Source organism: Nicotiana tomentosiformis, chromosome 12 (genome assembly GCF_000390325.3).
Source record: "Nicotiana tomentosiformis chromosome 12, ASM39032v3, whole genome shotgun sequence".
NCBI classification, from domain to species: domain Eukaryota; kingdom Viridiplantae; phylum Streptophyta; class Magnoliopsida; order Solanales; family Solanaceae; genus Nicotiana; species Nicotiana tomentosiformis.
The window spans coordinates 63,796,119-63,868,207 of record NC_090823.1 but is presented as its reverse complement, the minus strand read 5'-3'; positions in this window follow the sequence as shown (position 1 = coordinate 63,868,207).

Sequence of the window (72,089 nt, the reverse complement as noted above, 5' to 3'; positions counted from 1 at the left end):
ATCAGATGAAGGTATAAAGGTGGACACTCAGAAGATTGAGGCGGTGAAATCTTGGCCTAGACCTACCACTCTGACAGAGGTTTGTAGATTTCTAGGCTTAGCAGGATACTATTGGAGGTTTGTAGAGGGTTTTTCTTCCCTTTCGGCACCAATGACAAAGTTGACACAGAAAGAAACTAAGTTTCAATGGACAGAGGCTTACGAGCAGAGTTTCCAAGAGCTTAAGAACAGGTTGGCCTCAGCTCCAGTTCTAACACTTCCAGAGGGTCTAGAGGGTTATGCCGTGTATTGTGATGCATCAGGTGTCAGGTTAGGATGTGTCCTGATGCAATATGGGAAGGTAATTGCATATGCTTCAAGGCAGTTGAGGAAGCACGAGAGGAATTATCCGACCCACGACCTCGAGTTAGCTGCGGTTATCCATGCACTTAAGATATGGCGGCATTATTTATATGGTGTTCATGTTGATGTATTTACTGATCATAAAAGCCTACAATATATCTTCAAGCAGAAAGAGTTGAATTTGCGACAGAGGCGATGGCTTGAGTTATTGAAAGATTACAATATTAACATTCTCTACCATCCAGGGAAAGCTAATGTTGTAGCAGATGCCTTGAGTCGCCAATCTATGGGTAGCTTAGCACATGTAGAGCCCAAGAAAAGACAATTAGCTAGAGAGATTCATCAATTGGCTTCATTGGGGGTTCGGTTAGTAGATTTTGAGGATGGTGGAGTTGTACTCCAAAACACTGCAAAATCATCCCTCATAGCTGAAGTCAAGGAAAGGCAGTACGAGGACCCAGAGTTGGTCGAGTTGAGAAAGCGAGTTCCATAGCAGAAGAAGCCATTGTCAGAGCTCAAGGGAGATGGGGTTCTCAGATACAGGGGTCGTTTGTGTGTTCCAGATGTAGCAGGGCTACGAGACAGGATTATGTCAGAGGCATATTATTCATGGTATTCCATCCATCCTGGATCGACGAAGATGTATCATGACATTAAGGATGTGTACTGGTGGAACGATATGAAGAAGAACATTGCTGAGTTTGTTGCCCAATGTACTAGTTGCCAGCAAGTGAAGGTAGAGCACCAGAAGCCCGAAGGGCTAATGCAGACTATAAAGATCCCGACATGGAAATGGGAGGCGATAAACATGGACTTTATCATGGGTTTACCTCGTTCTAATCGTAAGTTCGATTCCATATGGGTGATAGTCGATAGGCTCACGAAATCAGCTCACTTCCTACCAGTCAGATCTACATATACAGTAGAAGATTATGCAAAGTTATATACTAAGGAGATAGTGCGGCTACACGGAGTACCGGTTTCTATTATATCTGACTGTGGGGCTCAGTTTACAGCACATTTTTGGAGGTCATTTCAGAGAGGTCTAGGGACTCAGGTGAATCTCAGCACAACTTTTCATCCACAGACTGATGGACAAGCCGAGCGCACAATTTAGACGCTCGAGGATATGTTACGAGTATGTGTGTTGGATTTTAAAAGAAGTTGGGATGAACATCTACCTCTTATCGAGTTTGCATATAATAACAGTTACCACTCCAGTATCCAGATGGCTCCGTACGAGGCTTTGTATAGGCGTAAGTGCAGATCTCCTATAGGGTGGTTTGATGTTGGAGAATCTGGGTTACATGGGCTAGACCTGGTTCAGCAAGCCATAGAGAAAGTAAAGCTTATCCGGGAGCGACTGTTGACAGCTCAGAGTCGTCAGAAGTTATATTCTGACGTGCGGCGACGAGACTTAGAGTTTAGGATTAATGACTGGGTATTCTTAAAGGTATCACCTATGAAGGGCGTGATGAGGTTTGGCAAGAAAGGCAAGCTTAGCCCATGGTATATTGGGCCTTATAGGATCATTCAAAGAGTGGGCCAAGTAGCTTATGAGTTAGAGGTTCCCTCAGAATTGGAGTCTGTCCATCCGGTTTTTCACGTATCTATGCTACGGAAGTGCATTGGCGATCCTACCCGAGTGGTGCCCACGGATGATGTACAGATTATAGAGGACTTGTCATACGAGGAAATTCCAGTTTCCATCATAGACCGACAAATCTGCAAGCTACGAAATAAGGAGGTAGCTTCCGTGAAGGTTTTATGGAGGAGCAAGAATGTAGAAGAGATGATGTGGGAATCGGATGGAGAAATAAAGTCTAAATACCCCCACCTATTTCAAACTGAAGATATGGTTCGAGATGGGACGCTACAACATAGCTCTATTTAGGCTAGCAGGTCATCAGGTAAGCTTTTATTTTTCACTTTCAATATTTATGATTTACGGTCGGTGAGGCAAATTGTTGCTATTTATAAAGATTGGCCATGTGTGGCATGCATAGTATGTTTTCTGGCTGCGTGCAGGTTGGTTTTAACCTAGTGTACGAAGGATACTCTGGCAAAAGTTTCAAAAGTCTCTTAGAGTAAACATTCGAGGACGAATGTTCCCAAGGGGGGAATGATGTTACACCCTATATGTTCGTACGTAAAAATGCGTCGTAAGCAAATTAGTGTAGGACCAAAAATGAGATAATATTTAAAAGTATATAAAGTAAGTTAATCATGTTACCTCTGAGGTTACAAATATTGAAGATCATGAACAACAAGGACGGAAAGGGTTGGACAGTTTAGAAGCTAAAGCAATTGAATAAAACAATGTTTCGTCGAAAGTCAATAAGTTGGGAATGTTATAACATGTACCTTTGGGGTGAGACTAGGGTGATTAACATGATAAGAAGATTATGTTATGATTTATATTAGTCGTAAGACATCCGTGTGTTATGTTTTGAAGTCAAGAGAAATGTGGAACAAAAGTCGATGAAAATCATCACGTTACATTCAAAAGTTTTACTGAAACTTTGGGTCAAATGTAACTGAAATCTTCTCCCAATATACTTAGATTTATAGGGTGTTCCCCCCATCAAATTAAAGATCTACGAGTCTATTTTCCAACTCATTAAACCGTTTGTCAATACGACATCATAGTAGAGAGATATGGGCATTTTTGTGATACTGCGCAAGCTGCTAGGTGACAAGTAGGTGTGTCACCTACTTGCTTAAATGAAAGCCCAAAAATGGGCCATTTCGGGTCGTCCAAAGAGGCCTTTTAAAGGCCTATTTTCTTCATATATTAGACTTAAAATGTAGAATATTAACCAGACATAAGCTCTGCAAAAAAAATCCTCCCAAAAATTTCCCACAAACCCTAATTGATTTTCTCTCCCTTTCAAGTTCTAATTGGAGGTAAAAACTAGAGTTTGAAGAACCAAGATAGGAGCTGAGTTATCCAACAAATAAGGTGAGTTTACTGCTCTCTTTCATCCAATTTTTCTTCTGTATATTAATGGTAAGTCGTTCTATACTTGTAAGAACTCACGGGACGGTGATCGGAAGCCGTGAGTTCGAGTTATTCACTTATAGCGGACTGTTTTGTGGACTGTTTTGTGTTGCTGATGGGCTGCATGTTTTACTACTGTTTTGTGGAGTTTTGGAGGAGGAAGGGATTTTATAAACACCATATAAATGTAGGGTGGTTGGCTGGTCGTTCGTCATAACATTTTCGAGTCGTTTGACACTACTACGGTGGTCGTTTTGTGTATGAAGAGATTGGGGTGTGTTGGGCTGTTTTGTAGTATTTGATGGCGTATATAGGGATGGAAAATGATGTATATATGTTGTTATTGTTCTGTTCTTGTATTGTTGGTGTTATCTTGAATTTGGAGGAAGTAAGGATTATAGGGGAGATGCTGCCCGTTTTAATACAAAATAAGTTTGACGTTCGTTGTGCGATAGTTGTACTTTTCGTAACTTAACGATAGTATTATTATCATTCTTGTAGATTAAGGTGCGAAGAGTTGAGTTCAACTTGGTGATTGGAAAGATTGTGATAAGGTATGTTAAGGCTAAGCCCTTCCTTCATTTTGGCATGATCTCGTAGCTACATGTGTTAATAATGAGACATAAAGAGAAGTTCGTATTCATGAAATTATTCACATTATTCTAGTCTCATAAGTTACAATATTATTCCTTATTGGGACTTCATATTTAGTTTAGTTTTGTCTTCTTTCAGTCAAGAGAGCAGCAAGCCTATATATACAGTATTACAGTATTTTCATTACCATCGAGCTATAATCGATGGGCAGGCCCCTATTGGGCAACCTCTGATCAGATGGAAAGTTATATACCGAGCCTACTGTGGCCGAGCGCCTATGAGCGAGCCCAGCATGGTCGAGATACATAGCCTAGTATGGCCGAGCGCCTATGAGCGAGCCTACTATGGCAGAGCAGTTATATATACCGAGCCTTATAAGGCCGTACAATTATTTTACTTACTATATTGAAGGAGTTGAGTCAGTATCAGCAGGTAAGTATATCTCCAGATCATCTTTGACTCCCAGTTACTTCCAGTTATTATATTATCAGTTCAGTTTCGATTTTCAGTTATGTTATTGCCTTACATACTCGGTACATTATTTCGTACTGACGTCCCTTTTTCGGGGACGCTGCATTTCATGCATGCAGGTTCAGATAGACAGACTAGTAGACCTCCTCAGTAGGTGTTTCCATAGTTTAGCCTGATCGGTAAGCTCCACATCCGTTGGAGTTATCGGGTCTAGGTTTTTGTGTGCATCATATGTATGTATTTATATATATAATATGGGTAGGTCGGGGCCCTGTTTTGATCACAATATATCTATCAGTAGAGGCTTGTAGACATATCCAGTTGGTTAGTGCAGTATGTTGGGTTTGTAGGCCTGATATGTATAATTTAGTGGTTTGTCAGCTGTAGTAGCTATGACGGCCTTTTCGGCCTAGCTTTATATTGATGTTTAGTTAGCGCTAGTTTCCATTCAGCTTTATATTTTGCTTCGCAAATTGTCTTGCAAGGTAGCCCCATGGCCAAAGTATGACATTATATATTCAGAGTCCCTTAGTCGCAATTTGATACGCCAGGTTAGGTGAGGCACCGGGTGCTTGTCTCTCTCATAGGTTCGGGGCGTGACACTTCTCCTCCCTCAATCTCTGTATCACAATCCTCAGAAGCTAGGCATGCTCCTCCTAGCTACAAGAGTACACCAGGATATCATCAATGAATACAATAACGAACGAGTCCAAATAAGGCTGAAACACACTGTTCATCAAATGCATGAATGTTGCTGGGGCGTTAGTCAGGCCAAAAGACATCACAAGGAACTCATAATGGCCATATCGGGTCCTGAAAGCTGTCTTAAGGATATCTGAATATCGAATCTTTAGCTGGTGATATCCTAACCTCAAATCACTCTAGGAGAACACCCTCGCCCCCTGAAGCCGATCAAATAGATCATCAATACGAGGCAAAGGATACTTGTTCTTGACTTTGATCTTGTTCAACTGCCTGTAGTCAATGAACATCCTCATAGAACCATCCTTCTTCTTTACAAATAGAACCAGTGCACCCCAAGGTGACACGCTAGGCCGAATAAACCCATTATCAAGGAGTTCCTAAAGCTATTCCTTCAAATCCTTCAACTCCGTCGGTGCCATACGATATGGTGGAATAGAAATAGGCTGAGTGCCCGCCACCAAATCAATACCGAAGTCAATATCCCTGTTAGGTGGCATACCCGGCAGGTCTGCAGGAAACACATCTGAAAAATCACGCACCACCGGAACAGAATCACTGGCAGGAGTCTTTGCACTAACATCCCTCACAAAAGCCAAATAGGATAGAAAAACCTTCTCAACCATTCGTTAAGCCTTCAACTATGAAATCACTATACTGGGAACATAGTCTATAGAACCGCTCCACTCTACCCTCGGCAACCTCGACATCGCCAATGTCAGTCTTAGCATGACAATCTAGAACAGCATGACATGGAGACAACCAATCCATACCAAATATCATATCAACATCGACCATACTGAGCAGCAAAAGATCCACTCTGGTCTCCAGACTCCCAATAGTCACCACAGATGACCGATATACACGGTCCATAATAATAGTATCACCCACAGGAGTAGATACATGAACATATGAAACTAAAGACTCACGTGGCATATCCAGAAAATAAAATACAAGTAAACATATGAATAAGTGGAACCAGGGTCAAATAATACAGAGGCATCTTTGTGGCAAACTAAGACAATACCTGGAATCACAGCATTTTAAGCAATGGCATCTGGTCTGGCAGGGAGGGCATAGAAATGGGCCTGGACACCCCCTGATCTGCCTCCCACTCTCAGGAGTCCCCTAGCTGACTGGGCTCCACCCCGGGCTGGCTGAGCAGGTGGTGGATGGGCTGATACTAATAACACACTCTGCGGAGCAGGACCTCCCACTATATGGGGACACTCTCTCCTCATGTGACCAAACTCCCCACACTCATAGCAACCCCTCGGTGCTGGTGCAGGGGACTGAAGGGAGCCCCGAGCACCGGGATAACTTGTAGAAAGATGTGGCATAAGCGAACCATGACTTGATGGAGCACGGGACGAACTCTGCGCTGGGAGGGCACTGAGAGATGAACGGCCTTGCTGATAACTGTGAGAACCATGGCCAGATCATGCACCACGGTGAACTGGATGAGCCGTCTGAAAAGACGGACTCTACCTTGCTGAAACTGACCCCCAAAATGAGCACTGCTAAATCCACTCTACCCATGAGGCCTCTTGGCCTCCCTATCAACCTTCTCCTGACTGCGAACCATCTCAATCTAATGAGCAATGTCGACAACCTCATCAAAAGTGGCACCAGACACTCTCTCTCTAGTCATAAGCAATCGCAGCTGAAAAGTGAGGCCATCTATAAACCTCCTGATCCTCTCCCTATCTGTGGGAACCAACCAGATAGCATGACGAGACAACTCTAAGAATCGCACCTGATACGGCATCACAGACATATCACCTTGACGAAGCTGCTCAAACTGTCTGCGCAGCTCCTCTCTGTGGGACTGAGACACGAACATCTCCAGTAAGATAACAGAGAACTACTGCCAGGTAAGGGGCGCTGCGCCGACTAGCCTATGCCTCTCGTAAGCCTCCCACCAACTGAATGCAGCCCTAGAGAAATGAAAGGTAGTGAACGAGACTCCACTGGTCTCTAGAATACCTGTTGTACGGAGTATCCTCTGACACCTGTCCAAGAAACCCTGTGCATCCTCTCCCTCTACACCACTGAAAGATAGAGGTTGGAGTCTCCCAAACCTCTTTAATCTACGCTGCTCATCCTCAGGCATAGCACGAACCACAAAGTCTCTAGCAGCTGCAACCGGCTGGGCTGGTGGTGCCCCTGGTGTTTGGAGTCCCTGTACTACCTACTCAGGTGTGCGGGTAGCAGGAGTCTGAGTGCCTCCCCCGACCTGAGAAGTGGCTACTTCCATCGAAACAGAGACCGCCTGAGCAAGGCCGGTGCACACAGTCGAAATTTAAGCTAAGGCCTCCTCATGGCTAGGAATCACGATTGGCACATATGGTGCCTAAGCTGGTGCATCAATAACTGGAATCTGGTCCTGATCTGGGGCAACTGGTGGATCTGCAGGTACTGCCCTTGCTGCTATGCAGGCTGCACTTCTGCCCCTACCGTGGCCTCTACCACAACATCGGCCTTTCGCGGCCTTGGCTAGTGGTACTGGTGGCTGTCCATCATGCCCAGTAGTACGAGTCCTCACCATCTGTGAGAGAATAAAATAACAGATGTTTAGTTACTAGAATCAACAGAATTGCACGACAAGAATTAAAGAATGTGAAGTTTCCTAAGGGTTCTGCAGCCTCTCAAAGATAAGTACAGACATCTCCATACCGATCCGCAAGACTCTACTAAACCAGCTCATGACTCGTGAGGCCTATGTAACCTAGGCTCTGATACCAACTTGTCATGACCCAAATACCTAACCAATCGTGATGGAGCCTATCGTGGAACTAGGCAAGCCGACATTCTCAATATTTTTTCAAATATAATAGAAGTGAGATAAAGCAATTAAACTAACTGAAGGTTTACATAATAACAGGGTGAAAACCCAAAACACAAGTGCGGAGTTATAGCCTGACATCAGGGTGTCACTAAGTCATGAGCATCTAACAACCAAATAGAAACAGAGTCTACTATAGTCTGTGCCAAATGCCAATACAAGAGAGAAAAGATAATACGAAAGGAGAAATAAGGACTGCGGATGCCGGCAGCTACCTCGTAAGTCTTCGATAATCAGCTCGCACACGAACTCAGCAACCGCCAGAACCGTACACACCTGGATCTGCACATGAAGTGCAGGGTGTAGCATGAGTACAACCAACTCAGCAAGTAACAGAATTAAATAAGGAACTGAGAAGTAGTAACGAGCTATAAAAATACATATCATTTCAAAGGTTTTCTGTAAAGAGTGAACATGCTTTCAAATCCGTTGGTATAAGTCAAATCAGTTCGAGCTCAGGTAAAACAGATATGAATCTTCCAGAATTTTCACAACAACAACAGACAACAACTAAGTGCAACAATAAATAAAAGCAAGTACGGCCTCTCAAGGCAGCAATCACTGAACTCATTTCAATAGCTCATACACTCGGCTCTCAGCCCTCAATACACACTATCAATAGGTGACACTTGGGGTGTACAGACTCCAGAGGGGCTCCTTCAGCCCAAGCGCTATATTGCTACAGTGTGCAGCCCGATCCAGTATTGTTGCGGCGTGCAACCCGATCCAATATTGTTGCGGCATGCAACCCGATCCAATAATATATATATATATATATATATATATATATATATATATATATATATATATATATATATATATATATATAACCCGAAGGCTTGTTGCGACGTGTAACCCGATCCATATACCTCACAGCTTGCAGCTCGGCACTCAGTCACTAACCTCTCCAACCTCACTGGCTCACATAATATCATAATAATTAGCCCAAATAGAGAATACAATAAGTATCAACAAGAAATGAGAGGGAGCGGAGATATAACACACAAGTAAGACTGTGACTGAGTAAAAGACAGCAATTAGCAGTCAATTCAACAAGTATACGACCGCTGCAGGTCCCAATAGTGATATCATATGGCCTAAGCATGGTTTCTAATATGAAAGGCAGTCAATTGCTCAAAGACAAGGAAAATAAGTAATAACAATAGCTATTCTTTAAGGCCCCGTAAAATTTAGTTTTCCTAAAAACCCAGATTTTCGTGATGCCAAAGTAGGCGTAAAGATTCATGGGTTAATTAACGAGGAACAAATAGGGTAATTAGAGAGGCAATTATTGGGTGTGGGGTTGATGTATTGCATGCATATATCCTTGAAGTATGTGGGAAGGTTGTGAGATAAAAATGGAAGAGAGTGGGTTGGGAAAAGATGGAATCTTCCACAAAAGAGCCTTAGAACCTTAATGCACACCTAGTGTTTGATAAAATGCTCAAATGAGCTAAAACCATGATCATCTTCCTAATTTTTGGTTCAACTTGTTATATTTCTAAAATAGATTGAAGTTGCTAAGAATCGAATCCCATGGTGTTCATGTAGTTGGAGTAAGTCATTGATTATTATTGAATTGGCTATTCCTAATGTGGTTGCGTTGAAGGATGTTTGTTCACTATTTATGCTAAATGTTTCATCATGTCATCTTTCCATTTGATAATATGTTCAAAATGTGAAATATATGTTAGGAATGTTAAATTGTATGAAAAGCCTCTATGTGCCTAAGATTCCCAAATTTGCTCATATGTGAATTTAATGTCTTGAATAGGAAGCCTTATTGTTGTGGATAATGATAATAATGTTTGAAGGTGCAAAAAGGGGACTGGAGCTATGAAATATGCCCAAGCGGCAAGAATGACTTTGTAATCGTAATCACTAGTGCCAATGAATTGAAAGCATATGAAAGAAGTTCGATATGAGATGATTGACTGAAAGAGGTAACGTCTCAAATGAGATGGCCTAGCCGACCGGGCCGAGATCGGACTCTGTGTAAGAACACGGTGGTATTGTGGATGAAATTGTGGTAATGTCTCAAATGAGATGGCCAAGCCGATCGGGCCTTGATCGGACGCCATGCCGCACACATGGTGGTAATGTTCTGGAAATTATAATGATTTGTGGTAATGTCTCAAATGAGACGACCTAGCTGATCGGATCGAGATCGGAGTCCGTGTTAGAATACAGAGGTATTGTGAATTGTGGAATATCATTGCTAAAGATCACCCAACCTAATAATATGGAAATCGACTTGAAAACGTATATGATTCTTAACTTGTTGTTTTAATATTATTTGAAGCCTTATTGAATTCTTGATTGTTCCTCTTGTATTATTATTCATTCTATTGAGTTGGTGTTTAGCTTTACATACTAATGCTATTCGACTATACTAACGTCCCTTTTGCCGGGGGCACTGCATCTTTAAATGGATGCAGGTGGTTACATAGCAGACAACGTTGATTACAGATAGTGCTGCATCCTCTTCTCAGCAGACTCGGTGAGCCCCATTTCATTCCGGGGTCATGTGTTGTACCTTTTGTTTATATTGTGGTCACTTTTTGAGATATAGCCGGGGCCTTATTGTCGACACCATCTTTACTCTCTTTTGTATCTTTAGAGGCTCCGTAGATACTTTATGGGTTATATATGGGTGTTGGGAATGTTAAACAAGTATATATTGTGTTTGATTACCTGTTCCACTCAGACTATCAGAATCTGTGTATTTTGAGAATAAAAGGCTAAATAGCTAATGAAACGGTTTAATGTTGTATGTATGAAATTCCTTCTGTCTAATTAATAAAATTATGTCTTTTCTTAATCATGGGTGAGTTGGGTAGAGAGTATCTAACATGCTTGCTCGATCGGGTTCACTAGGTTGAGTGTCGGTCACGTCTCCCGAGGATGGGGCATGACAAACTTGGTATCATAGCCTAAGGTTTTAAAGTGTCCTATGATGTCTTGGAGTCATGTCTAGTAGAGTCCTTCTTGGCACTTGTCCGTATGTTGTCGACCACATCTATAAGTTGGAGGCTACTCGGACATTTAGGAACAATACACTTCTTTGATATTCTGGATCGTGCGATGAAACTAAATGTACAACTGTTCCTCCTCTAACTCGTGCATTCCTTTAACTTTCAGTATATGGAAAGTAAGAATAGAGCAAGAACTGGTCAAGGAGCCAATGCCGCCTTAGGAGTGGCAGTTGACCCTTTACTTAGTGAGGCGTAGGGGTGAGGATAATCCCCCGACTGCTACACTACCTGATTCCACTACACCTGTTCAGGCCACACCAGTTCCTGCACCTACTGAGGGTGCAGCGATTCCTCCAACTGATATTCCGGTTCTACCTCCAGCCCCAACTTCCGGTTCTGGTATTTCTGATGGGGATCTTAGGTGAGCTATTCAGATGCTTACTTAGATAGTGGCTTCTCAGGTACCGAAGGTTTAATGTTGCACCCACATCTTCTAGCCAACAAGGGGATTCTAGTGGTTCGAGGGTGAACAGGTTTCTCCAGTTGGATCCTCCGGTGTTCAGGGGTGCTAATCCCGAGAAGGATCCACAGGACTTCATTAATGAGATGTATAAGACTCTCTAGGTTATGCGTGCTACTGAGACGGAAGGAGTGAAGTTGGCCGCCTACTGCCTACCGCCTGAAAGAGGTGGCATATTCTTAGTTTGAGCTGTGAGAGGACTCTCGGGAGGAGGGGAGCCCTCCAGTGAGGTGGAGTGAGTTTGTTGACGCCTTTATAGACCATTTCTTGCCTGCTGATACTAGGGCAGCCCAAGCTGCAGAGTTTGAGAATCTCAAGCAAAGGAGTAGGAGTGTGTAGGAGTATCACATTGAGTTCTCGCGCCTGTCAAAATATGCTATTCACATGTTGCCTACTATAGAGGCTAGAGTGCGTCGGTTTGTGCAGGGCCTTAGCCCTTTGGTTATCAATGAGGCCGCTACAGCTCCCTTGAATTTAGATATGAACTATGGGAAAATGGTAGCATTTGCTCAAGCTACAGAGAACCACAAGTTGAAGAACAGAAGGGACAGCAAGGCCTGGTCCACGGGAAACATTGGGGAGTCATTTGGAGGGGGAAGATCAGCTTTCAGGGGAGATTATGCTCAGATTTTATCAAGTGCACCGCCATCGGGGCACAGTCAGCAGCATGGGAGTCACTTCAGACCCAATCAGGGCACCATCAGGGCCGATCAGGAGGGAGATTCCTGCAGCAGTGAAGCCCCCCATGCCCCAGGTGTGGGAGGATGCACTCGAGGATCTGCTACATGGACTTACCTATATGTTACAAGTGCAGATTTAGGGTTCATATTCAGATGGAGTGTCGTTCATCCCACCAGGGTACGGGCAAGGTCACAACACAATCATCCAGTTCTGCAGCTGCTACATCTCTTGCACCCCCTCCCACTCGAGGCCCTCCGGCACCAGCAGGGCATGGTGCAGCTAGGGGTGGAGCACAGAGTTCAGGAGGACGCAGCTGTTTCTATGCTATGAGTGGACGCGAGAATGCAGAGGCTTTTCCAGAAATTGTCATAGGTATATTTACTGTCCAAACTCATGATGTATATGCTCTTATTGATCCCGGTTCCACTTTGTCTTATGTAACCCCTTATGTTGCTATGGAATTTGGGATAGAACCAGAACAGCTTCTTGAATCATTCTCTGTATCTACTCCAGTTGGTGAGTTTATTGTTGCCGCACGGGTTTATAGGTGTTGTGTTGTCACGGTGCGTGGTCTGGACACTGTGGCCGATCTCATTGAATTGGGGATGGTTTATTTGGATGTAATTATGGGAATGGATTGGCTTTATTCATGTTTTTATAAGCTCGACTGCCGAACTAGAACTGTGAGTTATGAATTTCCAAATGAGCTAGTTATTGAGTGGAAGGGGGATAATGTGGTGCCGAAGGGTACGTTTATTTCTTACCTTAAGGCCATGAAGATGATTAACAGGGGTTGTATCTATAATTTGGTGCAGGTTATGCACACCAACGCTGAGGCGCCTACACTCAAGTCTGTGTTAGTGGTGAATGAATTTCCAGAGGTCTTTCTTGATGAGCTCCCTGGGATTTTGCCAGACAGGGAGATCGATTTTGGGATTGATGTGATGTTAGGCACGCAACCTATATCTATTATGCCCTACAGGATGGAACCAGAAGAATTGAAGGAACTAAAGGAACAATTGAAGTATTTGTTAGAAAAGTGTTTTATCCGACCGAGTGTGTCACCATGGGGCACACCGGTTCTCTTTGTGTGGAAGAAAGATGGGCCATTGAGGATGTGTATTGACTACCGGCAGCTCAACAAAGTTACAATAAAAAACAAATACCCACTACCAAGAATAGATGATTTGTTTGATCAGTTACATGGTGCTAGATACCTCTCCAAAATTGATTTACGATCCGGATACCACAAATTGAAGATAAAGGAGCAGGATATTCCAAAAACAGCATTTAGAACATGGTATGGGCACTTTGAATTTCAGGTAATGTCCTTTGGGCTAACAAATGCCCCAGCAGCTTTCATGGACCTTACGAATTGGATTTTCAAGCCTTTTCTCGACTCCTTTGTGATAGTGTTCATTGACGATATTCTTGTGTATTTATGAGGTCGGGAGGACTATGCCGATCATCTCAGGGCAGTTTTGCAGAATCTTCATCAGCACCAATTGTATGCGATATTTTCAAAGTGTGAATTTTGGCTCGAATCTATCATGTTATTGGGTCATGTTGTCTCTAGAGAAGGAATTAAGGTTGATCCTCAAAAGATTTCGGCAGTAAAGAACTGGCCTAGACCTACAACGCCCACCGAGATTCGCAGTTTCTTGGGATTAGCAGGGTATTACAGGAAGTTTGTGGAGGGGTTCTCTACTCTTGCCTCTCCATTGACTAAATTGACTCAGAAAGCGGTTAAGTTGCAATGGTCTAATGCTTGTGAAAGGAGCTTCCAGGAGTTGAAATCAAGATTGACTACAACGCCGGTGTTGACCCTGCCATAGGGTACAGATGAATTTGTGGTATATTGTGATGCTTCAAGAATTGGGTTTGGGTGTGTGTTAATGCAACACAGCAAGGTTATAGCCTATGCTTCTATGCAGCTCAAAAACCATGAAAAGAATTAATCCAACTCATGACTTAGAACTTGCGGCGGTGGTTTTTGCATTAAAAATTTGGCGTCACTATTTGTATGGGGTCCATGTGGAGTTATTCACGGACCACAAGAGTCTTCAATATATTTACAAAAAAAGGAGCTGAATCTGAGGCAAAAAAGATGGCTTGAGTTACTCAAGGATTACGACATCGATATTCTATATCACCCGGGGAAAGCCAATGTTGTGGCGGATGCTCTTAGCCAGAAATTTATGGGTAGTTTAGCACACTTGGAGGTATATCAAAGGCCATTTGCCAAGGAAGTCCATTGATTGGCTAGTTTGGGAGTTCGTCTTACAGACTCTAAAGAAGGAGGGGTAATTGTGCAAAATAGGGTCGAATCATTGCTTGTTGTGGAGGACAAAGGGAAGCAATACAACGATCCATTGTTGGTACAGCTGAAGGAGGGATTCATAAACATAAGACTATGGCTTTTACTCTTGGCATGGGTGATGTTACACTAAGGTACCAAGGGAGACTACGTGTTTCGAATGTAAATAGTGTCCGGAAAAGAATCATGACTGAGGCTCACGCTTCTAGGTATTCCAAGCATCAATGTTCTATAAAGATGTATCACGACCTCAAGGAAATCTATTGGTGGAATGACATGAAAAGGAGTGTGACGGACTTTGTGGCAAGGTGTTCGATATGTCAGCAAGTGAAGGCCGAACATCAATGGCCTGGTGGGTTGGCACATAACATAGAAATTCCAATATGGAAGTGGGAGATGAATAATATGGATTTTGTTGTAGGATTTCCACGCACTCCACACAAGTTCGACTCAATTTTGGTGATTATGGACCGACTCACGAAATCAACTCATTTCTTGCCAGTTATATCTACCGACACAGCAGAACAATATGCTCAGTTGTATATCAATGAAATAGTAAGGCTACGTGGCACTCCAGTTTCTATCATTTCCGATCAAGGGGATCAGTTCACGACCAATTTTTCGAAGAAATTTCAGCAAGATTTGGGTACTCAGGTATATCTTAGTACAGCCTTCCATCCACAGACAGACGGGCAAGCATAGTGGACTATTCAGATGCTTGAGGACATGTTGCGTGCTTGTGTTCTTGATTTCAAGGGTAGCTGGATGATCATTTGCCACTCATAGAGTTTTCTTGTTACAACAAATTTCATGCTAGTATTCATATGGCACCATTTGAGGCATTATATGGTAGGAGATGTAAATCTCCCATTGGATGGTTCGAAATTGGGAAAGCAGAGTTGATAGGGCCAGATCTTGTACATCAGGCTATGGAAAAAGTTAAGATCATAAAGGAGTGGTTGAAAACTGCTCAGAGTCATCAAAAATCCTATTCGGATGTTTGTCGCAGAGACTTAGAGTTCAAAGAATATTATTGGGTATTCTTGAAGGTTTCCCGCATGAAGGGTATTATGCGGTTTGGGAAGAAAGGGAAATTGAGTCCGAGGTATGTCAGGCTGTACAGAATCATTCAGAGGATCACTGATGTGGTGCACAAGCTTGAGCTACCACCCAAGATGTCATTAGTGCACCCGGTATTCCATGTGTCCATGTTAAAGAAGGTAGTTGGAGATCCGTCAGCTATTGTGCCGGTTGAGACCATTGAGGTAAATGAAGAAATTCTGGTGGCCATTCTTGATAGACAAGTCCGAAAGTTGAGGAATAAAGAAATTGCCTCCGTAAAAATGTTATGGCAAAACAAGTAGGTTGAAGAGGCCACGTGGGAGGCCGAGGAAGAAATGAAGAAGAAGTATCCTTACTTGTCTGAATAGCTGTGTAATCCTTTCCTTTTATGAACTCATCGCCTATGAATTTTGTATCACTTGTTCAGTTGATGTAAAGGTGTTCCTTTTGATTATGTGTTGCTTATGAGGCCACAATTGGTACTGTTATGAGTTTGTTACGTCGTTGAGTGGTGCATATGTTTGTAAGATGTGTTTTTTGGGCTCTCTAACAGGTGGATAGGCCTAGTTATAACGAAAACTCTGGCGAAATTGTTGGAAATTTGGGGAGTTAGTTAAAATTGGGGTTGTTGGTGTAGGGTATGAAAAACTGAGTTGCATAAGGTGCTAATAGCAGACCCTGATCCTTATTCGAGGATGAATGATCTTAAATGGAGGAGGATTTAAAGCCCCGTAAATTTTTTTTTTCCTAAAAACCCAGATTTCTATGATGCCAAAGTAGGCGTAGAGGTTAATACTCCGTGATGCCAATGTAGGCGGATTTTCGAATTTCAGACTTTTTGGATTGAACAGTGCACTGGAGAGTTGAAGGAAAACGTTGGGCAGAAGTACACATTTCTGCGGCCCAATCCGCGGCCGCAGAACCACTCTGCGGACCGCAGACTGGTTGTAGAGTAGGGCAGGTTTCTAGGGCATTTTTGATGTCAATTTTGCGGCCATTATGCGATCACATGACCGTTTGCGGGCCGCATTCTTGTCACATATCCCGCCTTGGTATTTCTCAGAGGGAGGTTCTGCGGTGCATTATGCGACCGCAAAACCATTTTACGGTGTATTATCCGACTGCAGAACAGGTCTGTGGGCCGGATAGTGACCACAAACCAGGTCAGTTCTTTTCCCAGTTTTGGCACCTCAACTTCGCGGTCATTTCACGGACCGCATAACCATTATGCGGTCACATATGCGATCGCATAACCCGTTTCAGAGCTTCATTTTTGGAATTTTATAAACCCGACCCAATTCCGTTAAAACACACCCCATATACCATTTTACGCACATTTCTGATATTTTAGAGTGAGATGGAGAGTTCTTAGAGTGGGGGAGAAATATTTAACCATTATCCATCAATTCTTGCTCAATCATGGAGGATTAACAATGGAAGTCTTCACCCTAAAGGTAAGAATCTATATCCTAGCTCTCAATTTCAAAATTTTGCAAAAATGGGGTAATTAGAGAGGCAATTATTGGGTGTGGGGGTTGTTGTCTTGCATGCATGTATCCTTGATGTATGTGGGAAGCTTGTGAGCTAAACATGGTAGATAGTGGGTTGGAAAATGATGGAATATTCCATAAAAGAGCCATAGAACCTTAATGCACACCTAGTGTTTGATAAAATGCTCAAATGACCTAAAACCATGATCATCTTCCTAATTTTTAGTTCAACTTGTTATATTTCTAAAATAGATTGAAGTTGCTAAGAATTCCGGATCATATTAGAGTCTAAGAAGCCTAATTGAGGTATGTTGGCTAAACCCCCCCCTTCTTCTTAGAATTGAATCCCATGGTGTTCATGTTGTTGGAGTAAGTCCTTGATTATTATTGAATTAGCTATTCCTAATGTGGTTGTGTTGAAGGATGTTTGTTCACTGTTTATGCTAAATGCTTCATCATGTCATCTTGCCATTTGAGAATATGTTCAAAATGTGAAATATATGTTAGGAATGTTAAGACTTTATGTCATGATCAAAATAAAGGTTGTAATACCAAATTGTATGAAAAGCCTCCATGTGCCTAAGATTCCCAAATTTGCTCATATGTGAATTTAGTGTCTTGAATAGGAAGCCTTATTATTGTGGATAATGATAATGATGTTTGAAGGTGGAAAAAGGGAACTGGAACTATGAAATACGGCCAAGTGCCAAGAATGACTTTGTAATCGTAATCAATAGTGCCAATGAATTGAAAGCATATGAAAGAAGTTCGATGTGAGATGATTGACTGAAGGAGGTAATGTCTCAAATGAGAGGGCCTAGCCGATCGGGCCGAGATCGGACACCGTGTAAGAACACAGTGGTATTGTGGATGAAATTGTGGTAATGTCTCAAATGAGATGGCCTAGCCGATCGGGCCGTGATCGGACGCCATGCCGCACACATGGTGGTACTGTGCTGGAAATTATAATGAAATTGTAGTAATGTCTCAAATGAGACGACCTAGCGGATCGAGTAGAGATCGGACTCCGTGTAAGAATACAGAGGTTTTGTGAATTGTGAAATATCGGTGCTAAGATCACCCAATCTAATAATATGGAAATAGACTTGAAAACGTATATGATCCTTAACTTGTTATTTTAATATTATTCGGAGCCTTATTGAATTCTTGATTGTTCCTCTTATATTATTATTCATTCTATTTTGTGTTTAGCTTTACATACTAGTGCTATTCGACGGTACTAACGTCCTTTTTGCCGGGGGCGCTGCATCCTTAAATGGATGCAGGTGGTTACATAACAGACAGTGTTGATCACAGATAGTGTTGCATCCTCTTCTCAGTGTACTCGGTGAGCCCCATTTCATTCTTGGGTCATGTATTGTACCTTTTGTTTATATTGTGGTAACTTTTTGAGGTATAGCCCATGCCTTGTTGACGGCACTATCTTTACTCTCTTTTGTATCTTTAGAGGTGTTGGGAATATTAAACAAGTATATGTTGTGTTTGATCACCTGTTCCACTCAGACTATAAGAATCTGTGTATTTTGAGACTAAAAAGGCAAATAGCTAATGAAACGATTTAATGTTGTATGTATGAACTTCTTTACGTCTAATTAATGAAATCATGTCTTTTCTTGATCATGTGTGAGTTGGGTAGAGAGTATCTAACAGGCTTGCTCGACCGTGTTCACTCGGTTGAGCGCTGGTTGCATCTCCCGAGGATGGGGCGTGACATATTCGACTTTACAGTCTCACGGGACGGACCAAGTCACAATCCCTCACGGTGCACGCTCACACGCCCATTACCTAGCATGTGCGTCACCTCCAAATATTCACATCATACGAATTCTCGGGGTTTCATACCCTCAAAACCAGATTTAAGACTGTTACTTACCTCAACCACGCAGAAATTCTACTCCGAAATGCCTTTGCTTCTCGAATCAGCCTCCAAATGCCCCGAATCTAGCCACAAACAGTACGAGATAATCAATATTGGCTAAAAGGATCAATTTCACAAGAAAACTACTAAAATATAGTCAAAAATCTGAAATCGGCTAAACCCGACCATCCGGGCCCACGTCTCGAAACCCGACGAAAGTCACAAAACCTGAAAGCCCATTCATTCTCGAGTCTAACCATACCAAATTTGTCAAAATCCAACCTCAATTGCCCTCCAAAACCCCAAATTTCACTCTCCAATTCCCATGTCCTAATCTCCCAAATCTCACCTCAAACACTCACCAACTAGGTGTAAAAATCAGTGGGGAAACACCATTATTGAAGATAAATAGGCACAAGGAACTAACCTCAGTGATTACTCCAAAATCCCTCTCAAAATCCCGAAAATCCGAGCTCAAAAATGATTAAAATGGTGAAAAATCTCGAAGTCTTCTATTTATAGGTTCTGCCCAGACTTCTCGCACCTGCGGCTCCATTTCCACATCTACAGAGCCACATCTGCGGGCAAAGCCCCACTTCTGTGGAAAAATCACTAAAACACTGCCTCCGCTCCTGCGATCAAGTGACCACATCTGCGCTCTTCGCGGGTGCGGGAAATACTACATCGCACCTGCGGTCCAAACTCGCACTTGCGCCCCTAAATCCGCTTCTGCGACCATCGTAGGTGTGGGAATGCCATTGCACCTGCATCCTCTTCCCATATCCTCCTTAGCCGCATCTGCGGCTCCTCCTTCGCTTCTGCGGGCTTGCACCTGCAGTTCCCACTCCGCAGGTGCGTTTACACCAGTAGCAGCAGCTTCAGCTAAAATTTCTCAACTCCCATCAAGCCGTTAACCACCCGAAATCACCCCGAGGCCTCCGGGACGTCAACCAGTCATACCAATAGTCCTATAACCCGTTACGAACTTAGTCGAACCTTTGAATCCCTCAAAACAACATGAAAATACCAAATTACACCCGGATTCAAGCCTAAAGAACTTCTAAACTTTCGAATTCCACAACGATGACAAAAACTACCAAACCACGTCTGATTGACATCAAATTTTACACACAAGTCAAAAATGACACCGAGAACTTATTCTAACTTCTGAAAATCCAATCCGACCCCGATATCAAATTTACCACTGCCGGCCAAAATCGCCAATATTCCAACTTTCACCAATTCAAGCCTAATTCTACTACAGACCTCCAAATCACATTCCAGATGCGCTCCTAAGTCTAAAATCACCTAACGGAGCTAACGGAACCATAAAAATTCAAATCCGATGTCCTTTTCCCACAAGGCGACATCCGGTCGACTTTTCCAACTTAAGCTTCCAATTATGAGACTAAGTATCTCAATTCACTCCAAAACCACTCCGGACCCGAACCAACCAACCCGGTAAGACATAATACAATTGTAAAGCACAAAAGAATCAGAAATGGGAGAAACGGGGCTATAACTCTCGAAACGACCGGCCGGGTCATTACATCCTCCCACTCTTAAACAAACGATCGTCCTCGAATGGGTCTAGAAACATACATGGAGTCTCAAATAGGTGTGGATATCTGCTCCGCATCTCCCGCTCGGTCTCCCAAGTGGCCTCCTCCACAGGCTGACCTCTCCACTGCACCTTCACTGAAGCTATATCCTTTTACCTCAACTGTAGAACCTGTCGCTCCAAAATGGCCACTGACTCCACATCATAAGTCATATCACCATCCAACTGAACCGTGCTGAAATCCAAAACATGGGACGGATAGCCGATATACATCCGGAGCAAAGAAACGTGAAATACTGGATGCACACTGGACAAACTAGGTGGCAAGGCAAGCTTGTAAGCCACCTCCCCGATCCTCTGATGTACCTCTAAAGGCCCAATGAACTGAGGGCTCAACTTTCCCATGTTCCCAAACCCCATAACACCCTTCATGGGTGATACCTTCAGCAGAACCTTCTCCCCGACTATGAAAGACATATCATAGACCTTCTTGTCAGCATAGCTCTTCTGCCTAGACTACGCCGTGCAAAGCTGATCCTAAATCAATTTCACCTTGTCTAATGCATCCTGGACCAAATGTGTACCCAAGAGCCTATCCTCACTCGGCTCAAACCATCCCACCGGAGATCTACACCGCCTCCCATATAAAGCCTTGCACGGAGCCATCTGAATGCTCGACTGGTAACTGTTATTATATGCAAACTCCGCGAGCGACAGAAACTGGTCCCATGAACCCCCAAAATCAATGACACAAGCGCGTAACATATCCTCCAATATCTGGATAGTGCGCTCGGACTGTCCGTCTGTCTAAGGGTGAAAGGTTGTGCTTAAATCAACCTATGTACCCAACTCTCGCTGCACGACCCTCCAAAACTGCGATGTAAACTGTGTCCCTCTATCTGAAATGATGGAAACTGGGACACCATGAAGGAGAACAATCTCTCGGATGTAAATCTCAGCCAATCGCTCTGAAAAATAAGTAGTGCCAACTGGAATAAAGTGCGCAGACTTGGTCAGCCGATCCACAATCACCCAAATAGCATCAAACTTCCTCGAAGTCTGTGGGAGCCCAACTACGAAATCTATGGTGATCCGCTCCCATTTACACTCCGGGATCTCTAGCCTCTGAAGCAAGCCACCCGGTCTCTAATGCTCATACTTAACCTGCTGATAGTTGAGACACTGAGCCACAAACCCAACTATATCCTTCTCCATCCTCCTCCACCAATAGTGTTGTCTCAAATCCTGGTACATCTTTGCGGCACTCGAATGAATGGAATACAGCGAGTTGTGGGCTTCCTCAAGAATCAACTCCCGAAGCCCATCCACATTAGGCAAACATATCCGACCATGCATCCTCAACACGCCATCATTACCAATAGTCACGTCACTAGCATCACCTCACTGAACCCTGTCCTGGAAGACGAGCACGTGGCAGTCATCATACTAACGCTCCCTGATACGATCATAAAAAGAACACCTAGAGACCACACAAGCCAATACCCGATTCCGCTCCGAAATATCTAATCTGACAAGCTGTCTAGCTAAGGCCTGAACATCCAATGCCAAGGGTCTCTCTACTGCTGGAAGAGATGCTAAACTCCCCAAACTCTTCGCCCGGTGACTGAAGGCATCGGCCACCACATTGGCCTTCCCGGGGTGGTACAAAATGGTGATATCATAGTCCTTGAGAAGCTCCAACCACCTCCGCTAATGCAAGTTACACCCGGATTCAAGCCTAAAGAACTTCTAACTTCCGAATTCCACAACGATGCCGAAGCCTACCAAACCACATACGATTGACCTCAAATTTAACACACAAGTCAAAATGACACCACAAAGTTGTTCCAACTTCCGGAAATCCAATCAGACCCTGATATCAAAATTTCCATTGCCAGCCAAAATCGCCAAAATTCCAACTTTCGCCAATTCAAACCTAATTCTAACACGGACCAAAGCATATTCCGAACGTGCTCCTAAGTACAACATCACCTAAGGGAGCAAACGGAACCATAAAAATTCAAATCCGAGTTCGTTTTTGCCATAAGTTGACATCCGGTCGACTTTTCCAACTTAAGCTTCCAATTAAGAGACTAAGTATCTCAATTCACTCCAAAACCACTCCGGACCCAAACCAACCAACCCGGTAAGACATAATACAGGTGTAAAGCACAAAAGAAGCAAAAATGGGGGAAACGGGGCTATAACTCTCTAAACGACCGTCCGGGTCGTTACAGTTAAAATTCATGTATAAAAAATGCGTATTAGTTATTTTTTACTGTGCTCTATGTTATTTCGTGATTGTTTTGCGATTTAATTTATTTTTTGTTTTTTATCAAGATTATATTATTAGTGTGCTAAAAAAATTAGTAAAATAGAGAAATTATTATTAGTTGTTAGAAAAAATGTTAATTAGTTAATTTTTAATGTGGTATATGAATTTTCGTTATTGTTTTTTGAATAAAAATAACATGTTATTTTTATCCGGTTTAGATTATTTATTTGCTAAAAGACTAGTAAAATAGATAAATTATTATTTTAGGAATAATTAATATGTGACTTTATTTATCAAATCTTGTGCCCTAATATAGTGTATTTGTAGTGTAGTGCCCTTTTAGCGTAGTAAAATATAGTGCCCTTTAGCGTAGTATCTTTGTAATTATTGAAATTAATTATTTAATTATCTGTTAAACCCAAAAATATCTGAAAAAAGCTGATAGTTAAAACACAAACTCTCTTGAATTCTAGTCAACAAATGTAAGAAAATAACATTAGAAAATAACAATATTTTTCAAACTAAGTATTGTTATATGAATATTTAATAATTAAATCCTGTATAGTTATGAAAATTAATTATTTAATTTTATTATAATCAAAAATATTTGATTAACATACAAACATATCATTTGGACTCACACTAAGTATTGTTATATGAATATTTAATAATTAAATTATGTATAGTTATGAAAATTAATTATTTAATTTTATTATAGTCAAAAATAGTTGATTAACAAACAAACATATAAAATGATAAATTAACATATAAAATAACAGACCTGTTGAGTGATAAATTGAAAAAAATTTCTTATCATGAACACAAGAACATTGGATACCTTGGTGCAACTGGGCCTCAAATATCGAGCCCGGAACCAAAATGTGGCTCATTTGGACTCACACTAAGTATTGTTATATGAATATTTAATAATTAAATCCTGTATAGTTATGAAAATTAATTATTTTATTTTATTATAGTCAAAAATAGGTGAGTAACAAACATACATATAAAAAAATAAACTAGCATATAAAATAATAAACTAACATAAAAAATAATAAACTAACATATAAAATAATAAACTAACATAAAAATAATAAACTAACAAATAAAATAAGAAACAAACATATTAAATAGTGAACTAACATATAAAATATTAAAGATGTTAAGAAATGAAAAAGAAAAATACTTTAATTAATATTGTTCAATTTACAGTAGTCGTCATGGAGGTTCCGTCTGTCCATCCCCGTATAGTCAAATGCCTTCAGGATACGGATTTCTATAGGATTATTGAGATCGGCCGGTTGTAGCTGGATTGGTCGTTGATCACGGCTTTGATAGAGTGGTAGCGACCGGAGACGCACACATTTCATTTACCCATTGGCGAGGCTACTATCACGCTTCAGGATGTGGAGGTTCTGTATGGGCTGCCGGTTAATGGACATCCTGTAGCTTTACTGCATGCACTCAGAGATTATATGGGATTGCGGTACCTGGAGATATTGCAGTGGCTCACCGGTTTCCAACCAGTGGAGGAGGCTGCATTGGTTAGGGCTAGTCGTCTGAAGTTGATGCCCGTCCGGCTGCATCTGGAGGCGATACATGCGGACATTACGTCCGGCTGCTTTACTGAACTTATAAGGAACTAGTAACATTTCAAACATTTTACAAATGTCAAATCATGGATTGGTTCCTTCAATGCCCAAGGAGAAGGAATTCAGAGGCGGAGCCACGATATGAAGCTTATGAGTTCGGAATTCTAATATTTTTAAGCTACTGGATTCTACATTAATAATTTGTATATTTCAATGGATTTTTAAAACAAATATAGGATTTGAACTAAGGTTACTGGGTTCGGCCGAACTCCCAACCGAAAGGCTAGCTTCGCCCTTTAGAAGGATAGTTATGTGGCCACTACTCATAAAGCAGGCGATGGCATATCTTTAGTTCGTAATTTGAAATACATGCTTAAGCTTACTACTTACTCGCAACTCAAGACTTTGAAACCTTGAAAATTAAGAAGAGTTCTCCAAATATTAAAAATCAAACGTTTAGAAAACTGAAGACACTTTCACTCAGGGACAACAAAGTAATATAAATATATACCGGCGGAATGCATCAAATTTTTTATCAACAACATATCCAGTGTAATGCCACAAGTGAGATCTGGGGAGGATAATGTGTACGTAGACCATAAAAAGTTTTCATCTATTTTTAAACATTGGCGACAAGATATAAGTACCGACACAGAATTTACTAACTGATTACCAACATACTTAATGACGGAATCTGTCGAACAATCAAGGGCATAAATGGGTAGAAAACCCTTATTCCTGAGTTTTCTCTCCTTTACATATTCTCTTTTGCCTCCTCCTCCTCCTCCTTTGTATAGGTAAGTTTTCCTATTTAACTATTTTTTCAATTTTTAAAACATTTTTAGTTTATATTTTTTTTAATTTTAAGATTAGAAAATTTGGATGTTTTAATTTTGTTGAGGTATTTTTACATTACTGATTGTGTATATATTTTATTATCAAGAAATCTATATTTTTTGTGACAACCCGTTAAGTTGTTTTGAGTATTAGCTCATTTTTTAATGTTTTGAGATCTCTCGTAGCTTTATTTGATGATTTATGACTTGCATGCATGGTCCGTGTCTTTTTTCGGAAAGCTATTATGTGATATTTTAAAGAAAATATGATTTTTGACTTAAAATTAGGCTTGAGTTGACCACGATCAACATTCTTGGTAAACGACTTCGGATCGGTATTTTGACGATTCTCGTATGATGTTTTTGGACTTGTGCGCATGTTAGGTTGGGATGCTGGGTGACCTGAGGGTGTATCGGCACATTATGTAAACATTGGAAAAATTTGAATTTTTAAGTTGAAAATCTTGAGTTTTGATGATCGATTCTTGAATTTGATGTTGTTTTGATGATTTGAGTAAGCAAGTGAGTTTGCATGATTTTATTACAATTGTGTGAATATTCGGGTTGGAGCTCGAGGGTTCGGGTGAGTTTTGAATGTGTTTTGGCGAAAATGAACTGTTGATGGAATTCTGCCTATGTGAAGCTGCAAGTCTCGCATTTGCGAGGACCTAATTGCAATTGCGAGCCTCGCATTTGCGATATCAGGCTCGCAAATGTGAAGTCGGGAACTGGGGGCTGGTCTTCGATTTTGCGAAGAATTCATCACATTTGTGAAATGGAAGGGGGTCACATTGCGATACTAGCAGGCTCGGTGATAGCTTCGCTTTTCTGAAGGATTTCCACATTTGCGAGCTGGAGGGCCTTCGTAAATATGAATGGAATGTTGCATTTGCGATGACTGCATGGTTGGGACACTGATCGCAATTTGCGATCAGTGGTTCGCTTTTTCAATGGTCACAATTGTGAACAAGAGTTCGCAATGGCGACATCTGCAATGGGGTAAAAATTGGAAAAATCAGACTTAACTCATTTTACACCATGTTGCAACCCTAGACTCCATTGAGGCCATTTCTTGAGAGCATTTTCTTCCCTAATTCATTCGTTAGCAACTTTAATTTGTTTTTCATAAATTCCCATTACTTTTTATTAATTTATTCATCAAATCTATGACTCTCTAATTGATGTCGGATATCGAAACAAATCATGTATCCGAGCTCGGGGTTAATGACTAATCAGAATTTGGTCCAAATCTCGAATTTCAACCTCGTGGGCCCAGGTCAATTTTTTGTTGACTTTTTTAATTTAGTTAAAAATTGAACCTTTTTCATTCAGGGTAGTTTCTAAAGCTTGTTTTGGATCGTTTGAATGATATGTTGGATTTGATTGGTTTGGAAGCTTGGTCAAAAGAAAAAGTCGTGGTGGATTATTGATTTGATTGCGGAAAGAGGTAAGTGTCGTGGTTAACCTTGACTTGAGGGATTTAGGACTTTATTATTCTATTTGCTACTTAATTTATGGGTGGGGACGACGTATATGCAAGGTAATGGGTTGAGCATGGGGGGTGGGCTACTTAATTATTTGTCTTCAATTACATCATGATCTTATTTATTCTATATTACTACTTGTTACATGCTTTAATTGCTACATGATTTTATTTGTTCAATAAATGCCTTCACTTGTTACATGCCTCTATTTGTTTTATGCTTCCACATTTTTATGCCTTTATTTATTGCTCACCTTTACTTGTTCTATGCTTTTACATGTTATTAGATAGATGTTTGTACTTGTGTTATGTTTTCACTTGTTTGTTAGTCTTACTTTACTTTTTATTAATTTCTTCATCAAATCTATGAATTTCAAGATAGAAATTAGGAGTTTTGGGTAGAATTTAGTAACTTTGTAAAAGTGAAATTTATACCTCGAATTGATGTCGGATATAGAAAAAAATTACGTATCCGGGTTTGGGGATGAATGGCTAATCGGGATTTGGTCCAAATCTCGAATTTCAACCACGTGGTCCGAGGTTTACTTTTTGTTAACTTTTTCACTTTAGTTAAACATTGAACCTTTTTCATTCGGGGGTAGTTTCTAAATCTTGTTTTGGATCGTTTGAATGATATTTGGCTAGATTCGGTTGGTTTGGAAGCTTGTTCTAAAGGAAAAGTCGTGGTTGATTGTTGATTTGATTGCGAAAAGAGTTAAGTGTCGTGGTTAACCTTGACTTGAGGGATTTAGGACTTTATTATTATATTTGCTACTTAATTTATCGGTGGGGACAACGTATATGCAAGGTAATGGGTTGAGCATGGGGGTGGGCTACTTAATTATTTGTCTTCAATTACATCATGAGCTTATTTATTCTATATTACTACTTGTTACATGATTTAATTGCTACATGATTTTATTTGTTCAATACATGCCTTCACTTGTTACATGCCTCTATTTGTTTTATGCTTCCACATTTTCATGTCTTTATTTATTGCTCGCCTTTACTTGTTCTATGATTTTATATGTTATTAGATAGATGTTTGTACTTGTCTCATGTTTTTACTTATTTGTTAGTCTTACTTGCTCCTATTTCACTTTACTATGTATTATAGATTGGCTTAGAGGCTTTATTCGCTTACTTCTTTTTTGCATTATGTTGTGAGATACACCGTTGCTGGTCGTGGTATTATAAAATATATATTTGGGATCGGGTTGCATGCCGCAACGGTATTGATATCATATTTGGGATCGGGTTGCATGCCGCAATGATGTTGATATTGTATATGGGATCGAGTTGCATGCCGCAACGGTATTTTAATATAGATGTTGATCGGGTTTATAGATGTGGATCGGGTTGCGCGCCGCAACAGAGAAGTTATATTATATGGTTATTCTTGGATGTTGGTTTCGTTATTGCATTGTGTTGTGAAGTTGAGTAATGATAATATTCTGGGGCCCTCTGTTGTGTATTTTTTATTCTGGTTTCCATGTTAATTGTTGTTTCTCTAATTCGTTATCGTTTTCTACTTATACTCGTACAAGTTTATAGTGAGTACTCTGTCATAACCTCGTCACTAGTTCGTTGAGGTTAGGCTTAGTACATACGGAGTACATGAGATCGGTTGTGGAGATTGCTCGAATTGTCACTTCCAGGAGACTTGAAGTAGAGTTGCACCACGTTCGCAGACGCTGAAGTCCCCTTCCTATCTGCTTTACTGTTTATTTCGTTACGGACAGTTGTATTTTTATTTTAGACCCTATCTGTAGTATTTTTAGCAGCTCATGCACTCGTGACAGCAGTTTTTGGGATTAGACTAGATAGTGTGTACGCATTTTATTATGTATTTCAAAGTTTTACAGCTTTCTTCTTAATAATCTGCTTTCAAAATTATTAAAATGATTAATTGTTTAGTTAATGTTGGCCTGCCCATGTCACGACCCAAAACCTAACCCGTCGTGATGGCGCCTATCGTAATACTAGGCAAGCCGACCTTTCCGAAACACTTTCAAAATTTAACAGAAATGAATTAAGACATTTAAAATAACCGGAGTTTTGCATAAAACGGGGGTAAAACCCCCAAAAAATAGAAAACATAAGTGCGGAAAAATAGCCCGACATCGGGGTGTCACTAAATCATTAGCATCTAGATATCCAGCCTAATACAAATAGTATCTAAGTATCAATGCTGAAAAGAAAGAAAACATAGAAGGAAAGACAAGGTCTGCGGACGTCGGCAGCTACCTCGTAGTCGCCGGTACTCGATCGTGCACGAACTCAACGACCTCCGCGAACAAACACACCTGGATATGCACATGAAGTGCAGGGTATAGCATGAGTACAACCAACTCATCAAGTAACACAAATAAATAAAGAACTGGGAAGGTAGTGACGAGCTATACAAATACAGTTCATTTTTAATAATTCAGCAAAGAATAGACAGGATTTCAAATCCGGCAGTTCAAATCAAATCAGTCCTTATACAATTAAAGTGCAGGTAAATCCGGATATAGGATCTTTCAGAAATTTTATGACAATGACAGATAGAAACTAAGTGCATCAACAAATGAAAAAATAGGTACAACCTCTCAGGGAAACAGTCACTCAACTGATCACAACAGCTCAATCACTCGGCTCTCAGCCCTCAATACTCTCACTCAATAGGTACTTGCGCTCACTAGGAGTGTGCAGACTCCGGAGGGGCTCCTATAGCCCAAGCGCTATAATCTATACGGTCAACTCACGTGTTGCACGGACAACTCACATGCTATCGTATCATATCAAGATCCGCACGGACAACTCACGTGCTACAGTATCATATCAGAATCCGCACCGATACCTCACGTGCTAAGTATAAACATCATGATTCGCACGGACAACTCACGTGCTACGGTATCTATACATCACAACCAGGCCCTCGGCCTCCCTCAGTTATGTACCTCTCTAGTCTCACGGCCCTCAGAAATCATAAAATCAGCCCTAACAAAATGACACAGTGTATCAACAGGAATCAAGAAGAGACTGAGATATGATGCGCAAGTAAAACTATGACTGAGTGCAAGACAGCAATTAGCAAATATTTCATAGGTACGCGACCTCTGCGGGTCCCAACCATACTATCACATAGCCTAAACATGATTTCTAACATGATTTGCAGTCAAATCTCTATAACACAAAGAAAACAGGTAATTAACAATAGTCTATTCGACTGTACAGTCTCACGGGATAGACCAAGTCACAACTCCCACGGTGCACGCTCACACACCCGTCACCTAGCATGTGTGTCACCTCCAAAATAGTGACATCCAAAATCCGGGGTTTCATACCCTCAGGACCATATTTAAAATTGTTACATACCTCAAACCGTGCAAAATCCTACTTTGCAATGCCTTTGCCCCTCGAATCAATCTCCAAACGCCCCAAATCTAGTCACAAGAAGTAATATATAATTAATGTAGGCTAAAAGAAACAATTCCACAAGAAAAACAAGAAATTATAAGTCAAAACTCCAAAATAGGCTCAACCCCCCCTCCCCCCCTCCCCCGAGCCCACATCTTGAAACCCGACAAAAGTCACAAAACCCGAAAGCACATTCACTCACGAGTCCAACCATACCATATTTATCAAAATCCAACATCATTTGCCCCTCCAAAACCACAAAATTCACTCTCAAATTCTCAAGCCCTAATTTCCCAAATCTCACCTCAAAAACTCACCAACTAGGTGTAAAATCAGTGGGTAAACAACATTATTGAAAATAAATAGGCACAAGGAACTTACCTCAGCAAACACTTCAAAATCGTTCTCAAAATCCTCCAAAATCTGACTTCCGAAATGTGGAAATGGTGAAAAATCTCGAAGTCTTCTATTTATTGGTTCTGCCCAGCAAAACCACACATGCGGACCTCCAGTCGCATTTGCGATGCCGCACCTGCCGAAATTTTATCACAGGTGCAGATCCCACTTAAGCTCCCAGATTATGCATCTGCAGTCACATATTCGCACCTGCGGGCCCTGCCCGCTTCTGCGATCCTTCCCACTCACGCCTCTTTTTGCATCAATGCCTCCCCTTCCGCATATGCGGTTTCAAAGATGTGCTCCTAACCTCGCCCATGTGCTTCTAGTCCAACCCATCCTTGCCCACATCTACGTCCTCCTCTTCGCTTCTCCAGGGCCGCACCTGCGGGCTCCCACCGTTTGTGCGAAACACCAGAACACCAGAAGAAACCAGCATTGCCAAAGTCTACATTTCCTTCTGATGGATATTCGAAATACCCCCGAGGCCCCTGGGACCTCAACCAAACATACCAACAAGTCATCTAACCCCATGCGAACTTAGTCGAACCTTCGAATCACTCTAGACAACATCAAAACAGCAATTACACTCGGATTCAAGCCTAAAGAACTTCTAAACTTTCAAATTCCACAAACGACGCCGAAACCTACCAAACCACGTCTGATTGACCTCAAATTTTGCACACAAGTCATATTCAACATTACGGACCTACTCCAACTTCCGGAATCAGATTCCGACCCTGATATCAAAACGTTAACCCCCGGTCAAACCTTCAAAAAATTCAACTTCCGCCATTTCAAGCCTAAATTAGCTACAGACCTCAAATTTACAGTCTGGACACGCTCCTAAATCCAAAATCACCCAATGGAGCTAACGGAAATGACGGAACTTTATTTCTGAGTCATCTTCACACAATTCTGACTACGGTCAAAATCCTAAGACTTAAGCTTCCGTTTTAGGGACTAAGTGTCCCAAAACACTGTGAAACCAAAAATAAGACCTTCCGGATTAACATAAACAGATACGGGGAAGCAGCAAATAAGGGATCATGGCTAATACACTCAAAACGACCAGCCAGGTCGTTACATCCTTCACACCTTAAAACAATCGTTTGTCCTCGAACGAGCATAGAGACATACCCGAAGTGGTGAAAAGATGAGGATAACGACTGTGCATATCATGCTCGATCTCCCAATTCGCCTCCTCAACCGGCTGACCCTCCACCGAACCTTCACAGAAGCAATATTCTTCGACCTGAGCTTTCAAACCTGCCTATCTAAGATCCCCACCGGCTCCTCAACATAAGCTAAATCCTTGTCCAACTGGACTGAGCTGAAATCCAATACGTGAGAAGGATCGCCATGACACTTCCGAATCATAGAAACATGGAATACTGGATAAACTCTTGCTAGACTGGGAGGCAAGACAAGCTCATAAGCAACCTCCCCAACACGTCACAATACCTCAAATGGACCAATCAACCTCGGGCTCAGCTTGCCCTTCTTTCCGAACCTCATAACACCCTTCATGGGTGACACTTGGAGCAAGACCCGCTCTACAACCATGAATGCAACATCGCGAACCTTCCGATCCGCATAACTCTTCTGTCTGGACTTAGCTTTGCGTAGTCTATCCTGAATCACCCTAACCTTCTCGAACCAACCCACTAGAGACCTACACCGCCTACCATACAGAGCCTCATATGGTGCCATCTGGATGCTCGACTGATAACTGTTGTTGTAGGAAAACTCTGCTAGTGGCAAGAACTGATCCCATGAACCCTTAAACTCCATCACACACGCACGGCATATATCCTCTAATATCTGAATAGTGCGCTCGGACTGTCCATCCATCTGAGGGTGAAATGGTGTGCTCAACTCCACTCGTGTACCCAACTCATGTTTTACGGCCCTCCAGAACCGTGATGTAAACTGAGTACCTCGGTCAAAAATGATAGATACCGGTATGCCATGAAGCCTGATGATCTTGCGAATATACACTCGAGCCAGCTACTCGAAAGAATAGGTAGTCATCACAGGAATGAAATGAGCTGACTTGGTCAGCCGGTCCACAATAACCTAAACTGTATCAAACTTTCGCTGAGTCCGTGGATGTCCAACAACGAAATCCATAGTGATCCACTCCCATTTCCTCTCCAGAATCTCTAACTTCTTAAATAACCCACCTGGTCGTTGATGTTCATACTTCGACTGCTGGCAATTTAGGCACCAAGCTACATACTTCACTATGTCCTTCTTCATTCTCCTCCACCAGTAATGTTGTCTCAAGTCTTGATACATCTTCGCGGCGTCCTTATGAATATAATACCGCAAACTATGAGCCTCCTGGGGCGTTGGTCAGCCTAAAAGACATCACAAGGAACTCATAATGGCCATATCGGGTCCTGAAAGCTGTCTTAAGAATATCTGAGTCCCGAATCTTCAGCTGGTGATACCCTGACCTCAAATCAATCTTGGAGAACACCATCGCCCCTTGAAGCTGGTCAAACAAATTATCAATACGTGGAAAAGGGTACTTGTTCTTGATTGTGACCTTGTTTAACTGTCTGTAATCAATGCACATTCTCATAGTACCATCTTTGTTCTTCACAAATAGAACTGGTGCACCCCAAGGTGACACGCTAGGCTAAATAAACCCCTTATAAAGGAGTTCCTAAAGCTGCTCCTTGAACTCCTTCAACTCAGTCGGCGCCATACGGTACGGTGGAATAGAAACGGGTTGAGTGCAAGGCACCAAATCAATACCGAAATCAATGTCCATGTCAGGCGGCATGCCCGGTAGGTCTGCAGGAAACACATCCGAGAAATCACACACCACAGGAACAAAATAAATAGTAGGGACCTCTGTACTAACATCCCTCATAAAAGCCAAATAGGATAGACAACGCTTCTCAACCATCCATTGAGCCTTCAAGTATGAAATCACTCTGCTGCGAACATAGTCTATAGAACCGCTCCACTCAACCCTCGGCAACCTTGGCATCGCCAACATCATGGTCTTAGCGTGACAGTCTAGAACAGTATGACATGGAGAAAACCAATCCATACCCAAATTCACATCAAAATCGACCATACTAAGCAATAAGAGATCCACTCTAGTCTCCAGGCCCCCAATAGTCACCACACATGACCAATATACACGGTCCACAATAATAGTATCACCCACCGGAGTAGATACATGAACAGATGAAACTAGAGACTCACGGGGCATATCCAAAAAATGAGCAAAATACGATGATACATATGAAATAGTGGATAGAGGGTTAAATAATATAGAGGCATCTCAATGGCAAATTGAGACAATACCTGTAACCACAACATCTGAAATAATGGCATCTGGTCTTGCTGGGATAGCATAGAAACGGGCCTGGCCACCCCTTGATCGGCCTCCCATTCTTGGGCAACCCCTAGCTGACTGAGCCCCACCTCGAGCTGGCTGGACGGGTGGTGGAGCTGTTGGTGCTGGTGACATTAGCCGAGTACTCTGCTATGGAGCTCCACTCAACAACCTAGGTAAATCTCTCTTGATGTGACCAAAGTCTCCGCACTCGAAAAAACCCCTCCTCTAACGGAACTGCTGCTCCTTATGCGTAGAGGAAATACCCATGGAAACCTGAGCTGACTAGGCATGGTGAGAACTTTGCACTGGTAGTGCACTGAACGATGACTGGCCTTGCTGATGACTGTGTGACCCGTGGCCAGATGATGTGCCACGGTAGACTAGGCGAGCCTTCTGAGCATGTCTGAAAGGACGACCCCAACAGTGGTGGACCTGGCCCGCCGAAGGAACACTGCTAAATCCACCCTATCCACGAGGCCTATTGGCCTCCCTCTCAACCTACTCCTGGGTGCGAACCATCTCAATCTGACGAGCAATGTCAACCACCTCATCAAAAGAAGCACCAAACACACTCTCTCTAGTCATAAGCAATCGCAGCTGAAAAGTGAGGCCATCTATAAACCACCTCATCCTCTCCATGTCTGTGGGAACCAAGCAGATAGCATGACGAGCCAACTTTGAGAATCTCATCTCATACTGCATCACAGACATATCACCCTGACGAAGCTGCTCGAACTGCCCGCGCAACTCCTCTCTGCGAGATTGTGGCACAAACTTCTCCAGGAATAGACCGGAGAATTGCTGCCATGTAAGGGGTGCTGTGCCGACTGGCCTACGCCTCTCGTAAGCCTCCCACCAACTGAAGGCAGCCCCAGAGAATTGAAAATTAGTGAACGAGACCCCACTGGTCTCTAGAATACCTGCTGTACGGAGTATCCTCTAACACCTGTCCAAGAAGCCCTGTGCATCCTCTCCCTCGGTACCACTAAAAGATGGAGGTTGGAGTCTCCCAAACCTCTCCAATCGACGCTTCTCATAATCAGGCATAACAAATACCACATAGTCCTGAGTAGCTACAATCGGCTGGGCTGGTGGTGCCCTCGGCGTCTGGAAGCCCTGTACTACCTACTCCAGTGTGCGGGCGGGGGGAGTCTGAGCACCTCCCCCAGCCTAAGAAGTGGCTGCTGCAGCCGAAATAGAGACCGCCTAAGCAAGACTGGTACATGCGGTCAGAATCTGAACTAAGGCCTCCTGAAGGCTTGGAATCACCATGGGCACAGGTGGTGCCTGAGCTAGTCCCACTGACTCATCCACAACTAGAGCCTACTCCTGAACTGGGGCAACTGCTGGATCTGCAGGTGCTTCCCTAGCTGCGGTGCGAGCTGCGCTTCTGCCCCTACCGTGACCTCGGCCTCTCGCGGCCCTGACTGGATGTACTGGTGGTTGTCCGTCCTGCCCCGTAGTACGAGTCCTCACCATCTATGAGAGAATGAAACAACAAATGTTTAGTCACCAGAATCAACAGATTCACACGACAAGAATTCAAGAATGTGTAGTTTCCTAATGGTTCGACAGCCTCTCGAAGATAAATATAGACGTCTCCATACCGATACGCAAGACTCTACTAAACCTGCTCATGACTCGTGAGACCTATGTAACCTAGGCTTTGATACCAACTTGTCACGACCCAAAACCTAACACGTCGTGATGGCGCCTATCGTAATACTAGGCAAGCCAACCTTTCCGTAACACTTTCAAAATTTAACAGAAATTAATTAAGACTTTAAAATAACTGGAGTTTTGCATAAAACGGGGGTAAAACTTCCACACAAAAAAATAAGTGCGGAAAAATAGCCCAATATCGGGGTGTCACTGAATCATTAGCATCTAGATATCTAGTCTAATACAAACAGTGTCTAAGTATCAATACTAAAAAGAAAGAAAACATGGAAGGAGAGACAAGGTCTGCGGACATCGGCAGCTACCTCATACTCTCCGGTACTCGATCGCGCATGAACTTAATACCTCCTTGATCAAGTACACCTGGATCTGCACATGAAGTGCAGAGTATAGCCTGAGTACAACCAACTCAACAACTAACAAAAATAAATAAAGAACTGAGAAGGTAGTGACGAGCTATAAAAATACAGTTCATTTTCAATAATTCCAGCAAAGAATAGACATGCTTTCAAATCCGGTAGTTCAAATCAAATCAGTTCTTATACAGTTAAAGTGTAGGTAAATCCGGATATAGAATCTTTCAAAAATTTTACGATAATGGCAGATAGCAACTAAGTGCATCAACAAATGAAAAAGAAAGTACAGCCTCTCAGGGAAACAGTCACTCAACTCGTCACAACAACTCAATCACTCGGTTCTCAGCCCTCAGTACTCACACTCAATAGGTACCTGCACTCACTGGGGGTGTGCAGACTCTGGAGGGGCTCCTACAACCCAAGCGCTATAATTCATACGGACAACTCACGTGCTGCACGGACAACTCACGTGCTAGCGTATCATATCAAGATCCGCACGGACAACTCACGTGCTACAGTATCATATCAGAATCCGCACGGACAACTCATGTGCTAAGTATAAACACCATGATTTGCACGGACAACTCACGTGCTACCGTATCAATATCTCACAACCAGGCCATCGGCCTCACTCAGTCATGTACCTCTCTAGTCTCACGGCCCTCAGAAATCATAAAGATCAGCCCAAACAAAATGACACAGTGTATCAACATGAATCAAGAAGAGACTGAAATATGATACGTAAGTAAAACTATGACTGAGTACAAGACAACAAGTAGCAAATAATTCACAGGTACGCGACCTCTGCGGGTCCCAACCATACTATCACATAGCCTAAGCATGATTTCTAAACATGATTTGCAGTCAAATCTCTATAACACAGAGAGAATAGGTAATTAACAATAGTCTATTTGACTTTACAGTCTCATAGGACGGGCCAAGTCACAACTCCCCATGGTGCAGGCTCACACGCCCGTCACCTAGCATGTGTGTCACCTCCAAAATAGTCACATCATACCAAAATCCAGGGTTTCATACCCTCAGGACGCGATTTAAAACTGTTACATAGCTCAAACCACAAAAAATCCTACTCCGCAATGCCTTTGCACCTCAAATTAATCTCCAAACGCCCCGAATCTAGTCACAAGAAGTACAATATAATTAATGTAGGCTAAAAGAATCAATTCCACAAGAAAAATACAAAATTATAAGTCAAAAATTCGAAATAGGCTCAACCCGGCCCCCGGGCCCACTCTCGAAACCCGACAAAAGTCACAAAATTCGAAAGCTCATTCACTCACGAGTCCAACCATACCATATTTATCAAAATCCGACATCATTTGCTCCTGCAAAACCCCAAAATTCACTCTCAAATTTTCAATCCCAAATCTCCCCAATCACACCTCAAAAACTAACCAACATGGTGTAAAATTAGTGGGTAAAAACCATTATTGAAGATAAATAGGCACAAGGAACTTACCTCAGCAAACACTTCAAAATCCTCCTCAAAATCCTCCAAAATCCGAGTTCCGAAATGTGGAAATGGGAAACAATCTCGAAGTCTTCTATCTATAGGTTCTGCTTAGCAAATCCGCACTTGCGGATCCCACCTAGGTCACATATTCACACCTGCGGGTGCGCACCTTAGGGCCCTGCCCGCTTCTGCGATCCTTCCCACTCACGCCTCTTTCCGTATCTGCGCCTCCCCTTCCGCATCTGCGGTTTCGCAGATGCGCTCCTAACCTTACACCCGCACTTCCAGTCCAACCCCCAGCCTTGCCCACATCTGCGTACTCCTCTTCGCTTCTGCGAGGCCACACCTGCGGGCTCCCACCGTAGGTGCGAAGCACCAGAATACCAGAAGAAACCAGCAATGCCTAAGTCTATATTTCCTTCCGATGGGCATCTAAAACACCCTCGAGGCCCCCGGGACCTCAACCAAATATACTAACAAGTTATATAACCCCATGCGAACTTAGTCGAACCTTTGAATCACTCAAGACAACATCAAAACACTAATTACACCCGGATTCAAGCCTAGAAAACTTCTAAACTTTTAAATTCTACAAACGACGCCGAAACCTACCAAACCGCGTCCGATTGACCTCAAAATTTGCACACAAGTCATATTCTATATTACGGACCTACTACAACTTTCAAAATCAGAATCTGACCCTAATATTAAAATGTCAACCTCCCGGTCGAACTTTTCAAAAAATCGACTTCCGCCATTTCAAGTCTAAATTAGCTACAAACCTCAAATTAAAAGTCCGGACACGCTCATAAGTCCAAAATCACCCAACGGAGCTAACGGAACCAGCGGAACTCCATTCCGGAGTCGGCTTCATACTTTTCTGACTACGGTCAAAATTCTAAACCAAAAACAAGACCTTCCGAAAAGTCACATAACTAGAAACAGATACAGGGATAGCAGCAAATAGGGGATCGGGGCTAATACATTCAAAACGACCGGCCGGGTCATTACAGCCAAGCAAGCGGATGTTTAGCGCCATCATGGCCCCGTGGTTGGAATTTTAGATCGTGGCATTTTTTTGTTCGATTTGAAGTTATTGTATTATATGTTTTCAGTGTTTTTAGGGTTTAATTTAGTAGTTTATTTTAAGTTTTTAGTTGATACTACATTAATTATTTTAGAAAGTGGATATTACCGTGTCTGTTTCCATTGTTTGTAATTCTGGGCAACTAAATTTTTTAGTAGTTTTATTAAAATTTCTATTAAAAAAATTAAATTTTTAATGATTATTTTTTTGAATTTCTGACGTACTCAATTACAAGTTTAAAAATAAATATATCACAAATAAAAGACACGTGGCTAGCCTTGATTGGATAAGCTACATTTACCCTATATTCCAGTTTTTTAGTATAATTGCCCTTACATTTTACCTGGCTTGGTCCCATCATAAAAAGACACCTGGATATCCCTAATTGGCCCCGTTTTAATTAAAAGTCACTCGACCCATTATAATAACTCACCCATTCCAAAAAGGAAAATTAAACTTAATCTTTTTTCTTAATCTTTCCTCTCTTTTTTCTTTACTCATTAATTTATGTTATTTCCTTTTTTCCATCATGGTCTTCTTCCCTACATTATTTGTGTCAGATAGTGATGTATTATTTAGATATTTGTATTTTTTGATACTATTAGAGCTCATGACGTCACGACACATGTTTCCGGGCTCGGGTAGTTTGGTTATTTCTACACTTGCATTGACAACTTTAGACTTGTGCTGTGTTATTATCTATATTTAGACTTAGTTATGATGTTATGAAATTTGAATATGTGAATTGTTTGTTGGTTCACCTAATGGGTCGTCTAGTTGCCATCACGACCTAAGAGAGACTTTGGGTCATGATATTACCGTACAATTTAATATTATACTGAGAAGTGGTGTGAGTTGCCCGATGAGAAAGAAAGAATATCTAATTCCAACTTATATAAAAATAAAAGAGACACTCAAAGTTTGAACTAACGTGGCATTAAACTTATGAGTAATACAATAAAACTCTAGGAAAAAGTAATAAATCATAGATTTATCACAAAGAACAAATTTGGATTTATATAGGTGGTTCTACAATAGAGACTATATATTTTCTAAGGAGAATGATGCAAGTTATGAATGAGCAAAAGAAAAAAAGATTTGCACATGGTGTTCATTGATATAGAAAATCATATAATAGAGAACCTTGAAAGGACCTTTGGTGTGTACCAAAAAAGAAATAAACATATATTAAATACAAGGGAAAAAAAGATGTATAAAATGAAATCGTCACTAGCATGAAAACAATAGTAGGAGGTACAAAGATAGCTTGGGAAACTGAGTTTATACCAAAGATTGACATTGGGCTCATACTTATTTTACCCAAGTTATGGATGAGTTAACCAAACATATCAATAATGTCCCACATTATATTCTATTTGCCAATAATATTGTGCTAATTTATGAGAAAGTAGGAAGGGTGTACACCAAAAACTAGAAGTAAGGAAAAGCACATTAGAACGTAAGAACTTTAAAATAAGTAGAAGTAATATTGAATATATGCATTGCAAATTTACTCACCACAAGATTATGGAGACATTATATAGGATTATGGTTCCTCTATCCAGGTTCACTACACCAAAAGAATGAAATGATATATGAATATATTACTTATTAATAAAAACTGAATGGTTGTAACAGAGTATTATCGTAGTATTATGTGAAAAAATATTCACCCAAAGTGAAATGTTAGTTTTATATACAACTGTTATAAGACCAGTAATATTTTATACTTGACATATTGGAGTGTTGCTCAGTTGCAGATGCTAAAATAGATGTGAGGCCATACAATATTGTACAAAAATTAATAAACACATTCACGAGAAGGTTCAAGTAATGCACATCAAAAATAAAATGAAAAATATCGTTGAACATGGTTTGATCATGTCATGCATTGATCGCCAAATGTATCGATTCGTAGACATAAAATCACGATCATTGAAGGTGTTAAAAAAGGATGAGGTAAGGCAAAAAGTTAACTTTAAATAAATTATTTTGAAGATTTGCGATGACTTGGAAAGAAAATAGGACATAGTGAATAACGAATTTACATAAGCGAAACCTCTTAGTTGAGATGCATATCATGTTATTTTCACATTATGAGCTATGCATTTCTAGCAGTTGTAAGTCTTTTAAAGATTTATACATATGTAGAAAATACAAAAAAGTTCTAGTACCTTTTATTTATTTTGCCTAATGTTAGCCTAACATGAGATTATATGAGGTTAACATAATCAGCGGGGGCGCATATAGCCGACCCAAGTTTTTTTTAATTCAAGGTTTGGTAGTTGTATTCGATATTTTGTCTTTGCATTAACATTTCTAACAAAGAGCTATCCCAAGCCACAGTGCATCCACCCCTGATCATCTTAGCCTCTAAGGCATGCATGCGCTCATTGTGACCCCCATTCATGGTGAGCATCTCCTTTATACTTAACCTTCGAGGCTATCAATCCCACCAATGCGTGTGACTCAAGCATGAATACGACACGTTCTACTCTCTTTAGTCTTTCTTGTGTCACGATCCAAAATATGACTAGTCGTGATGGCACATAACCCACCCTCTAGGTAAGCCACTTAACCACTAACCAATTCTAATAATAATTAATAAAGCAATTTAAGTAAAAAATTATCTTAATCTTATACATTCTCCAATAACTGGTAGTACAAATCATGAGCTTCTAAGAATAGAGTTTACAAAGCGAAAATGAAATAAATACATAGTATGTTTGAAAAGTACATAAACAGAGTTTTATAGATCTAAGGCTACCACGAACAAGAGGCAGCTACAACCGGGACGCAGGTATATCTTCAATCCAGCTCCCATCGAACACAGCAACATCAGCAACCAACATCTGCATGCAAGGTGCATAAGTGTAGTATGAGTACAACCGACACTATATACTCAATAAGAAACAAACCTAACCTTAGGTTGAAAGTAGTGATGAGCTAACACAAGGTCGGGTCCAATACCAATATTCCACGACAGTTCATAACAGCATAATACAATAACAAAGATGTATCTGAGAAGTAAAATACTCAGCTCCTTCACAGTTCCAGAAAAATAGCCATGTTATTCAAGTATCTTAGCGAAAATCCAAATCTTTTACCGCAAATGCCAAAAATACGAGTAACTTTGAAAATTGTAATTTTTTCAAACATCCTTTCCACAATAAATAAGATGTTTCATTTTCTTTCTAGATAGCAAGTGTGAAATACCTCTCTATGCCCATATATTAATGTGTGTAAAAAGTCGTGAATGACGTGATACCGTACAACATGAGAAAAAATGCACCTCTATGCTTGTATGTCATGTGTGCATGACAATGCCATGTATCTCAGAGATGAATCATGTACTCACACTCTCAGAGTACTCAATCACAATGTCTCATACTTTTCACTCATCATGCTCAACTACTCGGTATTGTATATGGCCCATACGGCCTAAGGAAGATCCATCCCGGAATATATACATCACTGATAATCAGTCACTCAGTACCGATGAAGGCCAATCCGGCCCCATATAGAAGATCCATCTCCAAGTATATAATATTTCGGACAAGATCCATATTCAGGGAAGATCCATACCTCAATGTAATCAACCGCGCTCACTGGGGGTGTGCAGACTCCGGAGTGGATCCTACAGCCCAAGCGCTATTATAGGCCACATCCAGGCATAAATCAATATAGCATGCTACGGCGTGCAACCCGATCCCATAACTGTCACTCATAATCAAGCTCTCGACCTCACTCAGTCATCAATCTCTCCAGTCTCACTCACGGGCTCACAATGTTATGAAACTAGCTCGACAACAATGATATGATGTATCAATAAATAACAACTAAGACTGAGATATAATATGAATGCATAAATATGACTGAGTACGAAATATCAATGAAATCAGTGAGATGACAGCAAGAAACGACCACTATGGGTCCCACCAGTATCGCCATAAAGCCTAAACATTATATCTAGCATGATTGACAACTCAATTACTTTATTACATGGTGAAAACATGGATATCAACAAAGTAGGACCACTATACAGTGCCATGGAAGCAACAGAGTCCAAATTCACATGGTGCACGCCCACACGCCCGTCACCTAGCATGTGCATCACCTCAATACCAATCACATAACACGTATTTCGGGGTTTCATACCCTCAACACTAAGATTAGAAGAGTTACTTACCTCAAACAAGCCAATACCAATGTTGAGCAAGCCAAGCGATGCTCCAAAGATGCCATCTTGCGCGTTCTGACCTCTGAACGGCTCAAAACTAACCAAAAACAACTCAAATCCGTCTCCAAACATCCCGAATCTAGCCACAAGAAGTTCAATAAAACCAATATAGGCTAAAGGAATTAATTCCACGAGAAAAATATGAAATTATAGCCAAAATTCGAAATCGGCCCAAACCCGACCCCTGGACTCACGTCTCGAAATCCGACAAAAGTCACAAAATCCGAAAGTTCATTCACTCACGAGCCCAACCATACCAAATTCATCAAAATCCGACACCAATTGGTCATTCAAATCCTCAAAACCAACTCTCTAAATTCCTAGCCTCAAATCCCTAATTTACACCTCAAAAACACACCATCTAGGTGGGAAATCAGTGGGGAAACATAATTATTGAAGAAAAATGAAGACAAGGAACATACCTCAAGAGTCCCACTTGTAAAGCCCTCTCAAAATCTCTAAAATCCGAGCTCAAAATGATGAAATGAAGCCAAAAATCTCGGACCCCGTTGATATAGGTTCTGCCCAGGCACTTTTGCACCTGTAGAGCATGGGCTTGCACCTACGTGCCCACTGGTGCGAACAATTTGGGTGCACCTGTGAAAATTACTAACTCCGGTTGCCTCCGCTACTGCGACCCATGGTCTGCATCTGCACTATCGCAGGTGCGGAGAAACCATCGCACCTGCGACCCCTTCTGGTCTCCACCCTTTCCGCACCTGCGCTCAACCTGCTGCACCTGCGGTATTGCATTTGCGGTCCACTCTCCGCAGGTGCGGTTACACCAGCAACTCTCAGACTTAAGCAAGTTCTCAAATCACATTCCAAGTCCGTTAACCACCCGAAATCAACCTAAGGCCCCCCGGAACCTCAACCAAACATACCAACAAGTCTTATAACATCATACAAACTTAATTAAATCTTTAAATCATCTCCAACAACATAAAAAACACGAATTACACACGGATTCAAGCTTAAGAAACTTCAAAATTTCCAAATTCTAAAAACAATGCCAAAACCTATCAAATCACGTCCGATTGACCTCAAATTTGCACACAAGTTGCATTCAATGTTACGGACCTACTTCAACTTCCGGAATCAGAATCTGACCCCGAAAACAAAAATTCCACTCCCGATCAAACTTTCCAAATTTTAATTTTTGCCATTTCGAGCCAAATTCAACCACGGACCTCAAATCACAATCTGAACACGCTCCTAAGTCCATAATCACCTAACGGAGCTAACGGGACCATCAAAATTCCAATCCGAGGTCAATTACTAAAAAGACAAACTTGGTCAACTCTCCTAATTTAAAGCTTCAACAATTAAATACTTTCTTCCAATTTGATTCCGAATAACCTGAAAGTCAAAATCGGTGATTCACAGAAGTCAAAATACATCATACTGAGCTACTCATGCCCTCAAACAATCGAGCGAATTGTAAATGCTCAAAACGACCAGTCGGGTCGTTACATCTTGGCAGCTAAGTCACCTACCTCCAACAAGGCAATTTGTTTGGAGTATCATGTGTGGTGGCTCTGCCGCCTCATCTATAAATTGTTGACAATCTCTCTGTCATCATGGAAACAACCTCTCTCTTTCTTGCTCGACTCGAGCCGCTCATTCTTTATTTTCTCGATGAACACGTTCTCGTGCCATGCACCACACTAACACGCTCTTTCTGACTTGCCAAAATTTCTCACCATGAGTGCATGATACTCCATCAGTACCTATGCATACTCCCACAACAATGCGGATCTACTCTAGTTGAACCCTTGGCTTCACATTTTATATCCCAATAAGTATGCTCCGATATCACTTTGTCGCCGACCTAATCATTTACTTGCTTCTCAAAACTTAACCCTACTATACTATTCATAGATGCAAAGTTCAACCTTCCATTGTGGTGCCTTGACATTTGTAAAAGCATCAACAAGAATCCAAGTATGCCTTAGGAGCGATAGAAAGCACCATTAGAACAGTTATGGTGTTTAACTAGCCAACAACACTTATGATTGAAAAGAAAAACCAGCAACAAGATTAGGGAATGAAGGGGATGCCCACCCGATTAATCACACAAAGCTATAAGCACTCACAAGGTTGTAAAAGTGACTTGCCATTTATAGGCTCACTCAGAGAGTTTAAAAGAACTTAAAAGTTGAGAAAGAAACTACTTAAAGTCTATCATCACCGAACTCAAAACACTACTTTATATTCCTCCTAGGCTTTTCTAAAATCTTCTGCAACTTGCTGGATTGTTCAACTTTGTTAGTAGACCTTTGGCCAATATAACCTAAAGTCTTTTAGACACATTATGCTCCATCAACCTCTAGATCCTTCTTAAATGCTCTACAATGTTCCATAGTAAAATATATTATATTTATTATATCTGGCATTATTCACATGCTCATTATGCTCCTAACTCTCTTATAAATAACCAAGACTCTAGTACTCATAGGCTACAATGTTCTTCCATGCCCCGTAAAGCTCAGATTCTTGTCTACCATTCACTTGCGTTATACCATCCTTACGAGTTAGGCACCAGGTAAGCCCCCAACCCTTTTTCTTGGCGTCTTGCTTACTGCATATGTATTGACCTCGTGTTTACCCATGACCATGCCTTGACATGCTTTGTGGCTTGTTATGTAAATTATGACTTATGTGCAAAATTTGAGGTCAATCGGACTTGATTCGATAGGTTTCGGCATCGAATGTAGTAGTTGGAAATTTCATAATAGACTAAAGTCAAGTGAGTTCGCACAAGACCTAACTTCAAATGAGAATAACTCTCAGGACACGAAGTGTTATATGGTGTATTACCTATCCAATGAACGATATTTGAGTCTAGTTTCTAACGCTTCAAACCGTTCGTCATTTGGAAATTCCTACAAGAAGTTATGACCAAATTATCAAAGGCTAGAAAAATGCAATTCTGCGAACAATTATGCGATCACAAAACAGTTATGCGATCGCAAAACTGCTTCTGCGACTGCACACTAGTCGCAGAATTGACCGGCAGAGCCCAATTCTAGGCACCAATTTTGCGATTAATTTTGTAGCCCGCATACCCATTCTGCGGTCCATTATGCGACCGCAGACCTATTTTCGGAGGGTTAATTTTTCTATTTTCATAACCCGACCCCATTTTGATAAATAGGATTTGGGGCTTATTTTGGGGCGATTATATGATGATTTTAGAGAGAAGTCAGAGTGTTCTAGAGAGAGGAAGTAGATGAAGTGTCTTGTTCATCAAATTCTTGTCCAAGCCTTGAAATCCAACGAGAAATTCTTCAAGTTCTTCATCAAAGAGGTAAGGTTCTAACCCCTAATCTTCAATTTGGAGTTTGGTTAATGATGGGTGATTAAGAGTATGATTCTTGGGTATAAGAGTATTATTTATACCTATCAATAAGGTTTATGGAAAGAGTCTTGAGTTCAAATTGGTAAAGATAGGGTTGAAAATGGTAGAAATCTTCAAAGACTTCAATTGAGGATTTGAGGGTCGAGTTGATGTCGGAATTTGGTGAAATTTGTATGGTTGGACTCGTGGTTGGATGGGCGTTGATATTTTGTAAGTTTTGTCGAGTTCCGAGACGTGGGCCTCACATGCGATTTTTGGGGCGTAATTTCGAATTTTGTGGAAATATTAGTATTTTGATATGGAGTTAATTCCTATAAATTTTGTGGGTTGTATAAAATTAATTGTGACTAGATTCGAGCAGTTTGGAAGTTGATGCTTGCATAATGAGATTTCTGGAGCATTGTTTATCTTGCTCGACATTTGATTCGGTTTGTTCGAGGTAAGTAACTCTTCTAGTCTTGGAGCTGAGGGTATGAACCCTGAATATATGTATTTCGTGAATTGTTTGGCGGTGACGCACATGTTAGGTGACGGGCGTGTGGGCGTGCACTATAGAAATTGTGACATAATTGTTTTTGTTGAATTTTGTAGTTAAATGATCTTGGCATTTTCCATGCGGTTTTATGAGTTAAAGAAATTGAGCTGAAAAGCATATTAAAAATCATGTTGAGGCTATGTGCCAGAATTATCGGGACCCACAAAGGTCATATTGCTGTGAATTATTTGTTTAAATTAAAAATTAATACTCAGTCATATTCATTTCATTACATATCATATCTCAGTCTCGGTTGTTATTTATTGATACATCATATCATCATTTTGGGCTATTCTCGTGACAATGTGAGCCCATGAGAGAGAGACTGGAGAGATTGATGACTGAGGGAGGCCGAGGGCCAGATTGTGAGGATATTTTTGGGATCGGGCTTCACGCCGCAGCAGGCCATTTTGGCTTTATATATATTATACTATTGCATGTGAGTTGGTCATGCAGGATGCGAGTTGGCCGTGCAGGACGTGAGTTGGCCGTGCAGATCTATATATTATACTATTGCACGTGAGTTGGCCGTGCAGCATATGAGTTGGCCGAGCGAATCCAGATATTATTATAGCACGTGAGTTATCCATGCAGATTCAGATATGATATCCCTAGGACAGAACTGCTCTGATACCAAGTTTGTCACGCCCCGAACCTAGGAGCGATACAAGCACCTGGTGCCTCACCTAACCTGGCGTACCAAATTGCGACTAAGGGACTCTGAACACATAATGTCATACTTTGGCCATGGGGCCACCTTGCAAGACAATTTGCGAAGCAAAATATAAAACTGAATGGAAACTAGCGCTAACTAAACATCAATATAAAGCTAGGCTGAAAAGGCCGTCATAGCTACTACAGCTGACAAACCACCAAATTATACATACCAGGCCTACAAACCCAACATACTGCACTAACCAACAGGATATGTCTACAAGCCTCTACTGATAGATATATTGTGATCGGAACAGGGCCCCGACCTACCCATATTATATATATAAATATATACATAAGATGCACACAAAAACCTAGACCCGATAACTCCGAAGGATGTGGAGCTTACCGATCAAGCTAAACTCTGGAAACACCTACTGAGGAGGTCTACTCGTCTGTCTATCTGAACCTGCATGCATGAAATGCAGCGTCCCCGGAAAAGGGACGTCAGTACGAAATAATGTACCGAGTATGTAAGGCAATAACATAACTGAAAATCGAAACTGAACTGATAATATAATAACTGGAAGTAACTGGGAGTCAAAGATGATCTGGAGATATACTTACCTGCTGATAGTGACTAAACTCCTTCAATATAGTAAGTAAAATAAATGTCCGGCCCTATAAGGCTCGGTACGTGTAAATGCTCGGCCGTAGTAGGCTCGCTCATAGGCGCTCGGCCATACTGGGCTCTGTATCTCGGCCATCTTAGGCTCGCTCATAGGCGCTCGGCCACAGTAGGCTCGGTATATATAACTTACCATCTGATCAGAGGTTGCCCAATAGGGGCCTGCCCACCGATTATAGCTCGATGGTGGTGAAAATAGTGTAATACTGTATATATATATAGACCCTCTGCTCTCTTGATTAAATAAAGACAAAACTAAACTGAATATGAAGTCCCGATAAGGAATAATATTGTAACTTATGAGACTAGAATAATGTGAATTAATTCATGAATACGAACTTCTCTTTATGTCTCATTATTAACACATGTAGCTACGAGATCATGCCAAAATGAAGGAAGGGCTTAGCCTTAACATACCTTATCACAATCTTTCCAATCACCAAGTTGAACTCACCTCTTTGCACCTTAATCTACAAGAATGATAATAATACTATCGTTAAGTTACGAAAGGTACAACTATCGCACAACGAACGACAAACTTATTTTGTATTAAAACGGGCAGCATCTCCCCTATAATCCTTACTTCCTCCAAATTCAAGATAACACCAACAATACAAGAACAGAACAATAACAACATATATACATCATTTTCCAGCCCTATATACACCATCAAATACTACAAAACAGCCCAACACACCCCAATCTCTTCGTACACAAAACGACCACCGTAGTAGTGTCAAACGACCCGAAAATGTTATGACGAACGACCAGCCAACCACCCTACATTTATATGGTGTTTATAAACCCCCTTCCTCCTCCAAAACTCCACAAAATAGTAGTAAAACACGCAGCCCAACAGCAACACAAAACAGTCCACAAAACAGTCCGCTACAAGTGAATAACTCGAACTCACGGCTTCCGATCACCGTCCCGTGAGTTCTTACAAGTATAGAACGACTTACCATGAATTTACAGAAGAAAAATTGGATGAAAGAGAGCAGTAAACTCACCTTATTTGTTGGATAACTCAGCTCTTATCTTGGTTCTTCAAACTCTAGGTTTTACCTCCAATTAGAACTTGAAAGGGAGAGAAAATCAATTAGGGTTTGTGGGAAATTTTTGGGAGGATTCTTTGCAGAGCTTATGTCTGGTTATTATGCTCTATTTTAAGTCTAATATATGAAGAAAATAGGCCCTTAAAAGGCCTCTTTGGACGACCCGAAATGGCCCATTTTTGGGCTTTCATTTAAGCAAGTAGGTGACACACCTACTTGTCACCTAGCAGCTTGCGCAGTATCGCAAAAATGCACATATCTCTCTACTCCGATGTCGTATTGACAAATGGTTTAATGCGTTGGAAAATAGACTCATAGATCTTTAATTTGATGGGTGGAACACCCCATAACTCTAAGTATATTGGGAGAAAATTGCAGTTACATTTGACCCAAAGTTTCAGTAAAACTTATGAATGTAACTTGTGATGACTTTCATCGACTTTTGTTCCACAACTCGCTTGACTTCAAAACATAACACACGGATGTCATACGACTAATATAAATCATAACATAATCTCCTTATCATGTTAATCACCCTAGTCTCACCCCAAAGGTACATGTTATAACATTTCCAACTTGTCGACTTTCGATGAAACATTGTTTTATTTAATTGCTTTAGCTTCTGAACTGTCCAACCCTCTTTGTACTTGTTGTTCATGATCTTCAATATTTGTAACCTCAGAGGTAACATGATTAACTTACTTTATATACTTTTAAATATTATCTCATTTTTGGTCCTACATTAGTTTGCTTACGACGCATTTTTACGTACGAAAATATAGGGTGTAACATCACTCCCCCCTTGGGAACATTCGTCCTCGAATGTTTACTCTTAGAGACTTTGGAAAATTTTGCCAAAGTATCCTTCGTACACTAGGTTAAAACCAACCTGCACGTAGCCAGAAACATACTATGCATGCCACATATGGCCAATCTTTATAAATAGCAGCAATTCCCCAACATCAAACCACCCTATAGGAGATCTGCACTTTCGCCCATACAAAGCCTCGTACGGAGCCATCTGAATACTGGAGTGGTAACTGTTATTATATGCAAACTCGACAAGAGGTAGATGTTCATCCCAACTTCTTTAAAATCCAACACACATGCTCGTAACATATCCTCGAGCGTTTGAATTGTGCGCTCGGCTTGTCCATCAGTCTGTGGATGAAAAGCTGTGCTGAGATTCACCTGAGTCCCTAGACCTCTCTGAAATGACCTCCAAAAATGTGCTGTAAATTGAGCCCTACGGTCAGATATAATAGATATTGGTACTCCGTGTAGCCGCACTATCTCCTTAATATATCACTTTGCATAATCTTCTACTGTATATGTAGATCTGACAGGTAGAAAATGAGCTGATTTAGTGAGCCTATCGACTATCACCCATATAGAATCGAACTTACGATGAGAACGAGGTAAACCCGTAACAAAGTCCATGTTTATCGCCTCCCATTTCCATGTCGGGATCTCTATAGTCTGCATTAGCCCTCCGGGCTTCTGATGCTCTACCTTCACTTGCTGGCAGCTAGTACATTGGGCGACAAACTCAGCAATGTTCTTCTTCATATCGTTCCACCAGTACACATCCTTAATGTCATGATACATCTTCGTCGATCCAGGATGGATGGAATACCATGAATAATGTGCCTTTGACATAATCTTGTCTTGTAGCCCTGCTACATCTGGAACACACAAACGACCCCTGTATCTGAGAACCCCATCTCCCTTGAGCTCTAATAATGGCTTCTTCTGTTGCAAAACTCGCTCTCTCAACTCGACCAACTCTGGGTCCTCGTACTTCCTTTCCTTGACTTCAGCTATGAGGGATGATTTTGTAGTGTTTTGGAGTACAACTCCACCATCCTCAGAATCTACTAACCGAACCCCCAACGAAGACAATTGATGAATCTCTCTAGCTAATTGTCTTTTCTTGGGCTCTACATGTGCTAAGCTACCCATAGATCGGCGACTTAAGGCATCTGCTACAACATTAGCTTTCCCTGGATGGTAGAGAATGTTAACATCGTAATCTTTCAATAACTCAAGCCATCGCCTCTGTCGCAAATTCAACTCTTTCTGCTTGAAGATATATTGTAGGCTTTTATGATCAGTAAATACATCAACATGAACACCATATAAATAATGCCGCCATATCTTAAGTGCATGGACAACCGCAGCTAACTCGAGGTCGTGGGTCGGATAATTCCTCTCGTGCTTCCTCAACTGCCTTGAAGCATACGCAATTACCTTCCCATGTTGCATCAGGACACATCCTAACCCGACACCTGATGCATCACAATACACGGCATAACCCTCTAGACCCTCTGGAAGTGTTAGAACTGGAGCTGAGGTCAACCTGTTCTTAAGCTCTTGGAAACTCTGCTCGCAAGCCTCTGTCCATTGAAACTTAGTTTCTTTCTGTGTCAACTTCGTCAATGGTGCCGAAAGGGAAGAAAAACCCTCTACGAACCTCCGATAGTATCCTGCTAAGCCTAGAAAGCTACGAACCTCTATCAGAGTGGTAGGTCTAGGCCAAGATTTCACGGCCTCAATCTTCTGAGTGTCCACCTTTATACCTTCATCTGATACAATATGCCCCAAGAATGCTACAGACTTCAACCAGAACTCACATTTAGAAAACTTAGCATACAACTTACGATCACGGAGGGTTTGGAGTACCGCTCGCAGGTGGTCCGCATGCTCATCCTCTGAACGGGAATAAACCAGAATATCATCAATAAATACTATCACGAACAGATCTAAAAATAGCCGGAATAGGCTATTCATCAAGTCCATAAATACAGCGGGTGCATTAGTCAACCCGAAGGACATGACAAGGAACTCGAAGTGGCCATATCGGGTCCTGAAGGCTGTCTTCGGAATATCTTTTTCCCGAACTCTGACCTGGTGGTACCCCGACCTCAAATCTATCTTTGAAAAGCATCTAGCCCCCTGCAACTGATCAAACAAGTCATCGATCCTTGGAAGTGGATACTTATTCTTAATAGTTACCTTGTTCAGCTGCCTATAATCGATACACATCCTCAGCGAGCCGTCTTTCTTTCGCACAAATAGTACTGGTGCACCCCAAGGTGAGGTACTGGGCCTGATGTAACCTTTCTCCAGCAAATCTTTTAACTGCTCCTTCAACTCCTTCAATTTGCCAGGTGCCATTCTATACGGAGGGACGGATATTGGTTGAGTTCCTGGAAGCAAATCGATGCTAAAATCAATCTCTCGCTCTGGAGGAATACCTGGGAGCTCATTTGGAAACACATCTGCATACTCTTTGACTACGGGAATAGACTGAAGTGTAGGTATCTCAGCATCTGCATCTCTAACTTGCACAATATGATAAATGCACCCTTTTGCGATCATTTTCCTCGCCTTCAGATAGGAAATAAACCTACCTCTAGGTGTTGGTGTATTACCTACCCATTCAAGGACTGGCTCACCCGAAAAATGAAATCTGGCTGCCTTTGCTCGGCAATCAACTATGGCATAGCAAGCTGCCAACCAGTCCATGCCCATGATAGCATCAAAATCCATTATCTCTAGCTCAACTAGGTCAGCTGAGGTCTGACGACTACAAATTGTCACCGTACAACCTCGATAAACCCGTCTAGCAATAATCGATTCTCCGACCGGTGTAGATACCGCAAAAGGATCACTTAGTATTTCAGGCACTATACCAAACTTCCTCGCGACAAATGGGGTAATATACGATAAAGTAGATCCTGGGTCTATCAAAGCATAAGCATCATGAGAGCAAATGGTTAATATACCTGTCACAACGTCTGGTGAAGACTCCTGGTCCTGTCGACCCGCTAAAGCATAGATACGGTTCTGATTACCACTTGAACCAGAACCTCTACCTCTGCCCCGACCTCTACCAGCCGAAGACTGAGACTCGCGCCCTGAAGGATGCACGGACATAGATGATCCTGTTGTTGAACTCGCTGGTTGTGCCATTCCCCCCGAATCTCTATTTGGGCAATCTCGCATCATATGCCCTGGACGGCCACATGTATAACAAGCATCAGAACCTGCTCGGCATTGGCCCAAGTGTCCTCTACCACAGATGTCACACCGTGGAGGAAATGACCATGTCTGCGTAGATCCTCGCTGTCGCTGCAAACCCGACGCTCGTGAGCTCTCACCTGGTCCTGACTGAGTATAGCGGTCATACCTGTTACCCTGTAACTGAGGTGGCGGAGGCCTAGGTGGCCGTCTGAAGTACTGGGTCCTATAAATACCCTGATATTGCTCCTGAGACCTGGGAAATCTCATCCTCTTACGTTGCCCTTGCTCAGCCCTCTCTGTACCCTACTGCCGACGCCTACCCCTTTCTATATTCTGGGCGAATGCCTAAATCCGGGAGATATCCATACTATCCTGCAATGCAGCGGTGGCACATGCCTCGGTTAACTCTGGGGCTAACCCTGCTATAAACCTGTGAATCCTGTCCCATATAGTAGCAACTATGGATGGTGCATATCTGGCCAATGAGTCAAAACGGAGACTATACTCTCGAACACTCATATTACCCTGCTTGAGGGCTAGAAACTGATCGACTCGAGCCTGTCGGATCTCCCGTGGTAAGTACTGGTCAAGGAAGGCATCTGAAAAATTCTCCCAAATAGCTGGAGGTGCATCACGTCCCCTGGACCTCTCCCATCCCTCGTACCAAAGGATGGCTATATCTCGGAGTCGAAAAGCTGCTAGCTCAACTGCCTCTTTCTCCGTGGCATGCATAACACGAAAGATCCTGTGAAGCTGATCTATGAAATCCTGCGGGTCCTCCCTCTGATCTGTCCCCGTGAACTCTGGGGGACTCAAAGCAATAAACTCTCGGACCCTTGAACTCCCAGACCCCTCAGAAGTTCCTGCACTAGCTGATGCCCTAGCCTGTTGCTGGGTAGCTACCAACTGTGTCAACAAATGCACCGCACTCCTCAAGTCCTGATCTGATGGAAGTGGAGGGGGAACTGGATGTGCGGTTTCCCTAGGAATCTCCGTAGTTGGTGGAGGAGCCGGTAATGGCTGAGTAGGGGTCTCACCTTGAGCCTCAGACTGGGCCCCATCTACTGGGGGTACCCTGCTGGTCCCCTCACCTACTGCTGTATCTCTCCTCTGGCTAGCCGTAGTCTTCCTAGTCACCGTCATCTGTGCATGCAAACACCAACACATAAGTTTAATTCAAATTTCCTATAACTCAGTTCTGTAGCACGATTTAGATTTCAAAGAAGGGTAACCAACTCCTAAATGCCCTGTAGTGCCCTGCTTATATAATGTGGTGCACAACACATCTATAAACAAGACCCTACTAGACACGGCTTGTAGACTCCCTAGGACAGAACTGCTCTGATACCAAGTTTGTCACGCCCCGAACCTAGGAGCGAGACAAGCACCCGGTGCCTCACCTAACCTGGCGTACCAAATTGCGACTAAGGGACTCTGAAAAACATAATGTCATACTTTGGCCATGGGGCCACCTTGCAAGACAATTTTCGAAGCAAAATATAAAACTGAATGGAAACTAGCGCTAACTAAACATCAATATAAAGCTAGGCTGAAAAGGTCATCATAGCTACTACAGCTGACAAACCACCAAATTATACATACTAGGCCTACAAACCCAACATACTGCACTAACCAACAGGATATGTCTACAAGCCTCTACTGATAGATATATTGTGATCGGAATAGGGCCCCGACCTACCCATATTATATATATAAATACATACATAAGATGCACACAAAAACCTAGACCCGATAACTCCGAAGGATGTGGAGCTTACCGATCAGGCTAAACTCTGGAAACACCTACTAAGGAGGTCTACTCGTCTGTCTATCTAAACCTGCATGCATGAAATGCAGCGTCCCCGGAAAAGGGACGTCAGTACGAAATAATGTACCGAGTATGTAAGCTAATAACATAACTGAAAATCGAAACTGAACTGATAATATAATAACTGGAAGTAACTGGGAGTCAAAGATGATCTGGAGATATACTTACCTGCTGATAGTGACTAAACTCCTTCAATATAGTAAGTAAAATAAATGTCTGGCCCTATAAGGCTCGGTACGTGTAAATGCTCGGCCGTAGTAGGCTCGCTCATAGGTGCTCGGCCATACTGGGCTCTGTATCTCGACCATCCTGGGCTCGCTCATAGGCGCTCGGCCATAGTAGGCTCGGTATATGTAACTTACCATCTGATCAGAGGTTGCCCAATAGGGGCCTGCCCACCGATTATAGCTCGATGGTGGTGAAAATGGTGTAATACTGTATATATATATAGACCCTCTGCTCTCTTGACTGAATAAAGACAAAACTAAACTGAATATGAAGTCCCGATAAGGAATAATATTGTAACTTATGAGACTAGAATAATGTGAATAAATTCATGAATACGAACTTCTCTTTATGTCTCATTATTAACACATGTAGCTACGAGATCATGCCAAAATGAAGGAAGGGCTTAGCCTTAACATACCTTATCACAATCTTTCCAATCACCAAGTTGAACTCACCTCTTTGCACCTTAATCTACAAGAATGATAATAATACTATCGTTAAGTTACGAAAGGTACTACTATCGCACAACGAATGACAAACTTATTTTGTATTAAAACGGGCAGCATCTCCCCTATAATCCTTACTTCCTCCAAATTCAAGATAACACCAACAATACAAGAACAGAACAACAACAACATATATACATCATTTTCCAGCCCTATATACACCATCAAATACTACAAAACAGCCTAACACACCCCAATCTCTTCGTACACAAAACGACCACCGTAGTAGTGTCAAACGACCCGAAAATGTTATGACGAACGACCAGCCAACCACCCTACATTTATATGGTGTTTATAAACCCCCTTCCTCCTCCAAAACTCCACAAAACAGTAGTAAAACACGCAGCCCAACAGCAACACAAAACAGTCTACAAAACAGTCCGCTACAAGTGAATAACTCGAACTCACCGCTTCCGATCACCGTCCCGTGAGTTCTTACAAGTATAGAACGACTTACCATGAATTTACAGAAGAACAATTGGATGAAAGAGAGCAGTAAACTCACCTTATTTGTTGGATAACTCAGCTCTTATCTTGGTTCTTCAAACTCAAGGTTTTACCTCCAATTAGAACTTGAAAGGGAGAGAAAATCAATTAGGGTTTGTGGGAAATTTTTAGGAGGATTCTTTGCAGAGCTTATATCTGGTTATTATGTTCTATTTTAAGTCTAATATATGAAGAAAATAGGCCCTTAAAAGGCCTCTTTGGACGACCCGAAATGGCCCATTTTTGGGGCTCTCATTTAAGCAAGTAGGTGACACACCTACTTGTCACCTAGCAGCTTGTGCAGTATCGCAAGAATGCCCATATCTCTCTACTCCGATGTCGTATTGATAAACGGTTTAATGCGTTGGAAAATAGACTCATAGATCTTTAATTTGATTGGTGGAACACTCTATAACTCCAAGTATATTGGGAGAAAATTGCAGTTACATTTGACCAAAAGTTTCAGTAAAACTTATGAATGTAACTTGTGATGACTTTCATCGACTTTTGTTCCACAACTCGCTTGACTTCAAAACATAACACACGGATTTCATACGACTAATATAAATCATAACATAATCTCCTTATCATGTTAATCACCCTAGTCTCACCCCAAAGGTACATGTTATAACATTTCCAACTTGTCGACTTTCGACGAAACATTATTTTATTTAATCGCTTTAGCTTCTGAACTGTCCAACCCTCTTTGTACTTGTTATTCATGATCTTCAATATTTGTAACCTCAGAGGTAACATGATTAACTTACTTTATATACTTTTAAATATTATCTCATTTTTGGTCCTACATTAGTTTTCTTACGACGCATTGTTACGTACGGAAATATAGGGTGTAACAAGGAGCCCCTCATGAGTCTGTACACATCCCTAGTGAGTGCAGTCGACTATAAACAGTCATCGGGCTGCACGCTGTAGTAGGTATTGTATAGCGCTGTGTGATTGAGTGTGCTGCGCATAGTGAGAGAGAATGCGAGATAGTGAGATTGAGTACTCTGAGAGTGCTAGTAGATGAGTACAATCTCTGAGATACATTGCATTGACATGCACACATGATATCTATGCATAGAGATGTGTTTTCTTCATGCTGTATTACATTATTCATGATTTCTCACATATGTTGACAGATGGGCATAGTGATACATTTGTTTTACACTGGTTATATGGAAAGAAAATGAGATATTGTATTTATTATTGAAAGGATTTTGGGAGAAATTTACTGTTTTTAAACTTATTCACATTTTTGGTAACTTCGGTAAATGATTTGGGTTTTCATTAATTTACTTGGAAGGCAGAACTATTTTCAGAAGTCATGATTTAGCTGAGCATTTATTCTTCGAGTTACTTCTTATATTACTTGTTCAATATTGTTATGAACTATTGTTGGTTATGGATGTTGGACTCCGACCTTGGTGGAAGCTCGTCACTACTTTCAACTTAAGGCTAGGTTTGTTACTTACTCAGTACATGGTGTCGGTTGTACTGATACTACACTTCTGCACATTGCGGGACCTAAAGATGTATCTGCGTCCCTGTTGCAGCTGCCTCTTGTTCAGTGTAGCCTTAGATTTATAAAAGCTCTGTGTATGTATTATTCAAATAGCCTATGTATTTATTTCACTTCCGCTTTGTATACTCTATTCTTAGAAGCTCGTGATTTGTACTACAAGTTCTTGGGGGTGTATAAGATTAAGATCTTTATTCACTTAAATTGGTATAATAATTGTTATTGGAAATGGATTATTGAAAGTTGGCTTACCTAGCGGGTTGGGTTAGGTGCCATCACGACTAGTTAGATTTTGGGTCGTGACAAGGTGGTATCAGAGCTCTAGATTCATAGGTTATACAAATCATGAGCAAGTGTCTACTAGAGTCTTGCGGATCGGTTTGATGACATCCATACTTATCTTCGGTAGGCTACAAGGCATTTAGGATAATTTCCCATCTTCTTTCTTTATCGTGTGGAATTGATTCAGCTAGAAATATAACTTTTTGAGTTCCTTCTATGCATTCGTATATGCGTATGAGCGCTCGGTATCAGTTGTGTATCGCCGCCTTGTGATTTCAGGGATGATGTGCGAGATGTGTATTATGTGTTTTGGTGATGTGCTAGTCTGGAGGACTTGAGGCCATGGTTAGACCACAGCTTAAGCTCGGTAGCTTCAGTTGTAACTTGTACAATTGGACACATATGTCCGATAATGACGCTACTGGTGGAATTTATGGCTCGATGAGCGGTGGAATAGTTGTGTGATGGGTATGATGTGACCGCGGGATATGTTAAGACGATTTGAATGTGACGAGAAGTGTTTCCTTGAAATGTAAAGGAAAGGTCATTGGGTGCTTGATTTTCAATTTGATGTGACCTACAGTCTCGAGTATGAATGTTTAAAAGGATCTTTCACGTTGTTAAATTCTGGGACAAACTAAATTCTCATGTCTTGTTAATAATTTTGGACTTGGAAAGATTAAGCGATTGCGTAGTAATTGTGACTGCGAAAGGGTATAACAAGATACCAATTTGAGGCTAAGCAGGTGGGTTATCCCCTGTAGAGTAATCTACGTAGGTATGTTCCTTATATGTGAGTGGAGAGTTTCTTTTCTACCAGCAGGGCATATGTTTGGAGATTTGAATTTGAATCTGGCTGAGAAAGTTGACTTGAGTGTCAAGAGAATGATTGCGAGCTTAGCGAATGATTTGGGGTATTTTTTTGTTTTATGATTGGCATTGCATGTGTTTGAGAAGAAGTTTTGTTGAACTGACTGTGGCATTATACAGTAATAGAGTATTGATATTGTGAGCTATGGAATGTTTTAATCTATGGGTTTAAGCCAAGTGGGGGAGCCTGCTATTGATAATTCAATTGCATGGTTATATGTAATGGTTTAGTTTTGGGCTGAGGCATACTGGTGGGTTAGTTATGACTTGCAGAAGTTGAGATCGAGGATGACTTGAATAAGTAAATTCCTGGATACGGGTTATATTGGACTCATGAGTATATGAAAATCGTGGGATGAGTGAGTTCTTATTTGTGAATGATGTAGTGCGCACGGAGTATGAATTCGATAGGTGGTATTAAAGTAGAGTTACTTCTTGGAGTGTTGTTGTGCTAATGGGGCACGTGTCTTTTGGCCCATTTGTGCAGTGTAATGTGGATTTGAACAAATGGGGTGACTCTCGAGAAAGTTCTAATGGATTCAAGAGTTAATATATAACAATTGAAATTTTTTGGCGTATTTGTTTATTGCTAAAATTTGAGATTTAAGTTGGATGTTGTCGAGACTTGTGGCATTTTTTGTATATCATTATGGATTTTATATTTCGGTATCAGGAAAGTGAATGAAACGGCCTTAGACTCAAATAAGGTATTTTCAAAAGTATATTGTTTCGGGTTGTGGCCTATTTGAGGTGAGTATTTTATTTTAACTCAGTGGATGCAGTGGTTGCGTTAATTATTTGTGATAGCTATGCGCTATAAGGGTGCATATATGTGAGGTTTGAGCCAATGTGCGGGCATTGGGGCAGGTATTTGTACTCGAAAGAATGCTTAGGCTTTGATTTGCCTAGAGTTGACTCTTAAGCATAAGGTTATAACGTTTCTCATGTTCTTACCTTTGTTGAGAACTATCAGGGCTACACTTGTGGTTACAACGAGGCTAATTCTCTGAATAAACGGGGTAGTTACTATTTCTGCATTAAATTGCCGATTTGAAGTGTGATAACGGACTTTACACATGCTTACACTATGGCATTTATACCAGTCCAGGAGCATGAGAATCTTATTTCATTATCATATACACGTGTACTTGTTTAATTGCTCTTGTATGATATGCTGGGACTAGAGGCATGTGACCATGCCGGGCGATTCATATTATTGTCACGTGAGTCATCCGTGCCGTGTGTGGGAATTTTATTTCTATGATAATTTATCTGATTTATTAATTTCATTCCTCTGCAATTGTGCACATGCGCCTACGGTTATCCTCGTGACGAAATTTGAGGAGTTGGTTGTAACATTGTGGTTGTGGTGGTGCTTGTTGAACTTGCAATATGGTTCTCTTCCTTGAGACATCTCCCATATTTGGGTACACGGATTGTGCAGTAGTGGCTAGAGCTATATTGTTATGGCGTGTCTGTGGGGTAGTTTTGTTTAATAATATAAGGTCATTGGACCTAGAATGAGTACTATCAGGTTTGAAACGGTATATTCGGGAATATAATATTAAAATTCGGCTTAGAAAGTGATTATGGTTCTGGTTGGGGCGAGAGAGCTCCATTACTTGTTGATCTGATAAGAAGTCTTGAGATTTCTATGTGTTTCTTTCATTATCAGCAGTGTGCAAAAGTTTTAGAACGAGGTTTTGTTTGATATGGGGTTTAATACTATTACCGGGTTACTTTGGAGTAGTTAATGTGATAGAAAATGGTGCTTCGAGTATGCGAGTTATGTAATATGTTAAGTGATTATATATGGGGTTATGGTTATGGCTCAATACAGCTTGTTCAGACTCATACAGCGTGTTGATGTGAGATTTAGGTCTTGAAACGAAATTCTGAATGTTGGAAATTGAATTCCATGGTTTATGGGTTAAGGTTGAAGTAATGATTTTTAATTATGTTGTGTTGTGAGGCCTATACAATTTACACGGAATAGGGTGGCATGGGATCACCCCGGGTACGTGCGTGGTAAGATGGAACAGTGATGTGGTGGCTTGGAAACAACTCATGGCACGTTCGAGGACGAACGTATGTTTAAGTGGGGGAGAATGTAACGACCCGGCCGGTCGTTTTGAGAATTATAACCATGTTCCCCCATTTACTGCTCAATTTATGCCTTACATTTGATTTTTGACTTATCGGGTTAGTTGGTTCGGGTCCGAAAGGATTTCGGAGTGAAATGAGACACTTAGTCTCATAATTGAAAACTTAAGTTAAAATAGTGACCGGATGTCGACTTATGTGTAAACAATCCCGGAATGGAGTTTTGATTATTCCAATAGCTCCGTATGGTTATTTTGGACTTAGGAGCGTGTTTAAAAAATTATTTGGAGGTCCGTAGTAGAATTAGGCTTGAAATGGCGAAAGTTTAATTTTTGGAAAGTTTAACCGAGGGGTTGACTTTTTGATATTGGGGTCGGAATCTGATTCTGGAAATTGGAATAGGTACGTTATGTCATTAATGACTTGTGTGCAAAATTTGAGGTCAATCGGACTTGATTCGGTAGGTTTTGGCATCAAATGTAGAAGTTGGAAATTTCATAATAGACTAAAGTCAAGTGAGTTCGCACAAGACCTAACTTCAAATGATCATAACCCTCATGACACGAAGTGTTATATGGTGTATTACCTATAAAATGAACGATCTTTGAATCTAGTTTCTAACGCTTCAAACCGTTCGTCATCTGGAAAAATACAATTCTGCGACCAATTATGCGATCGCAAAACTGCTTCTGCGACCGCAAAGTTGTCGAAGAATGGACCAGAAGAGCCCAGTTCTGGGCACCAATTTTGCGATCAATTTTGCGGCCCGCATACCCATTCTGCGGTCCATTATGCGATCACAGACCTGCTTTCGGAGGGTTAATTTTTCTATTTTCATAACCCGACCCCATTTTGATAAATAAGTTTTGGGGCTTATTTTAGGACAATTATCTGATGATTTTAGAGAGAAGTGAGAGTGTTATAGAGAGATAAAGTAGATGAAGTGTCTTGTTCATCAAATTCTTGTCCAAGCCTTGAAATCCAACGAGAAATCCCTTAAGTTCTTCATCAAAGAGGTAAGGTTCTAACCCCTGATCTTCAAGGTTAATGATGGGTGATTAAGAGTATAATTCTTGGGAGTAAGAGTATTATTTATACATATCAATAAGGTTTATGGAAAGAGTCTTGAGTTCAAATGGGTAAAGATTGGGTTGAAAATGGTAGAAATCTTCAAAGACTTCAATTGAAGATTTGAGGGTCGAGTTGATGTCGGAATTTGGTGAAATTTATATGGTTGGACTCGTGGTTGGATGGGCATTAGTATTTTGATATGGAATTAATTCCTATAAATTTTGTGGGATGAATCAAATTAATTGTGACTAGATTCGAGCCGTTTGGAAGTTGATACGCGCGTAATGGGATTTCTGGAGCATTGTTTAGCTTGCTCGACATTTGATTCGGCTTGTTCGAGGTAAGTAACTCTTTTAATCTTGGAGCTGAGGGTATGAACCCTGAATATATATATTTCGTGAATTGTTGGGAGGTGATCGCACATGCTAGGTGACAGGCGTATGGGTGTGCACTATAGAAATTGTGACATAATTGATTCTGTGAAATTCTATAGTAAAATGATCTTGGCATTTTCCATGCGGTTTTATGAGTTAAAGAAATTGAGCTGAAAAGCATATTAAAAATCATGTTGAGGCTATGTGCCAGAATTATCGGGACCCACAAAGGTCATATTGCTGTGAATTATTTGTTTAAATTGAAAATTCATACTCAGTCATATTCATTTTATTATATATCATATCTCAGTTTCTGTTGTTATTTATTGATACATCATATCATCATTTTGGGCTATTCTCATGACATTGTGAGCCCATGAGAGAGAGACTGGAGAGATTGATGATTGAGGGAGGCCGAGGGCCTGATTGCGAGAATATTTTTGGTATCGGGAGGCACGCCGCAGCAGGCCATGTTGACTTTATATATATTATACTATTGCACGTGAGTTGGCCTTGTGGATCTATATATTATACTATTGCACGTGAGTTGTCCGTGCTGATCCAGATATTATAGCACGTGAGTTGTCCGTGCAGCACGTGAGTTGTCCGTGCGGATCCAGATATGATATTATAGCATGTGAGTTGTCCGTGCAACACGTGAGTTGTTCGTGCAACACGTGAGTTGTCCGTGCTTATAGCGCTTGGGCTATTGGATCCCCTAATGAGTCTGTACACACCCCCAGTGAGCGCAGTCGACTATAAACAGGGATCGGGCTTCACGCCGCAGCAGGTATTGTATAGCGCTGAGTGATTGAGTGTGTTGAGCATAGTGAGAGAGAATTCGAGATAGTTAGATTGAGTACTCTGAGAGTGTGAGTACATGAGTACAATCTCTGAGATACATTACATTGACATGCACACATGATATATATGCATAGAGATGTGTTTTTCTCGTGCTGTACAGTATCACATTATTCATGATTTCTCACACATGTTGACAGGTGTGCATAGTGATTAATTTGTTTTACACTAGTTATCTGGAAAGAAAATGAGATATTTTATTTATTAATGAAAGGATTTTTGGAGAAAGTTACTGTTTTCAAACTTATTCACATTTTTGGTAACTTCGGTAAATGATTTGGGTTTTCATTAATTTACTTGAAAGGCAGAACTATTTTCAGAAGTCATTATTTAGCTAAGCATTTATTCTCTGAGTTACTTCTGGTATTACTTTTTCAATATTGTTATGAACTATTGTTGATTATGGATGTTGGACTCCGACCTTGGTGGAAGCTCGTCACTACTTTCAACCTAAGACTAGGTTTGTTACTTACTCAGTAAATATGGTCGGTTTTACTGATACTATACTTCTGCACATTGCGTGCAGATGTTGGTTGTTGTTGTTGTGCTTGATGGTTGCGGGACCTGAAGAAGTACTTGTGTTCCTATTGTAGCTGCCTCTTGTTCAGGGTAGACTTAGATTTATAAAAGCTCTGTTTAAATATTATTCAAATAGACTATGTATTTATTTCATTTCCGCTTTGTATACTCTATTCTTAGAAGCTCATGATTTGTACTACCAGTTCTTGGGGGATTTATAAGATTAAGATCTTTATTCACTTAAATTGGTTTAATAATTGTTATTGGAATTTGATTATTGAAAGTTGGCTTACCTAGCGAGTTGGATTAGGTGCCATCACGAGTAGTTGGATTTTGGGTCGTGACAGGCGCGCAACCCGATCCCACCATATAATATCAATATCATAATTCACCCTTATTTCACCATAATAATCCACCCTTATTTCACCTGTTGCGGCGTGCAACCCGATCCCACCGTATAATAACAATATCACAATATAAATATCCTCCCTTATTCCACCACCACCCTTATTTCACCTGTTGCGGCATACAACCCGATCCTCCGTACAATAATTTAAATCAACAACAACAATTCAATAACTAAATTTACTAGAATTTCTACAATCAAGGGTATGAGTACACGGCAACAAGGGAACCACGTAAACTCAAAGAAATACAACAACCTTTACAAAATGACAAGACAAGTAAGGCACATGATAACTAGCAGGCAATCACAACAATTTAGACATGTAGCAAATATGCACATAGTCATAGAAGAACTCAACAATTAAGAGGTAACAAGGCAATACGGAAGGAAATAACTTCAGCTAAGGCATATAAGGGCCAAACAACAATCAAGAGGTACAATAAGTGCTAACAACGGCAAATAGAGCATGTGAGAGTAGCGTAACAACGAGATACCTCATGGTATGACAATTTAATCAAAGGCATGGGAAGAGACGATACAATATAAACCGGTCAATACCACATATAGACCGTGTACCCACTCGTCACTTTGCATACACGGCTTTCACATAACAAGATAGCATAATTAACTCAATTCCTAAGGGGTGGTTTCCCCCACACAAGGTTAGACAAGACACTTACCTCAACTCGGCCAACTCAATAAGCATTTGCGACATCCGGATCGCAATTGCGATGCTCGCAAATGCGACAAACGCATCGCAAAAGTAAAACACTCGACCCATTCTAATAACTCACTCGTTCCAAAACAGAAAAGGAAAATTAAACTTAATTTGTTTTCTTAATCTTTCCTCTTTTTTTTCTTTTCTCATTAATTTTTGTTATTTTCTTTTTTTATCATGGTCTTCTTCCCTACAACCCCAAATGATAATACCCAATTTCATGAAAATCCATAATAAAAATTTACATACTACCACCACCACAAATTATCACAATTTTCTACCTTCCATGAAACCCTTCATTTTTCCCTTTCCTTTTATATTTATTTGAGCTCATTGTTTTTTTCTGATTAGAGGTCCATAGAAAGGATGGAATTAGATTAGTAGTAAAGGGGTGGTCAACCATCAAACTTCATCACCAATGTAGCAATTGTCTCTAAATTTTGGAGCTAAGCCATGGAATTTTGACAGAGAAAAGAAAATAAAGGCAATGAGAAAGAAAAAGAAAAGAAGTAAGAAAGTTTGTATTGATTCTTTAGAGAGAAAGAAAGTAACGTAAATGGAGTTTGCTCTGAAGGTAAATATTGAAAAACATGTGGTGGTTCATGCTGGAATAAGGATGTTGCTGGTGTTATAAAGGAGGGAGGAAGGTGATGAAGATGGAGTAAAGAATGTGAAAAAGTGGTGGAATGGGTTCAATTTTCCTTTTGTTTTTAAATCGGTAAGTTATTAGTATGGGTCGCGTGCATACTAATTAGAAATTGGAGTTTCACTTTTACGACAATCGGTCTTTTTTAAGTTGGGACAAAGCCATTTAACCCCCCTTCCCCCTGAGGGTGAATGTAGCTTATTTTCGATAGCAGAGGGGGCAAATATGACCCTTTTTTCAAAAATAAATAGAATTTATATTAATTTAGTTTTCCTATGGATTCCATTAGAAATTTAGTGAATTCTTCACCATTTCTTATCGAGCTTAATTTATGAAACTCCATCGAAAATCCATTTGGAGTTTCACGGTGAATACATCAAAATGTTCCTGACACGTATGGAATTTTTCAATTCCCAACGAAATTCTAATAGGAACGTCGGTAGAAAAATAGTAAATTTCTAGTAATGGAAGATGAAAGATAAAAATAGGGAGAAAACCTACAATGGACAACACCCATAGAAACTACTTTTTGGTTTAGTTTACCCTAACTATATAAGAGGTTAATGGTTCAAATCTACCAACATACATACTTTTAAGCAGGTAAGGCACAAAATCTTAAACCCAAATGTGATGACCCGATAGGTAATCTTATATTTTAGAACCTAATTCTATGTTTCGAGGTCTCAAAAACCTCATTTTAGCCTTTTTTGATTTGCGTGCGTAGTCCGGGTGTTATTTCGGAAGGCTTATATGTTAAAAACTGATAAAAATAAAAATTTGTGCCTTAAAAATTAATTTGAGTTGACTTCGGGCAATATTTTAAGTAAACAGACTCGGATTCATATTTTGACGGTCCCGGTAGGTCCGTATCGCAATTTGGGACATGGGCTTATCCCCAAAATCGAATTCCGAGGTCGCTAACTCGAGATATGGAATTTTAAAAAACATTAAAAGTTTGAAAGTTTAATAATTTTTAGAATTGACTGATATTTGGTCTTGTTGATACCGAGTCCGTATTTTTGTTTCGGAGCTCGGTACATGTCCATTATTATATTTATGACTTTTTTGTGAAATTTGGTGAGAAACGGAGTTAGTTTGACGCGATTCAGATATTCGGTTGTGAAAATAGATGTTTTAAAATCTTCTTAAAAATTTTATTTGATTTGGTATCCGATTCGTAGTTCTAGGCATTATTTTAAAATTTTGGTTGTACGAGCGAGTTTGTATGATATTTTTGGACTTGTGTGCATGTTTGGTTTGGAGTCCTGAGGGCTCGGGTGAGTTTCGGATAGGCTACGGGTGTTTTGAAACTTAGAAAAAAAATCTTGTTTTTGCTTCAGCTGATATCTGGTGTGTTCTTCTTCGTGTTCGCGAAGGTACTCTCGAGAACGCGAAGAGTGAACTGAGGAGGGAAAGATTTTCTTCATCGCGAACGCGGTAGATTTGTCGCGAACGTGAAGCAATGGGGGCCTTACCCTTCGCGAACGCGACCAGCTTCTCGCGAACGCGAAGCTTTAGGGACCTGGGGGAGGGTCAGTCATTCTTCTACGCAAACGTGTGCATTGGCTCGCGAACACGAAGGCCATGAGGGAGTAGCCTTTGCGAACGTGAAGGAGGACTCGCGAACGAGAAAGCCACTCGGGCTGCTGCACATCGCGAACACGGCAGGCCCTTCGCGAACGCGAAGAAGGCCTGACGCCCAGACCTTAAAACATTTCAAATACGGGATTTTACCCATTTTTCATAAACACTCCATTAGAACTCGGCCTAGGTGCGATTTTGAAGGGAAAACTCAACACCCATTAAATTCCTAACCCTAATCTTTGTTCTTTACTGGTAGACAACTAGGTATGTAGGAAGAATTGGGGCTTTTTACAAATTGGGGATTTAGAATTCAATTTGTGGTCGTATTCCGAAACTAATTATATAATCGGGCTCGGGGGTAACTGGGTAAATGGATTTTGGTCCAAACTTTGGGTTTTGACAAAGCGGGCCCGGGATCGATTTTTGACTTTTTGGAAAAAAGTTTGGAAAATCTAAACTTATGCATAGTAATTGATTCCTTTAGCAATAATTGATATTATTGAGTCATTTGTGGATAGATACGAGTGGTTTGGAGGTGGATTCTAAACTAAAAGTCGTGGTTATGCTTTAAGTTTATTCTTGGGAGCGAGGTAAGTGTCGTGGTTAACCTTGATTTGAGGGAATATTACTTGTTTGTCTATTTGCTATATGTTTAAATGTTAGGGAACAACGTATATGTGAGGTGACGAGTACTTATGCATTGTAGTAGGGTTAAAGTATGCGGGTGGGGTTTTGTTTCATGCAATTATAACTTCCTTTGTTTATATTATCCATGTTTAGACTAGTATTGTTAAATTGATCATTCTTGTCATATTTACGGATCTTTTGGTGATAATCGAGTATTAATTCCAAAGTTGAGGTTGATATTGTGAAACCAAATATTGAAGTAAGGCTTGTACGTGTTATTCTATATCGTTGTTGTTATTTGTTCATTGCATTATGGTATGGGAGAGCGTTAATGCACGAAGGGTGATGCCATGCCATATTTGTGAGTGTTAATGCATGAAGGGTGATGTCGTGCCATATTGTGAGTGTTAATGCATGAAGGGTGATGCCGTACCACATTGTGAGTGTTAATGCACGAAGGGTGATGCCGTACCATGTTATGAGTGTTAATGCACGAAGGGTGATACCACGCCGTTTCTATTAATTTTATGGTGAGGTTGAGAGTAAAAGCACGAAGGGTGATGCCGTGCATTTTTCCTTTACTGTCTTTACTTGTTCGTATTGGTTCATAGTATATTGGTTGTTCAAGTTACCATTCTGCTGCAGTTCTCTATCTCGTATTCCCCTCAGCATGTTCTCCCTCCCAATAGTACATGTTTAGCTGTTATTTGTACATATACTATTAAATTGCACATGTTTGTTATGTAGGTGTCTTGTCATAGCCTCGTCTCTACTTCGTCGAGGGTTAAGCTCGACACTTACCAGTACATGGGGTCGACTGTACTGATATTGCGCTCTTCACTTCCTGTACAGATTTTGGTATTGGTCCTAGCTGATCGAGAGGCCTAGCAGCTCGGACCGGTTCATCGGAGAGTCAAGGTAGATCTGTTGGCATTTGCAGACCTTGAAGTCCTCGTATATCTTTTCTTTGTTTTTTATTTACTGTTTCTTTCGTTCAAACAGTTGTATTTCTTTCAGACTTGTACTTGTAGTAAATCCTTAATGTTCGTGAATTGTGACTCCAGATCCGGGTAGTAGTAATTAAAGAAGTTTTTATATTATTTCGCACTCGCTGTATTTCATTTATCTTATTTGCTGTTATTTACTTAATTGAATAAAGATTGGTTTAATAATTCTCTAACGTCGGCTTGCCGAGTAAGTAGAATGTTAGGCGCCATCACGGTCCCGACAGTGGGAATTATGGGTTGTGACAAGGTGGTATCACAGCACTAGGTTGCCTAGGTCTCACAATTCACGAGCAGGCTTAGTAGAGTCTGGAGGATCGTTACGGAGACGTCTGTGCTTATCTTCCTGAGGCTATAAAGTTTAGGAATAAATTTCACTTATATTCTTCTATGTCGTGTGATTTTTGTTCTCTCAATGCTAATTGAACTCTTCTACACTTATTCTCTCACAGATGGCAGCCAGAGCCTCCAGTGGCAGCTCCTACGAGGGGTAAAGGTCGAGACCGAGGCTGTGCCAGAGGCCGAGGCAGGTCAAAGCTCAGCCCAGAGCTCGAGCAGCAACACCAGTAGTGGAGCCTCAGATAGAGTTTGATGAGGAGTTTACAGCCCAGACTATGCCTGTCGGACCAGCTCTGGTCCCGGAGGGGTTCATTGCCACCCTGGTGCTTCAGGATGCTTTGGTCCACTTGGTGGGCCTTATGGAGAGTGTGGCCCAGACTAGCGCAAACCCCATGGCACCATCTGTCTCTCAAGATGGAGGAGGAGCCTAGATTCATGCTATTCATACTCCGGAGCAGATGGCTCCCCAGTATCAAACTCCAGCCACTCATCCAGTCGGAGTAGTTCAGTCGGTTATTGCGGCACGGACCGGTGATGGGTCAGTTATGTCTTCTGAGGCTTTATGGAGATTAGACAGGTTTACCAAGCTCTTTCCAGTTCACTTCAGTGGTGCTTCTTCAGAGGATCCCCAGGAGTATCTTGACAACTGTCATGATGTGCTACGGAACATGGGTATAGTGGAGACCAATAGGGTGGATTTTGCTGCATTTTAGATGACTGGTTCCGCCAGGAAATGGTGGAGAGATTATTTGTTGACCAGACCAGCTGGATCGCCTTCTCTTACTTGGGATCAGTTCTCTCAGCTCTTTCTAGAGAAGTTTCTCCCTATCACACTGAGAGATGAGCATTGTCGTCAATTCTAGCATCTCCAGTAGGGCAGTATGACTGTTACCTGGTATGAGACCCGATTTGTGGATTTCGCCTGTCATGCTCATCTTATACTTCCTACCGAGAGAGAGAGGGTGAGGAGGTTTATTGACGGACTCGCTCAGCCCATCAGATTGCAGATGGATAAGGAGACTAGGAGTGAGATTTCTTTTCAGGCAGCTGCCAATGTAGCCAGGCGAGTCGAGATGGTTCTTGCTTAGGGAGGTTAGGGGTCTGACAAGAGACCACATCATTCCGGGGGGGTTTAGCGGTGCCTCATATGGAGGCAGGGGTACTTTTGGTAGAGGCCATCCTCCCAGGCCATTTCATTCAGCACTTCAGGCATCCCACGGTGCCTCGGGTGGTCGTGGCCCTCATATGCCTTATTCCGACTAGCTAGCCTACAGTGCACCACCAACTCCTATTAGTGCACCTCCACTCTAGTTTTTATGGTTGTTACTCAGGTCGACAGGGTCAGTTTCAGGGTCAGCAGTCAAAGCTGCACCACCTCTCAGCCAGCCAGAGGCAGGGGTCAGGCAGCCAGAGGTAGAGGCCAGACTATTAGAGGTGGAGGTCAAGCCGTTAGAGGTGGAGGCCAGCCAGTTAGAGGCCTTCCCAAGGACGTAGTTCAGGGTGATGGGGTTATGCTTTTTTTCCAGCCAGGCCTGAGGCTGAGTCATCTGATGCTGTTATCACAGGTACCGTTTCAGTTTGCAGTAGAGATGCTTCAGTTCTATTTGATCCGGATTCTACTTATTCCTACGTGTCATCCTATTTTGCTTCATATTTGGTTGTGCCTCGTGATTCTTTGAGTGCTCATGTGCATGTGTCCTCACCTGTGGGAGATGCTATTGCTGTAGATCGTGTTTATTGTTGTATGTATGGTCACCATTGGGAGTCTTTAGACTATTATAGATCTTCTACTTCTCGATATGGTCAATTTTGATGTCATTTTGGGTATGGATTGGCTGTCACCTTATCACGCTATATTGGATTATCACGCCAAGACAGTGACTTTAGCCTTGCCGGGTTGCCTCGATTAGAGTGGAGAGGGACTCCTGGCTATTATCCCAGCAGGGTTATCTCTTATGTGAAGGCTCTTCATATGGTCGAAAAGGATTGTCTATCTTATTTGGCTTATGTCCGCAATTCTAGTGCGGAGATTCCTTCCATGGATTCGGTGCCAGTTGTTTGTGAGTTCCAAGAGGTGTTTCCTACAGACTTGTTGGGGATTCCTCCGACAGGGATATTGATTTCTGTATTGACTTGGCTCCGGGAACTCAGCCCATTTCCATTCTGCCATACCCTATCATTAGACCTAGTGTATCGCCCTGGGATGCACCCGTGTTGTTCGTGAAGAAGAAAGATGGATCGATGAGGATATGTATAGATTATCGGTAGTTAAACAAAGTCACCATCAAGAACAAGTATCCATTGCCTAGGATTGATGATTTATTCGATCAGCTTCAGGGTGCCAAGGTATTTTCGAAGATTGATTTGAGATCTGGCTACCATCAGTTGAGGATTAAGGCATCTGATGTCCCTAAGATAGATTTTCAGACTCGTTACGGGCATTATAAGTTTCTGGTGATGTCTTTTGGGTTGACAAATGCCCCAGCAGCATTTATGGATTTGATGAACCGAGTGTTCAAGCCTTATTTAGACTCCTTTGTGATTGTGTTTATTGATGATATCTTAATCTACTCCCGCAGTCAAGAGGAGCATGAGCAGTATCTCAGAATTGTACTTCAAACACTGAGAGCCAACCAGTTGTATGCTAAATTTTCAAAGTGCGAGTTTTAGTTGGATTCAGTTTCTTTCTTATGGCACGTTGTATCAGCAGAGGGTATTCAAGTAGATCCTAAGAAGATTGAGGTAGTTCAAAACTGGCCTAGACACACTTCAACTACAGAGATCAAGAGTTTCTTGGGTTTGGCGGGCTATTACCGTCGATTTATGGAGGGGTTTTCATCTATAGCAGCCGCGTTCACTAGGTTGACCCAGAAGGGTGCCCCGTTCAGATGGTTAGACGAGTGTGAGGCGAGCGTTCATAAGCTCAAGACTGCTTTGACTAAAGTGTCGGTGTTGGTGTTGCCCACAGGTTCAGGATCTTATACGGTATATTGTGATGCGTCCTGTGTTGGGCTCGATGCGGTATTGATGCAGGAGGGCAGGGTGATTGCCTATGCGTCACGGCAGTTGAAGGTTCATGAGAAGAATTACCCTGTCCATGACTTAGAGTTGGCAGCCATTGTTCATGCGCTGAAGATTTGGATGCACTATCTTTATGGTGTGTCGGGTGAGGTT